At 37.4% G+C, this 72089-nt stretch overlaps 2 protein-coding genes across 4 annotated transcripts; both read left to right on the top strand.

Moving 5' to 3' along the window:
• LOC109825886 lies at positions 12878-25744 on the top strand. 2 transcript variants are annotated; one of them, XM_020392794.1, is made up of 8 exons: positions 12878-13161; positions 22529-22602; positions 22759-22800; positions 22965-23006; positions 23780-23863; positions 24399-24486; positions 25206-25303; positions 25391-25744. In XM_020392794.1, exons 1-8 carry the CDS (start codon positions 12957-12959, stop codon positions 25409-25411), a joined length of 654 nt encoding a protein of 217 aa, XP_020248383.1. In that variant the 5' UTR covers positions 12878-12956; the 3' UTR covers positions 25412-25744. The 2 variants fall into 2 exon arrangements, with proteins under 2 accessions (XP_020248383.1, XP_020248384.1); XM_020392795.1 differs by having other exon boundaries at positions 13096-13161; positions 22505-22602.
• Positions 28004-31100, top strand: LOC109825598. 2 transcript variants are annotated; one of them, XM_020392458.1, is made up of 4 exons: positions 28004-28215; positions 28285-28384; positions 30470-30590; positions 30680-31100. In XM_020392458.1, exons 1-4 carry the CDS (start codon positions 28085-28087, stop codon positions 30871-30873), a joined length of 546 nt encoding a protein of 181 aa, XP_020248047.1. In that variant the 5' UTR covers positions 28004-28084; the 3' UTR covers positions 30874-31100. The 2 variants fall into 2 exon arrangements, with proteins under 2 accessions (XP_020248047.1, XP_020248048.1); XM_020392459.1 differs by having other exon boundaries at positions 28004-28224; positions 28294-28384.

Genomic DNA, 72089 nt, shown 5'->3' with positions numbered 1-72089 from the left:
CCAAAGCTTAAGAAAACCCCTTATGAACTTTATTATGGAAAAACTCCTTTCATTGGCTATTTTCGTGTCTTTGGTTGCAAATGTTTTATTTTAAATACAAAAGATCACCATGATAAATTTGATTCCAAAATTGATGTTGGTATTTTCTTGGGTTATGCACCTCGAAGTAAGGCTTATAGGGTCTTCAATAAACGAAGCCTCGTTGTTGAAGAGTCTATAAACGTTACTTTTGATGAGACTAATGTTGGCTCTCAAGTTGTTTTGCCTAGGAAGGATGATGATGATTGCTTTAAATGATGAATTTTGGGTTTTGGCTATGCATGAAGAACTAAATAATTTTCAAAGAAATGATGTTTGGAAATTAGTTCCTAGACCTAACAATGCTAGTGTTATTGGTACTAAATAGGTTTTTAGAAACGAACTTGATGAACATGGTATTGTTACTAGAAATAAAGCTCGTTTGGTTGTCCAAGGATATAATCAAGAGGAGGGCATAGACTATGATGAAACCTTTACACCGGTTGTAAGGTTGGAATCTATTAGGATGTTTTTGGCATTTGCTAGCTTTAAAAATTTCAAATTATTTCAAATGGATGTTAAAAGTGCCTTTTTAAATGGTTTTATAGAAGAGGAAGTATATGTTGAGCAACCCCCCGGTTTCATAGATCATGTTTTTCCTAATCATTTCCGGGTCAAAAAGCTTTATAGGTGAAACAAGCTCCTAGACTGGTAGCCTTCCTCTAATAGTTTTCTTGTGAAAATTTTCAAAAAGGAACAATTGATAACACCTTTTTGTAGAAAAGAAACAATGAATTTTATAGTTCAAATAATATGTGGATGAATCATTTTCGTGCTCACTAAGAATCTTTTTGCAAAGGATTCTAAAAGTTATCCGGATCACTTGAGATATAGAGAAGCTACATCTTTCTCGGCTCCAAGTCAACACCGCTGGGAAATCACAAAGCAACATGCGAAGGAATTGTGAAAAAATTCAAATTGGAAAAACTCTAAGCACCAACCCCATGATACTAGTGTTAAAACTTCGATGCGATAAGAGTGTGAAGATTGACCAAAAACATACCGAGAAGGATAGGATCTCTTATCTCACCGCAGTCCAACTATGCAAGGCTTATAAACACACAAGATGATATATCATCAAAGAGATAACAATATGATATGTAAATGCAAGGATATATAAACTAACACAAGGGGTAAACAATGTGAACTAGATAGTGGATCATATAAATAATGAGCTAATGACAATGGCGACAAGAAATATAAACACAAGTATAAATAAACACCAAAGCACACTCAAACACAAGATATGATCACGGAGTTCGGACCTTCCGTCCTACGTCTCCGCTCCCCACTCCTGGGGAGAAATCCACTATCACAACCGGATTTTCTATGTTTACCCGAATAACGTTTACAACCACACTATGTCGGTTTTCAACGATCACCGATCAACGTCCACTCCTCACACTCGATTTTTTAGTTCACCGAAAACTTCACAACAACACACTATTGTAATCCCACTCTACACCCACTAAGTGTTGAACTAGACGTGTCTCCCTCAAGTGCTCGGTTACAACCTCTTCCTAGGTTCGTCAACCGACGCCACTCCTCTTGGGACGATCCCCGACAATCGCCACACACTTCTCTCGGTGTACAAGTGTATTACAAAGTGAATCTCACAATAAGGCTTAATACAATAATTGATTGTTCTCAACTATGGATGCGAACACAATGAAAGCTCACACTCAATGTTACAACTCTCACCAACCCAAATATACTATGTATGAAAATACAATAAGCTCAAGTGGGTGTGTGTGTGTAAATAATGAGTGAAATCAAATCAAATCAAACTAAACTCAAATATAAATACTAGCTTAATAGAATGATAATTAAACAATACAAAATGTAAAGCTAGAAAGAGTTTAGAAATTCTTCTCTGAAAAACAAGATGGAGAGGAGGATTGAAATGAAGTTCAAACACTGTAAATGATCTTCTCCACTTGTAAAACAATCTTCACACACAAAACAGTCTTTGAACCCAACTAAAAACCCTTTTCAAAACTCTTTTAAACTTCTTTAAAACTCTTCAATGGGTTACTGAAATAGAAGGGGGTTTGGGGGTTTATATAGGAAGAGAAACAGCAGCTAAAACCCAAAACCAAATCTCACAAAAACCAAGAAATCAGATTTTCTGATTCTGAAGAAAATAGCCGTTAGGCAGAACTGACAGATCGGCGGTCGACCGAAAAAATTCGCGGTCGACCGCGAACCAGATCTAAAACTGAGAATACAAGCAGAACTTCGTCGGTCGACCGGTGCGGTCGACCGATGGAAATTTCGGGCTCTCGGTCGACCGCGACGGTCGACCGACAAACTCTCTACTGCCTACTGACGAAAGAACACAGGTGCGGTCGACCGGTACGGTCGACCGAGGACTGATACATGAAGTTGTGAAAATAGTTTTTCTGATTTTAAAGCAAATGAAGTCCAAAAATAATAAAACTTTGGGAAATGTATATAAACATATAAATGAGCATGTTACAAAAAGAATTTTCCAAATTGCATTTCCCATTTGTGAAAAATCATCATTTAGCAAAATAGTTCAAAACACGAAAATGTAAACATGTGAATTTTGACATTTATACTAAACCATGTTTTGAAATTTTGCACAATGATTATATAGACTTAATAAAATATGTATATAATTATTGTTAAGTCCAAAAGCTAAGAAAACAGAATTTTCACAAAATTGCATATTATATGTAATGTTTTCAAAAACACAATAGTAAATATGAAATATGTGATTTCATATTTATAAACATGAAAACCCAAAACCATGCATGTATATAAATATATATAACTATATGTATGCATAGAAACCAAAACTTATGTGTGTATATATATATATATATCTTGGTACACTTGCGGATGAAGCTGAACTTGGATCTTGAACTAGAATTGCATAAGCTTCACCGACATTCCGCCAACCTCTTTTAGATATGATCGTTGAAGCTCTATTCCATCCAACCTTCAACACGTTGTTTGTCTATAATAAATAGAAATATACCAACACTAGACAAACAACATTAGTGGTAAATTGTTTGTTAAACATCATCAAAACAAAGAGGCCAACAAAAATCTCAATTAGAGGATATATTTACTAAGCCTCTTGGAGAGGATGATTTTTGTCACATAAGAAATGGCTTGGGCTTATGCAATATGTGAACGTTCTAACTTGCTTGCTTCTTTTGGTTGCATTATTTTTTTTTTGCATGTTTCTTTACCCCATTTTTTATGGTGACAAAGGGGGAGAGAAATCTCCTCATTTGTTGCATATATTTAGGGGGAGCTCATAGATAGGGGGAGCACCCATCTATAAGCTATAATTTCCTTTTTTACTCTTATATAATGGTTGGTTGTCATCATCAAAAAGGGGGAGATTGTTAGCCCTTATGTTTTGATGATGTTTTACAACCACCATTATCGGTACTAATGGCTTATTGAGTGTAAATATAGTAAATTCATTTATCAAGCGTGTTAGTGCCACAAATGGAGGATTGGATGGAATATGCGCTACAACGATGATATCCAAAGGAGGAGGAGGCATAGTGATGAAGCAATGTTATTTAAAGAACAACAAATTCATATAGAAACTTCATCCAACTCAAGCTATATTAAGACTCAAGAATTGTATTCTATGTGAGGATATTAGCTAGTTTTTATTTTCTCCCTATTGCTAGAATGTAGGCAAAGAGTTATCGATTTCACTTGAAGCTATTGGGATATCACACACACATTTTCATACTTATGTTTTTTAAGCGTTTTTCATAAAATACTATTTCTCACAAGTATGAGGACTTATTTGCAAAATTCATTTTCTAAACAATTTGTTTTTAGTATTAAAAACATTTTACAAAGTTTTATAATTTTTAGAAGTCAAATGAATATTTTACAAATTGTTTAAGTGTGTCAAAATCAGTATTTTGGAATGTATCAGAATGCGGTCGACCGGACCGGTCGACCGCACCTGTGTTCATTCGTCAGTGGGCAGCAGAGAGTTTGTCGGTCGACCGGTGCGGTCGACCGAGAGCTCGATATTTCCATCGGTCGACCGGTGCGGTCGACCGATGAAGTCTCTGTTTATTTTCTCGTTTTCAGACTTGGCTCGCGGTCGACCGAAAATTCTGTCGGTCGACCGAAAATTCTGTCGGTCGACCGAAAATTCTTTCGGTCAACCGAGGGTCTTTTTTCAACGGTCGCTTGCCTGGGTTCCTGTGCCAACTGTACACGATCTTTGGCACAGTCTGTTGGAAGATTGTTTCTTCTTTGGGGAGATTAGGTTATGATTTTGAAATAGGTGGTTTCTCCTATTTAAACCCATACCCTTCTTCTTCCTCAGTGCCCCAGCCTTTGCAAAAAATCAGAGACGCTGTTTTTCTTGAGCTATATTTTCAAAACCTGTTTCTCTGAGTTTTTGTGTGTGTTCAGTTCCCAGCTTCAGTGTACTCTTTCTCTTTGCCATAGGGACGTTGTAAAGAGAGAGTCTTACACCATTTCTACTATCTTGTGAGTGTGATCTTGTGTAGATCAACTGTGAGGGAGTGTGATCTAGTGAGATCAACTGTGTAGTGTGAGATCGTGAGGGGATCGCTGTGTAGACGAAGTTCCGGCTTCCAAACCGGGTTGTGTAGTGGATTTCTCCTCGAGAGTGGGGAGCGGGGACGTAGGTCAGCAGACCGAACCTCGTTAACACATCGCGCGTCAAAGGATAATGATTCCTAACCCTATCTCCTCTACTTTGATTGCATTAGAATATTGTGGTTTGCTTGTCTTAATTTTTATTGCATAATTATAGCCTCTTGACCCTAATCACCCCCCCCTCTAGGGTCCAACACCAAAGTGACACTACCAGACCAAACATCCAATGGAGTTTTACCTCCAATCATAGCAGTTGACAACTCTTTATAAGATGATCCAAATATGTCGAAGCCTCGGTCCAGAAACTCTTCTGCAGACTATTGCTTGACAACAAACACTGATCCTTCTCTAGCAAGGCAGGGTTCTCCAAATTTACCATTATATCTAGTTGCCCCAAGATTTCCTTTTCAACAAAGTGTCTCGAAATGCCGTGAGCTCGGCTCCAATACATAAACAGGTCCATCTTGTACCTCCCATTAAAATCAAAATGAAGTACCTTCACATTTCTGTCCATCTTACACTTCTTCAAACTGTTAGAGACTACTAGGACTTTATCCATAGGGGATTTTGTTGTAACCCAAACATGCCTAGAACAGCCATCAACAAAGGAAACCAAACGTCTACTACCTCCCAATGATGCCCCCTTGGAAGGCCCCCAAACATCCACGTGAACTCCTCCAAAACGACCCTTAACACGGTGAATAGAGGTGCCAAACTTCACCTCGGCCTTCTTGCTCACATCAACATGTTCACTGGACTTCAAGCTCTGATACCAATTATTGTGCGCAGCGCGGAAGCGGTCGAATCACACAATCCAAACAAGAGAGATCACAACCAAATAAACAAGCATAATCACCAAATAACACAAGAGATTTACGTGGTTCGACAAGTTGCCTACGTCCACGGGGCAAGAAGGGGATGGGGTTTTCACTAATAAAGAAAGAGTACAAACTGAGATTATAAATCACTTGAAGGAACAAACTAATCTCACCAACAAGCTCTTAATCTCTCCAAACAAAACCATAAATAAATAGCTCAGGAAGGAACAAACTAATCTCACCAACAAGCTCTTAATCTCTCCAAACAAAACCATAAATAAATAGCTCAGAAAATACCTCTTTTCTGTGCTCCAAATATCCCAAATTTTCTTCTCCAAAGCCGCACACCTCTGCCTTTGCACAGCTCTGCACGCCGCCGTTTTGATTTCCCCTCACCTCGCACAAAAACCCTAGGGAAAACCGTGTCTCTTTATAAACCTAGTTCACACTTTCATGTGGTCCCCACGTGCGTTCACATTTGCGCGTTCACATTTGCCTCTGGCCCCCATGCGTGTTCACACGTCTTTCCTCCGCTCAACTCATGTGGGCGTGGCCCCACTAATCCCACGAGTTCACAATCATAGCATGAGCAGTAAATCAAATTGCTCCTCTACACTTTGAAGTTACTATTCATACTACAGTAATTTACAATGGTATAACGGTAAATCAAATATGCTCCTCCACACTTGAAGTTACTATTCATGTTATAGTTACTATATCATAAATAGTAAGCAAATTAAATGTATTAAAACTTGGATCATCATTTAAGTATAGAGGAATATATAAGATTTCTAAATCAAATCATACTCCCTTTAAAAGAGTGAGTTGTGAAAAAACTTTCTATGGACTATATTATCCCTATTCTTTTTTGATATTACATTCTAATCCTAACTAAAATAAATTAATTATTATTGTTAATTAATTATATTATATACCACTCCAAGTTTGTCTAACTTGGTCCCTAAAACTTCCAATGTTATTGTAAAACTCTACATCATATAAATTATTACTAATGTACAATAATATATTAATAGGAAATTGCATGTTAATAATCATATCATAATCCCTTTAAAAGAGCGAGTTGTGGAAGAACTTTCTATGGACTATATTACCCTTATTATTTTTTAATATTACATTATAATCCTAACTGAACTAAATTAATTATATTATATATCACTTCAATTTATTCTAACTTGGTCCCTAAAACTTCCAATGTTATTGTAAAACTCTATATCATATAAATTATTACTAATGTATAATAATATATTAATAGGAAGTTGCATATTAATAAATTATTTATGGAAAGAGTAAAAAACATAGAATTGTCCTAAAATTGTACCATGACAGAAGGTACAAAGTGTATTCTTGCGTTTAGGTAACAGGATAGAAGGTACAAACATGCAATTTTAGAAAATGTTAGGATATTTAAGTGCAGCAAGATACAAATGGAGGTGTATAACTTTCGTACTATAAATTAATTATAAGTTTGTCTAACTTGCTCACTAAACCTTTCAGTGTTATTGTAAAACTTTGCATCATATTAATTATTACTAATGTATAATAATATATTAGTAGACAATTGCATGTTAATTAATTATTTATGGAAAGAGTAGAAACATAGAATTATCCTAGAATTATACCATGACACTCATATAGGAAAATTACAAAGAGTATTATTGCATTTAGGTAACAAGACAATAGGTACAAACATGCAATTTTAGAAAAAATTAGGATATTTAAGTGTAGCAAGATACAAGTGGATATATATAACTTTCATAAGCTATAAGGTATTTAAGTTCAATCAAGTCTATAAATATTTGAAATATTTGTTATCCACAAATAATAGTATGTGATCCTATTGATAGATAATATTCATCATATAATATGAGGCCATAAGCTTAGCTTGTATATATATATATAGTACAGGAGGTGTGGAAAAATTAAAGCATCATATTTTAAATAAGTCTCAAGATTTTGAATTATTTCCTGAAATTATATACTTTGCTTAGAAAACTTTAGAAGAGGCTTGCGCAGGACTACTACAAAGTGTTGGACATTAGATAAATACTTAACAACTAAAATCTATGATATCAGATTGCAGAAATTAGGGATATGTAAAAAATATCGAGTGTCAGATGAGATAATATTCATACATAATATAACATTGTAAATTATAATCTAATATATTAATGAATTTTGAACGTAAGAATTTGCATGAAAATATATGCTTAAATTTTTAGGAGAGCTGAGACTGAGAGTGGAGAGATATGGGATTATGACTTTTGTGGCTTTCGTGAGTTTTGGTTTTAGGTTCCAAACATGACCCAAACCCTAGCCCATAATCAAATTAAAAATGACTCAATTTTGTCGATGTCTTCAAAGGGATGTGTTGGCCAATATTTTTTATAACGATCGATATATTAGAAAAAAATCCCCAAATAAAAGAAAATAACACAAAACCATAAATATTATCGAGTAAGTTCTTTAACCTGATATATCAGTCAATATAGCAATATATACTGGTCAATATTTAATACATTGCTTATAAGAGCAACATTTAAAAATAATTTAGATATAAGTTCCTTGATTCTAGAGCTCAAATAATTCTATATTATTCCCTCAAAATTTTGAAATTGCTTACAATTTAATGGACTAATATTGAATTATTAAAAATGTGAGGGACATAAATATAAACAAGCCAAATTTTAAAAAAAGTGTTTTGTTTGAAAACTCTCTCTCTCCCATGGGGATTGTCTAAAAAACTCAATTGATTTAATTTGAAAAATCATTCTAACTATGAGGGTTTTGTAGAAACCCCTTTTAACTTTGGTGCGATTTTAGAAAACACCCCTCGACTATAGCGTGTCTCATAAAACCCCCTCATCCTTTAAATTTCTCTCAACAAAACCCCTTAATGTATTACTTGAATATGTAATTTTGAGAAAATACCCTCTTGAAGAAAGCCGTTTTAGTTAAAAGAACTTTCAACCGATAATAAAAGGACCACAACCAATTTATAATTCTTTTTCCCTCTAAATCTCCTCTTTTTCTTTAATCTAGAACAAACCAATCTAGTTTTTTAGGGTTGAGGGATATTTTAGTCTTTCCAAGTTAAATACTTATCATATAATAGATTGGACTCAATGATATTAGTTTTGAGCGATTAGGTGTAAAAAGTTTATAGGGTTAAATCAAAATTCTGAAGTTGAGATAGATTATCTACAAGACCCCAAATTTGACAAAGATTTACTCAGTTTTAAGTTAGAAATTTTCGTGGCCAAAGGTTCGGGTTCGAGGTTTGCCACCCATGACCCTTAAGTGTCCTACTAACCTGGTGATTAGATAGGATAGGGGGGCCAGTTCACCCAGGGTTTATTGGTAAGAGTGGGGGGCTCGAACTCGGGCCTTGGCTTAGGGATCCTTTTGCCTTACCAGGTTTTCCTCATATCCAAAAAAATAGCTAAGAGGGGTTTTTTGTTATTACCCCCCATAGCTGAGAGGGAGGTTTTTAAAGTTAAACAAAGTGCAACTTAAGGCACATGCGACATAGATCTTATAAAAATTGGTTTTATAGCAAGTATATCACTCTATGAACTCATTTGGGTTATGTGTCCGAAGATTTATCCTATACATCAACTCTAAAAAAATTTTGCTACAAAAATCTCTATAAGAAATTTAATCTTTATTTGCAAAGGGTATATGGTCCTTCTGATTCCCTTTGTCCTTCATGATTTTTAATAAACTATTTGACAAAATAAATTAAATTGTTCATTTTATAGTTCTCACTTTCTTATAAGTTTATGAATGACAAAATAAATTAAATTGTTCATTTTATAGTTCTCACTTTCTTATAAGTTTATGAAGCACATAGCTTGGGTATGAGTATTTTAAATTGTTCATTTTATAGTTCTCACTTTCTTATAAGTTTATGAAGCACATAGCTTGGGTATGAGTATTGTTGTGGATATTGAATTATTCTAACTCCTTAACCTAAAGTTTTGGATGTTTTTTTGACATTGGATAGATCTGAATTATTTGTTAAAATACAATTCATAGGGCATAATCTATACTACTTATAAAAGAGAATACCCATGTCAAAACTTTTAATTTCCTATTTTACCCTTTTAAATTTTGATAATTCACAATTATACCATTGGTTATAATTAATCTTTAAATAATTATCCATAACTCTTTATTAAATGCACCTCCTACTCTCCCTAAGAATATTTGGTCAAAAATAAAATCATTATCAATAGTTTATAATCTAATACTACATACAAATGGTTATGTCTATATTTAGAATTTTAGAATGTCAATGTTCACTTTTTGGTCTATCTTAGTTGCATGTCGGGGGCTTGCAACTCTTCTCTCTAAGAAGTTGAAACAACTCTATTGGAGGGACATCAAAGTTTAAACCATGGGAGGACCAGAGTTTTGTAGAAACTACATAATGTAAAATTAGAGAATGATGCACTTTATTCTATATTGCTTTGCGTCTTTTGAGCACCGACTGATAATTAGTCAAAAATTTCAACTCAAGACTATGAATTTCTTCCCAACCAGTCACAAAATAGTATAAGACAAAGTTAATCAAATAATTATAATAACAAGATGTAGAGTCTAGACTTTTAAAATTCAATTTGAATCAATGCATAAACTATGAACCAATTAACTACAAACAACCCTTTTTATTTTTATTTAACTTCTCTTTCATCTCTTGAGTGTAAATTAGCTCATACATTTTCTTCCACTCACCATAATACCTACTAAGTCAAACCATACAATTACAAAAGAAAAGGTCAACTAGAACTCCACTTGGATTAGAATAGAAAATTTAACAAAGCACATGATGTCGACTTCTTTCGAGGATCAAATTTGCTCAAGCATGTGTTAACATGGTATGATCCTCTATAATTCAATTAGAATTTTAAAAATATGTTTTGAAACTTGATTATTGTAGAAATGAGACAATTTGGTACAATTTAAATTGGTACAATCAATTTGGTGATTATTTTTCTTTTTGGAGACATCGGGATCACTCAAATTTCAAAATGTATTATAAAAAGACTAAAATGAACAAATGTATCTTAAAATCTCAGTTAGAATTAAATATTTTTAAAATTCAACCCCCTAAACGTATGTTTTGAAACTTGAGTATTTGTAGAAATGAGACAATTTGGTACAATTTAAATTGGTACAATCAATTTGGGATCACTCAAATTTTAAAATGTATTATAAAAAGACTAAAATGAACAAATGTGTTTTAAAATCTCATTAGATTAAATATTTTTAAAATCAACCCCCTAAACGTATTTCACGTATAATTTGAAAACACATTGTATAAAAAAAAATCTAATGATGTTAATATCATGAAGTAGGGGCACGATTAGGAATGCATTAGGCTAATTGTATTATCCTTTTGATGTTACTGTGAAAAGTACAAAATAGACTTTTTAACTATGATTTCAAGAAAAAAAACATTAAATAAATACTACAACCAGCATATTTACATGCATCCAAAATAAATGTTATATTTTTATTATAAATAAGCCCTAATTACTAAAGTGATATCTTCTAAAGCTTTGGCTTTTTTACCTTCTAGTTAATTATTCATTCTGTATGTTACAATTTTTTTCATTTATTTCTCTCTTCCTCTCCTTCCAACCATTTGACTTCTATTTCTAAGAAACGAAGTGCTTGGGATGGCACTAAAGATGGAAGAGATTTCTATGGAAATGCTATCGCAATGATTTAATGCTAACTTGTGAACTAGAGATTGATAAAATGCATATGAATGACATAATCAGTCTCTCTTGCAATTATCACGAAACTTTAACAAGTGACAAGTCCTTTCGCATGATATATCTCCATCATTCAAACATGTCAATTTTAGTTTTAAGTTTAAGAAATTTATTTGCGAAAGCTCTTATTAATTAGCATTTCCTTAAATAGCTTGAACCTTAGCGTAAATTGAGCAAAGATGCGTCTCACATCTCTAATATTAGATCATCTTTTAATATTGCTATTGTGTTAACATAATAAGTTTGTTCATACATAGGGTTATAATTTTTTCACTCTATTAATCCACGTTGGGTATCTGCTATTTAGTAAATTTGTCCCTCTATGTCTGTATGTTTTGTTTCAGCTTTAAATGCTGATAATTAATATAGACTTTGATAAGGTAATTAAATTTGAAACATGATATGAATTGGTTCTTTTTTTGTCTCCTTACCCTATAAGTTAAGGTCTTCCATCTATTAGCTAATCTAATTATCTAAGAATCCTAGCACATAAATCTCTTATTACGTTCTTTATGTGGGTTTCATGAATATTGGTAAAATCTAAACCAATTTAATTACATGAATATATCTAAATCATCGATTCACTTCATCATTTTATGGTTCACATTTACAAATTTTAATACTGAACAAGTATACCCACGTGCAACGCACGTGCACTTTACTAGTATGTATAAATCATTCTCATATTATATTTTATAATTTTTTGAAACTAGAGAGTAATCGCTTTGCCAAGTCAATTAATTAGTTGGGAAGATGTAGAAAGACTACAATATCAGATTTTGGAATTGATCACATAATTTATGTTTTCTTTCTTGAATGAATTTGCACATTCAAACAAAGAAAATTCTAGAAAAAAGTTTTTAAATATCTATAAAACTTGGTCGTCGGATAAACCACAGGTGGAAATAAACAACAAGTGAAAGTGATTTCTTTATAGTTAAACAAAATCATATATGACCAGATAAAACCTACTATTTTACTTTGATGAATTCAAGAATTTTAACTTTATCATTAATAATGATAGTTTTTTTATATTGGTCCCTTACATCATTAATATTTTAAAATTAGATCTTCAAGTCATTAAATTGCTCTTAAGTCATTAATATTTTAAGACTTTTGTTGCAAAAGGCAAAATGTTGAAACCAACAAGATATTATACATGGAAATATCCAAAAAATTTTAATATATTATCATAATCATAAACTTTTTTGCAACCATGTTATAGTAAGTAAATATGCTTAAAACAAATAATTAAGATATTTGACCACGTGCAGTGCATGTGCATTCCACCTAGTATATTAAAACTTGGATCCTTCTTTAAGCATACACAAGTAGATATGATTTCTAATTTTAAGCATACTATAATCAAATTAAACGTATTAAAACTTAGAGGGAAACAAGTTTCAAATACAGTGCCTTAAAAAACAGAGGGCCATGCTTTGCACGGGGTGCACATTAGTCTTGTGGAATTTACAAAGTTCAGCAGCGATTTTTTATAAACTCACTAAAAGTCAAGGGGTTTTTGTGAAGTTGACCCTAAAGAGCCAGATAGGGCTGGCTATGAACGGGGCCGTCTAGTTTAGGCCATTGAAAACCTAGTATCTTTGCACATAGCAGAATTCTAATGGCTGCAACTGCTCTCCTCCCTCGCTCTTGCTTTTGTTCTCTCTTCTCTTCAAAATTTCGCCCAAATCGCCATGAACCCAAAAAATTTATCCTCTTGGTTTCTCCTTCTGTTTCTTCTAACCTTAGCTTGTGGGATTCTATTAATTATTTGAGAAGAGGAAGGAAACAGAGATTCCAGCATCTAATGAGAACATCATCGGAAGGTATTTTAATTTTTATGATAAACCCATTTTAACTATGTTCTTCTTCTGGAGTAATTTTTTTTTTTTTTTTTTGAAATGGGTTTTGTTTCCTATTTATCATTTCGTTTTGCATTTAGTGGTCAGAAACTTTACACTGAACCCTGTTGCCCTTGATATCAAAAAGGATTAATTGCAAACAGGCCCCCCTTAGTATCAGCCAATTGCGACAGCCCCCTGTAGTTCTAGGTGTTGTGAATAGACACCTGAGTGAACTTTTTTTTTTTACTCTTAAAATTGTTAAAAAGGTTCAAGGAGGCAGATAGACCCCCTTTATTTCAATTGGTGAGGATAAACCTCCAATTGCTAATTTTTCTTGACTTTTAAAAGCGGTCAGAAAGTTTCACCAATAAGAGGGTGAGTTCGTGTGAAGCACGTGGCCACTACCACGTGATTGAAGCTCACGCGGAAGTTTACGCGGAGCGGAGAGCGTGAACATCAAAGCCCACCCGAAATCCCGAAATTAAATCACAATATATATTAACTTGTTTGATTTTAGGGTTTTTTGTGCGAAGGAAGGCAGAGGGAATAGTCTTGCGGCTACAGGTGCGTGAGAGCAAGGTTGCATGTGCGCGAATTCGTTTGGCGGCTGCAGGAGAAAATCACGTGCAAAGGCAGAGAAGAAAATTGTTGTGCAAGGAGAAAAGTCAGCCGCCTTTTGTGAAGATTTTGTGCAGTTGTTTTCAGAGAGATATTTGTGTGAGGGATTTGAGAGATTGTGTGAGGGTTTAGATTGAGTGATTGTAAACCCTATTTGTATTCTCTCCCTCTAGTAGTAGATCTCCCCCTCCTTGCCCCATGGATGCAGGCAATTTGCCGAACCACGTAAAAATTGGTTGTACTGCTTTTGTGTGATTTGTAATAGCTTTTTAGATTCCCTCGACGCGCAGTCCTAGAGCTGACGAGAGGAAGAGCAAATATCCCACTTTGATGGGATATTAGGCTTCAGATTCTTGTTTCCTTTGAGACACAAGAATTCTTATTGCGACCTAACTCTTGTTGTGCTGTCAAAGTGCTGCCGAAATTTTTGCTGCGCGCAACAAGTGGTATCAGAGCCCAGATTTCAGATCTAGGGTGTTTTGGATTTGGTGGAGGAAGATTTTGTGTGAAGCTTGGTTCTTGGAGTTCTAGGCTTCGGCGGAGATAGCATTAGGAGTTGCCATTGGAGATTTCGCTTTCCTCGTGTGGATAGGAGATCTATTTGGAATCCGATCTAGGATTCGGTTGGGTGGTTCCTAATTCTATCAAATTTGTTCTTTCTCTACAATTTGGAGTTAGTTCGCAATGGGAGAAGAAGGTGAAAGCAGCAAATCAATGGCGAGTACAATACAAGTTGGTTTTCAAAACACCAAAATTAGTGTGGTGAAATATGACGGAAAAATCAACTTTGGTTTGTGGATGAGCGACGTACAGGATGCGCTCAATGCTCAGAATTTGGAAGAGACCATCATGGTCCACGAGAGACCACCTAAATATGAAGAGGCGGTATGGGAGAAAATGAATAGGAACGCTTGTGGGGTGATCAGGTCCTGTTTGGAACAGGAACTGAAATATGATGTGATTGGGGTGACGTCTACAATGAAGATGATTCCGATGATTCGTGTTTTTCTCTACTGATTACTCCGGAGGTGAATCATGTGGATGCATCAGATTGGATGCTTGATTCCGGCGCTACTTTTCATGTGACCCCTAGGCAAGACTGGTTTGCATCTTTTGAGAAAGTCGACGGGGGCGTTGTTGTCATGAAAAATGATCAATCCTGTGACGTTTGTGGGATAGGTACCGTACGGATTAGGATGCACGATGGAGTAGTTCGTGAGTTGAAGGAGGTGAGATTTGTTCCTCAACTGAAGAAAAATCTTATCTCAGTTGGAGCTTTGGAGGCGAAGGGATTCAAGGTGACTTTCGAAAACGCTGTAGCGAAGGTTACTAAGGGATCATTGGTGGTGATGAGGGGAGTCCGCAATCGGAATTTGTATTATCTGAAGGGAAGCACCGAGATTGGCCAGGTTGCTTCGGCTATTTCAGAAGCGGACATGAGCAGACTTTGGCACTATAGATTGGGGCACACAGGTGAAAAGTCACTGCAGGCATTGTGCAAGCAGGGGCTATTGAAGGGAGCCAAGAGTGGGAAGATTGAGTTCTGTGAGCACTGTGTTCTTGGCAAGAAGACGAAGGTGAAGTTCGGGACTGCCATTCATCAGACGAAGGGCATCCTGGATTACGTGCACACAGACGTTTGGGGTCCCACCAAGACTGCATCACTTGGTGGTCGACATTGGTTCGTCACTTTTGTAGATGACTATTCTAGGTGTTGTTGGGTGTACACCATGACGAAGAAGAGCGAAGTCCTAGATTTGTTTGTGGAGTAGAAGAAGAGATTAGAACTGCAGATTGGGAGAAAGATCAAGACGTTGCGATCCGACAACGGTGGTGAGTATACTTCTGACCCCTTTCAGCAGCTATGTCGAGACGAGGGCATAGAGAGACACTTCACAGTCAGTCATACACCGCAGCAAAATGGGGTGGCAGAGAGGTTGAATCGGTCTTTACTGGAGAAGATCCGATGCTTATTGTCGCAGAGTGGTTTGGAGAAGATCTTTTGGGCTGAGGCACTTACATATGCGAGCCACCTCATTAATAGGCTGCCTTCATCTGCGATTGAGGGGAAAACCCCTATGGAGATGTGGTCGGGAAAGCCAGCACATGACTATGACCAGCTCAAGGTATTCGGGTGCCCTGCATATTATCATGTTAGAACTGATAAATTGGAACCTCGAGCTAGGAAGGCCATATTTGTAGGATTCAAGCGTGGTGTCAAGGGATACAAGCTTTGGGATCCAGTTGATAAGAAGATTGTGCTGAGTAGGGACGTCACGTTTGATGAAGCTTCTATCTTGAAGCTTCCCAGCTCTCATCAGGTGGAGAGCGACCCGACGGAGGAGATATCGCAGGTGGTGGAGATCGATGCAGCTCCACATTGTCCAGATGGTACAGTATCCATGCAGGTGCCGACTGAGGTGACGCCAGGCGAACACGACGATGACACGGAGGATACGAGTACAAATGTGCAGGATCAAGAACCGACGGCTCAGGTTCAGGATTCGATTGCGGCTCGGAGACAGAGGAGAAACATACAGATGCCAGCACGGTATGCCGACACAGTTGCGTATGCACTTCCGGTGGAGAGTATCGATGAGTTAGTGCCTACTACATTCAGAGAGGCCGAGCAGAGTTCGGAGGCTGATTCGTGGCAGGTGGCTATGCAGGAGGAGATGGAATCTCTTCATAAGAACGATACATGGGAGCTTGTTGAGCTTCCAAAGGGACAGAAGGTAATTGGTTGCAAGTGGGTATACACGAAGAAGGAGGGCATTGAGGGCACTCCATTGAAGCTCAAAGCTAGGTTGGTTGCGAAGGGTTATGCACAGGAGGAAGGTATTGACTATAATGAGGTTTTCCCTCCGGTGGTGAAGCACTCTTCGATTCGGATTCTGCTAGCTTTGGTGGCACAGTATGGTTTGGAGTTAGATCAGTTGGGTGTGAAGACGGCCAGGGCCGGATCTGAGATTTTAGGGGCCCTGTGCGAAAAGTAAACACAGGGCTTTCTCTATATACAAAATATCAATAAATTCCAATTCGAATCCCTAAAATGCTAAGGAACAAAATGTTACTGATCAGACATTAAAATATTACCTGATTTTTTGCATCTGTATAGTCTTTAACATACTTTTCAAGTGCTATTGTCCATTCTTCATCTCTTTGGTCACCTGAATATTACTGATAAGATAAATACATGTAATCCCACATTAATAAAGCTTTCCAATAGAGCAAATAGTCCACAATAAGAAATACTTGCATATTATGTTTCTCTTGTATCTGTGCTTACCTTAATAAGAGATATCGAAGCCTTTAGCATATAAAGTATCATCGAAAAATTGTCCTCCTTGCATTTTTAGCTGCAAAATCACTAATTAAGCCCTTAACATCAATTTTATCAATAAAATCATTTTCAATAGATATCAAAGCTAGTCCATTTAGTCTTTCTTGTGACATGGTCGATCTCAAATAAGATTTTAATAATTTTAATTTTGAAAAACTTCTTTCTGCAGATGCGACTGTAACAGGTATAGTCAATAATATTCTATAAGCAATACATGCATTTGGAAAACAATTTCGTATTTTTAAGAAATTCAGTATATCAATAGCCATCTTTGTTTCTTTTGGTAAAATATATCGTAAGATTTTTAGTTCTCCATATAAATCTTTCCCATCAAGATCAGAAAATGTTTTATATTTTAGAACAATTTCAAGATTATCACAACATGCTTTCAAATTATTATCATCTAATGAGTTTAACTTTTCTGAACCAAACAAAAATCCAAAAATATCTTCATATGCTTTATATTGCTCAAACCTTTTCTTTAGTGAACCAATAGCTTGATCTACAATACACAAAAAATAATTGATTCTAAAAGATTCTTCAGCTGATTGTGTTGTCTCCTCATTAACATTCTCATCAAATTGTCTTTTTCTACGGATTTGACGTTTTACTTGAAATACAGAATCAATTTCCATTTCAGTAGCAATTTCTTTAGCAATTGTCATAGCTTGTGTGAACCCAACTTCTCTATACTCCTCAAAAAACCTAATCAATCCTTTTACTTGATCTATAGCAATATCAATAAGCATGTCTTTAGATTGTAAATATTTGCTAATTAAGTTAACAGCAAACAATATATCATACCAAATAATCATACTTAATAAAAATTCAAAATTTCCAATTCCATGTGTTGCTAAAGAATCTGCTTCACTTCTTATTTTGGAGTCATTATCAGTTTCTGCTAACTGAAGTAGTGCTTCTCTTATTTCAAGCGTTTGGAATCTAATTGCTTTAACGCTTTCAATATGACTTTCCCAACGTGTAGCTGACAATGGCTTCACAGTTAAACCTTTTACATTATTTATCAAAATTTGCCATCGCTTTGTTGAGTGAGAAAATAATGTATAAATGCGTTGTATCACTCCAAAAAAGTCTTTTGCTTTACCACAACAATTTGCCATGTCACAAAGTGTTAAATTAAGACTATGACAACCACAAGGCGTGTATAATGCTCTAGGATTTATTTCAAGTACTTTTTTTTGTACACCTTGGTGTCTCCCTTTCATATTAGACCCATTATCATACCCTTGACCTCGTACATTATCAATATCAAGATTAAGAGTTTTTAGCACATTTTGCAATTCTCATTTCAATTAGGCCTAAAAAATTTCCATTATTATTTTGATAAATTCTCTCATTTGTGCCTCAAAATGCCAAGTTATGTTTAGCAAGATATTTAACAACAGAAATTATTCTTTGTAATACTTTCTTCCAATGTTCCTTCTCTTTATTAATTTGCTCTTGAATATTTTTATCAATTGTTTTATTATTCTTTAATCTTATGCGTAAATCAAGCCAAATACTCATGTTAATGATGTGCTCATTAGTTGTTTCATGTTCTTTAAGCCTAGCACTAAGATGCATCCAATCATTAAATCCTTCATTTATTAAAAAACTTTTCTTAAAACCATTTTTAAACAGTTTACAACAAAAACAAAATACTTTATCGATATCCTTTGAATAAACTAACCATTCCCTATCACATTTCTCTCCATTTGATAAATGTCTAGTGTAAAATGCTGAAGAAAAACATCTTCCTAATTTATCTTTAGGACCTTTTTCGACTAATAGATCTCTTATAGGGCCATTTTCCACTAATATATCTCTAGATTTTGTGTCCAAATTATCCCAAGTTCTTGGATCATAAATATTCAAATTCATGAGCATGGACTGATTAGGTTGTTCATTGCCTAAAATATTTTCATTCTCATTTTCATTTTCATTGTCAATATCAATTTCATTCTGATTCAAATTCTCATTTTTACCTTCATTTTCATTTTCATTTTGATTCTCATTTTCATTATGATTCTCATTTTCATTCTGATTCTCATTTTCATTATCATTTTCATTATGATTCTCATTTTCATTCTGTTTCTCATTTCCATTATCATTTTCATTATGATTCTCACTTTCATTCCGATTCTCATTTTCATTATCATTTTCATTATGATTCAAATTTTCATTCGCATACTCATTCAGGCCCAAATCATTAATATTATCATTTTCAATTGAATTTTCAACTAAATCTTGTGTTTCTCTAATAATAAATTTATCAAGCGCTCCACTTTGAGTTTGGACAAATTGTTCAATTTTTCTTTTTTCTTGCGTTTATCATATCCAGATAGATACTTTCTTGGAGGCATTTCTATAATAAAACAAAAAATATCACAATCAAATTGAAAGAAGTTAAAAGATTCGGAACAATACAACCTGTTGAACAGCTCCGGCTGAAGAATACAAAGCGGCAGCACGACACTACGGCAACAGCAGCACCGAAAATATAAGACCCACTTGGCCGCTTCGATCTCCTGCAATACAAGAAAAGAAATCTCAAATCAGTAACAAAACCCTAAAAATCATAAGTTCACAACAGAAAAATTATAAAAATAAAAAAAATGAGGAGGATGGGGACCGAACTGGATTTGGAGGACGGGGACCGAGGATGGGGACTGCGATTTCGGGGTTGGCGGCGTCGCGGCGATTTCGGGTCTGAGGGCCGAGGCTGAGCTGAGCTGAGCTGCTGAGGGTGGAGAGAGGATGCCGATGGCGATGCAGGTTGACGACGATTTGGGGCTGGCCTCGCCGCCTCGGCCTCGGGCGGTGCCGCGGTGGAGTCGAAGAGCCGGAGAGGAGGGGACTCAGTCACTCAGGCCCTCAGGGGCTGGCGGCGGCGGCGAGTCGCTGAGCCGTGCGAAGGGCTATGCACAGGAGGAAGGTATTGATTACAATGAGGTTTTCTCTCCGGTGGTGAAGCATTCGTCGATTCGGATTTTGCTAGCTTTGGTGGCACAGTATGGATTGGAGTTAGATCAGTTGGATGTGAAGACAGCATTTCTTCATGGTGATCTTGATGAAGAAATATATATGACTCAGCCATTGGGATTCCGAGCTGCAGGGAAAGATAAGTTGGTTTGCAAACTGAAGAAATCGCTATACGGTTTGAAGCAGTCTCCTCGACAGTGGTATAGGCGATTTGATGGTTTTATGCTTGGTCATTCGTACACTCGGAGCCAGTTTGATCCTTGCGTATATTTTCGCAAGTTGAAAGGAGGTGCGTACATTTATTTGTTGCTCTATGTCGATGACATGTTGGTTGCCTCTATTTCCAGGTCGGCTATAGATGAATTGAAAGTTCAGCTATCAAATGAGTTTGAGATGAAAGACTTGGGTGAGGCGAAGCACATTCTAGGGATGGAGATCGGCAGAGACAAGAAGAAGGGCAGAATTTATTTGACACAGTTGGCTTATTTGAAGAAAGTTCTACAGCGATTCCATGTTAGCATGGATACGAAGCCAATTGGTGTACCTTTGGGAGCCCATTTGAAGCTTTCAGCTGGTCTTTCACCGAAGTCAGTTGAAGATCGTGAGTTAATGTCGAAGACTCCATATGCGAGTGCGGTTGGGAGCTTGATGTACGCAATGATATGTACGAGACCGGATTTATCACAGGCGGTAAGCAGGTATCGAGATACATGCACGATCCAGGAGTGGGTCATTGGGACGCCGTGAAATGGATTTTGAGGTACATTCGAGGTACGGTCAATGTTGGTTTGGTTTATGAGCGGGATACTAAAGGTGGGCAGTTATGCATTGGTTATGTTGATTCGGATTATGCCGGGGATTTGGATAAGCGCCGGTCTACTACGGGGTATGTGTTTACTTTGACCCGTGCGCCGGTGTGTTGGAGATGCATCTTACAGTCGACGGTGGCTTTGTCTACGACGGAGGCAGAGTATATGGCAGTTACGGAGGCTGTGAAGGAGGCTATTTGGCTTCGAGGACTTTTGAAGGAACTTGGTATATCGCAGAGGTCCGTCACTATTCATTGTGATGGCATGAGTGCTATCTATTTGGCGAAGAATCATGTTTTTCATGCGCGGACGAAGCACATTGACGTTTGTTATCACTTCGTTCGGGATGTTCTTGAAGATGGTGATGTGGAGATTGTGAAAGTCCACACGAAGGATAATCCGACAGATATGCTCACTAAGGTGGTTCCGAGCAACAAGTTTGATCATTGTCGAAACTTGTTGCATATTCGTGATTGTTGAGGCCGTTGGCGGCTATTTGGGTGAACTACGTTCGGCTTGATTCCTTGGGCAAGAGGATACGTAGGCAGTCTTTGAGATGCAGCCGGTTTGGATTAGTTGATTTTGATGGGGGTGAGATTGTTTGGACTCTCGTTCGGGTTCTTGATTTGTTGTGGGTTGCGTTCGTACTGGACACAACAAGTGGGACATTTGGTTGCTTTGGTGTCGGCTCAGTTTTGGGAAAAACTTCACCGATGTGGAGAATTGTGAAGCACGTGGCCACTACCACGTGATTGAAGCTCACGCGGAAGTTTACGCGGAGCGGAGAGCGTGAACATCAAAGCCCACCCGAAATCCTGAAATCAAATCACAATATATATTAACCTGTTTGATTTTAGGGTTTTTTGTGCGAAGGAAGGCAGAGGGAATAGTCTTGCGGCTACAGGTGCGTGAGAGCAAGGCTGCATGTGCGCGAATTCGTTTGGCGGCTGCAGGAGAAAATCGCGTGCAAAGGCAGAGAAGAAAATTGCTGTGCAAGGAGAAAAGTCAGCCGCCTTTTGTGAAGATTTTGTGCAGTTGTTTTCAGAGAGATATTTGTGTGAGGGATTTGAGAGATTGTGTGAGGGTTTAGATTGAGTGATTGTAAACCCTATTTGTATTCTCTCCCTCTAGTAGTAGATCTCCCCCTCCTTGCCCCGTGGATGTAAGCAATTTGCCGAACCACGTAAAAATTGGTTGTACTGTTTTTGTGTGATTTGTAATAGCTTTTTAGATTCCCTCGACGCGCAGTCCTAGAGCTGACGAGAGGAAGAGCAAATATCCCACTTTGATGGGATATTAGGCTTCAGATTCTTGTTTCCTTTGAGACACAAGAATTCTTATTGCGACCTAACTCTTGTTGTGCTGCCGAAGTGCTGCCGAAATTTCCGCTGCGCGCAACAGTTCGCCCTTGGATCGATGCTAGGGAGGTTTATTTGCAACAAATAGAACTATAGGGGGTCTACTTGCAAGTGGTGGGCCTTTCGCAATTAACCCTATCAAAAATTAGTGCTACACTGTGGATGATATAACGGATATTTAAGAAGTTTGCTTTCGATTTTTGATATGGTGATAGATGGTAGGAAATGAATCATGGCAGGTGTTCCAAGTGAGTTAGCTGAAGATCCAAAATTTGTTCCTTTAAATGCTGATGATCCTGTATTTGGACCCCCTGTAAGTTTCACAAACTTCCCGAGATTATTAAATGCTAAACTTTTAGAATGCAATGCTCATGATTGTTGCCGACTTATTTTAATATTATGATGATCTTGAGTTGTAGAAAGTGATTTTGGTAACCTTGATTTTTTTTTTAACCTTCCCTTCTAATAGGCTTTATTGCTAATGGGGTTTGAAGCAGATGAAAGTGATAAGGTACTTTCTGTTTCTATATTCTTTATCCAACATTTGGAAAATATTATGTCCCATACCTCATCTAGTAAAATTTTCTTATTTTTGTATTACATTTGGACGTACTATTAGATTAGCGATCGCTATCACATATAATTCAAGCTAAATGTGCGTAAATTCCAATGCAGATTCAGAAGTTTCTAAAAGAGTTAGATGGTGAGTTTTTGAAGGTAACTTTGAATCCATTCTTATGTGCTTTCATGAAAATTTTCTTCATTCTTGAAAATACTTGTATTACTTCTGTCTTTCAAGTACTGGCACACAAAATCTAAGGACAAGACATGCATGAGTAGGTTAACTAGCTATCCTATACATATTGATGGGAAAACATTGAGTAACTGCAAATAACATATATTTGATTTAAGGAAAATGTAGTTTGTAAGATTCTCAGACACTTCAAATTGGGATTTTAGTATGAAATTGTTGGTGAACTTCCCCGTTCCTGCTTTCTTATATATTAGAAAATTCTTGAGATAATCATTTCTCCGGTAGTTAGTCACTTTTAAGGGTATTGCTTAATGCTTAAATAAGATGTAAGCATTCAACTTATGACTAAATAATAGCGATATTTCGTGAGCTATAATTTGTGAAGTTTTTGCCTATTCTCACTAATAAACTCAACATAAGCATCTCTAATTCTTTTATATATGCAAATCCAAGTAACAATAAGGATAGAACTCTAATCCTGTCCTCCATCTTAGAAATCGCATAAAAAAAATTGTAATAGCATGAAATATTTAAACTTTTTCTCGATTTTAATTCTACATGATCAATGATCTATGGCTGCAGTCAAGCTTTCTGTGTAAGGGTTTTACCAGCACTTGGTTTTGTAGATAACAATTTAATGGTACCCAAATTGTACTGTAAAATGATGAATTTAAACTATGTTTGTATGTAATATTTTGTTTGTGCTTTTTGCTACTATACGCATGTCTTTTTGCAGGTTATTCATTGCACTGAAGATACGCTTAATAAATCCATTTGGGATGCAATGAACACAGAACAGCCCAATTTAGAAGCTGTGAAGGTGATGATCATACTTTGTTAATATTTGCGTTACTTATGAAATATGTTCTTTGGACTTTGCTCGAAATACCCAACTGAAGAGTTTCATGTGTGAGTTTTGCATAATTGTTAAGAAATAGGAGATGTGGTCAGAGACTTAGAAATCATTGACATGTACTATATCACAAGCACATGCAAAAGAAGTAATTTAACCAAATATTATTACATAAATGATATCAAAGAAGGCAGTGGTTCTTTGTTAGAAGCGAAGAAGATAACATTTGTCCAACAAATTATTACAGTTTTAGACTTTCAGTATTATCTTACACTCAAATCTTATTCTCAATGTAGCTGAATTTTGTGTTTCATTACTCTTAATATACTAACATTTCTTTTTTCCAACTCTTGTATCATCCAAGAGGGCCTGCACTTATATGACCATTGACTAGAAGTCTATTTTTGCTTTGATCCAGCATTGTTGCTCAGTTAGTTAACCCACTAAACTCCTGATTTTGAGCTTTTCTCAATTTACGTGTGCGTTACTTCCCAAATTGCAGATTGCTGAATCTTTGCCGAGAATATGCTTCCTCTCTGGATTAAGTGGGGAGGAAATGATGATGTTTATTGACGCATTTCCAGAGACTGGTATCACATTTCAATCTTTCTAACTCTTAATATCTGATAATGCTTCATAGGTCTCTCTTCTTTTGTGGAAATATAAAAAAGGGTCAATTACACAGATACCCGGTGATGTAGCAATGTGCCACTTATTACCCCTTAAGTTTGATGCTGAACGCCACTAGAGATATGTGGCAGATAATGTCACTCTTCCCCTCTCTTCCCCCACCAACAAAATAAAAATAAAAAATAAAAAAGAAGAAGAAAATCTCCGCCTCAACCCTTGCTAGAAACGGCACTGTTCAGAAGACAGGAGGAGTGCAGGATGAGTGATGGCGTTAAGTTTAGTTCCAAGGCGTCGATTTGCCAATATTAAACTTAAAGTGTAACAAGTGGCATAGTAAGATAGTACAGGAAATTTGTGCACAGGAAATTTGTGCACATCTAACCCTACAAAAGAGATCACATTCAAGACATATCCTTTTGCCACCAACTCTCAAGCAATTAACCATCGACTGTACTATGAAATAAATATTGTTGGTTTGGTACTGAAACCCGTTTGAAAATATTTTATGTTAAAAAAAGTAGAATGAGTAACTGTGAAAAATATGTTTGATTATAATCTTCTTTCTGCCTGAATATTTTCATTTTGACCTTATGAAAACATGAAAACATTTTAAGCCTAGAAAAGGTTACAAAAAAAATTTATATTGCATTATAGTGTTTCGCTGTGTTTTAATGTGCAGGGTTAAAGCCTGCAGTGTTTGCAGCACTTGTTCCTAACAGCGCAAATAAACCTCTGCTTGAGGTGGCTGAAGAGATTATGGGAGACCATGAAATGATGGTAATCCTTAATGTTGTTCTATTAAATTTATCAGCTCTGATCAAATGTGAGATTGTTTCTCATACTTTTTGTTTCACTTGAATGCAGTCATCAAAACAGTCGAATTGATTTCTATCGTTCTGAAAGAACTCAAAATTTGATAGAAGATATATTACGGTCGCAGCTCCCTCTCACTCACGCAAAGTTTTCGAGTTTGATTTCTGGATTTATTTTTGCAGGTTTATTCGAAATATTAGCTTATGGGGGTGAAAAGAGTATTTATAATGTATATTATTAATTTTAAAAGATACATGCAGAACTCCATTAATGGATATGTACAGACTAATATTTAGGATTTATATTGCAATTGCATTATTATGTACTCCTTGTGCTTGGCACCCAACTTGTGTGCTTAATCGTATTCCAATGTTTGAATCCAAGTTCAGATTATGTACTCAATCATATTTGGATGTTGTTTTGATATTTCTCTTAATTGCAAAAGTCATTTTTATATTATCAAGGTTCATGTTCTTTAAAGAAAAATATCGAAGTGTTTTATTTTTTCCACACACTCTCTCTCCTACTCCAACCACTAAAAAAACTCAAGAATGAAAATATTATCTTATTTAATAAAGTAGAATACTCTCCTACTCCAACCACTAAAAAAACTCAAGAATGAAAATATTATCTTATTTAATAAAGTAGAATATTATCTAATCATTTCGGTTATTCTAAATGGATTAACTTATTTAACTTTTCTTCTTAAGGGTGTGTTTGGCAATCTTTCAAAATTGGCTAGGTTCAAAATTGACCCAATTTTGAAAGATTTTTGATTTGGCAAACATGAGGGTCAGATTTGGCCTGTTTCGTGGGCCAAAACATGGTTTTTAAACCAGTTTTCTTTCGGACCAGGTGATTGGTCCAAAAGAAAACTAGTTTAGCATAAGACTAGGCCAGGACTTGTACCGGTCTAGTTTTACATAGTTTGTCAAACACACTTAAGAGATAGGACGACATTATAATATATTTCATACTATATATTTAAGAAAAGTCTCTATTTCACTTTGTGCATCATATCTTCAGAAATATCTTTTGAAAAATTAATGCATGTTTTAAGTGATGGACCTCAGAATCCACCGCGATGCTATTTGAATCCATAAAGAACAACCTTTAAATTCACGAAGAAAAATTAATAAGAAAAAAGTTATTGATAAAAGTGACCTACTTATGAAAGTTACAATCATTCTTCTTAAATAGAAAAAAAATAAAGTCTACACCTAACAGCGCCCCATCCCACCCAAACTACCCACACCCCCAACCCTACCCAAAAAAGACATTCTTTAAAACTACGTAAGAGACCCCCTAAAATAGAGGAACAAATCAGTACAAATTGAATCAAAAATGAATTTGTTTCCTAATCTAAAATTGACTCTAATTTTATTACTAAAAATAAACTCAAACTAGATTATTTTTGAAATTCTACTTAAATTGTGTACCGCGATGAGATTTCGAGAATGTCAATTTGGTTGGCCCTGTCTTATCAAGATAGACAATTACACATATAATGTTGATGTTAAGTGATCACACGGTCAATAATATCTACGGTGGGATAGGGGTGAGGTTGACGAGGGGCCACTTCCTTCCCTGAATACCTGGTTCTTAGGTGGGTCGTTGAAAAGCCTACACAAGTAGAAACACGTAAGAGGACGGGGACTAGTTCCCCCGTGGTTCCTCCAACGATCTAGTCAGCTAGTGAGCTTTGAGTGGAGAAAATAAAGAATCGTGAGAGTTCTTTTGCGTGTGGTATGGTTTGTAGAAGACACTGATTTTGCAGAAAAAGCCAGAATCCTCCAATGAGTGAATAGTACCTTGTATTTATAGTAGTGTCGAAGGAGCATAATCGTCATTGTGGCCGAGGACAGGATGACGGTGAAGAAACGTGGGTTGGCGGCTGCGTCAGCACTCGCTTTATAGGTGTTGGCTGGCGACTGGAGGAGAGATCACGTCGCCATTAAATGGGAAGTGATCGGAGGCATGGTGATGCTGACATGGTTCGATGAGTCATAAATACTATCGGTGCTAGAGATATGATGGCGCTTGCCAAACATTAAATACGACGCTGACACGTTGTCAGTGGGAGAGGCTCGAGGTTGAAGTTGTCTTCTAGCTTCGCTGAGAAGTAATGTCTTTCGAGTCGACCTCGTGAGGCGTCGAGTAGTTGGTCGAGTGGGCTCGTTGCGAGTCGTCTTCGACAAAAGGGGGGCGACAAGTATCGCTTTTCGAGTCGACGTGAGGGAATGATGACTCGACAAGTTAGCTGAGTTGTCGTCCCTGCTGATCTCCGGCCACCAACTTGATTGGAGCATTGCATGCAGAGGTACTTCTATCCGTTGCTAGCAAAGGGTCGCACTTAGATGATTGGGAACACCATAACATATAATATGTCAAAATTCACCTTTCGGACTGGGAGATATAGTCATTTCTTTGCGGACAACTTAATAATATATCTGTATCCGCGTTTGCTGGTGAAGACTCCACTTTTCAATGATTTTGCTCTTTATGCATCCTACATAAAAAATAAAAAGAAAAACACACTCTCACACTTGCAAAACACTACGACAGCGCCCTCACTGACTCTCATAAAAGTCAACATCAAGGACATTTAAGGGCTCAGATCAAATATACCACCCTTCCTTCACACGCCCGTGTACTGCACGGGCACGGGCGTTTACTTCGGCACCAAAATAACAACCAGAACCCTCTCTTCACTTGACCTCCGTCTCTTGATCCTCCAAATCCGAAATGGAGCCCAGCGGACCCGGGTTCGGACCCAAATCCGGATCCACTAACAAGGAAGACAAGTGGTCGCTCCCATTCTGCACCATCGTGGCGGTGGACACGAGCGAAAGCATCAGCTACAGAGCCTGCTCCATCTGCGAGAGGACCCTCACCATCGTGGCGGTGGACACGAGCGAAAGCATCAGCTACAGAGCCTGCTCCATCTGCGAGAGGACCCTGCCTGAAGACCCGTCCTCTTTCTGCTCCTTCTGCTCCAACAACTCCTCCGCAAATCCCGGGTGCAAACGCGTCTATCGGATCCTTGTAAATCCAATACCCACCTAAAAATCCTATTTCCATGTTCTTTTTTCTGATGACAGTAAGGAGAAATATAGGGAAAATTTGCAAAATAGTCCGTTTTTGCTAATTATTTAGCAAAATAGACCGTTTTGCTAAATAATTAGCAAAATAGACATCTTTTTGGCCAACAGGCCAAAAAGAGGTCTATTTTGCAAAACAGCTCAGAAAACATACGGGACTAGTAGTCCCGTTGTTTTAATCACGGATTAGTGAACTCAGAAAAGTTTACAAAACATTGAGATGAACTCAGAAAACATATGGGACTACTAGTCCCATATGTGAAAGGACCCAACCAATACACTGGAACTTTAAAGTTATAGCGAGGATTGTGGGTTACAGTTTATATTCTAGCACGGATAGATCCTCGAGAATTGAAATGGAGTCCAACCCCACAGTCACCATCCATGTCTCCTCTTTCTTGGAAGGTGTGTTGTTTTCGACCAGGTTTACGGTGGAGATGGAAAATAACAGTTAGGACAGAGGTGCGCAGTGCGGAATTATATCAAGTCTAACGCCACAAATCTCTAATGATAATCACAATTTATAGGAGTCTATCCATTATCATAACTTTGGAGTTTTTTGCAGCGGTAAGGGCTTTAAGTTAGTGCTAGAACAGCTGTGTATGTCTAGATTTCGACCTATAAAAAGGGTGCTCAAACATGCAAAGGCATATTAGAGTAAAAAAATATAGCCCTTAACCCTCACTATAATTTTTTTCTGCTTAGACTTATGCCAAACTTGAGAGGTTTCTACCATATCATACTTAAGAGGTAATACCTGACATAATGTCATGGTATGGAGGGTTTATTTGCAATTAGCCATTTATATGTGACTCTTCATTTTCTACTCCTTAACTATTAAAGGTATTTGAAGTTTAGGTTTTTGACAATACCTTTAATATTGTTAGAGTAAGTTTCCTATAGTGTATGTTTTATGTCCGCGTGAAGTGCAGCAAGGCCCACCCGATTGATCACCTATTGATCACCTATATATACCTATTAATCCCTTAGGGTTATTGGGTGCGGAAGGAGGACGTGCAAAGGAGTTTTCTCGGCTTGGTGTCTTTTGCGGCTACAGTGCAAGGAGAGATTTTTCGGCTTAGTGGATTTTTCGGCAGAAGAAAAAAGCAAAGCAAGAAAAATAGAAGAGGACTGTGCGGCTGTGCAAAAGAAAAGGCAGAGGCCTATTTTTGGGTTTTGTGCATCCTTTCGAGAGAGTTTTTGTGAGAGATTAGAGAGTTAGTTTGAGGGTTTATTTTGTGAGATTGTAAACCTATTGTATTTTCTCTCTAATAGTAGATCCCCCTCCTTGCCCCGTGGACGTAGGCAGTTTGCCGAACCACGTAAAATTGATTGTTTGAGTTTGTGGCCATTGTAATAGTTTTAGGATCCCTCGACGCGCAGTCCTAGAGCTGACGAGAGGAAGAGCTAATATCCTACTTTGATGGGATATTAGGCTTTCAGATTCTTGTTTCCTTTGAGATACAAGAATTCTTATCGATCTTTCTCTCTTATTGTGCACCAGAAACTCTGCCGAAATTTCCGCTGCGCACAACATTATGCATATTTAAAAATTGTACATAATGGGTATGAAATGACAGCACATTTTGCTAAATAGGCTAATCATGAGATAGTCACGTGATGAGGCTCATCTTGCCAATCATATCAAAATGTGTGGATGGTCTCACTACTCTTATCTATTGGTAGCTCATTTTACTAAGTAAGCCGCCACCTCATATCCATCATTCTCGTAAAAATATTAAACATCCAAAAGTTCAGGATAATCAAAATTTACTTTACGAAATTAGGTGTAAGGTTGCAATTTGTTTAGCAAAATGAGCTACCTAAAAGACAAAGAATGTATTTCACAAATACATGATGATTTAAAAGATAGGTATATTTGAATCAGTGCAAAACATGAAGATTGGGGACTAATGTATTGAGCTAAGAGACTATTCTCTACTACCACACTCGTCTGGTTACGCTACTTTTTTTATTTACGACTTATTTTGCTAAACCACAATCAATTGTGATTTGTGCTGCTCGGTAGGTATCCATTGCTACTACCGACGAGGTAATCGTGGTGATCTTCTTCGATCGCGTCACCCGTGTCCTCTTCGGCTGCTCAGCCGACGAATTCTTCCACTTCTGCAGGCTCCATCCCTTCGCGGGTGCGCGCTCTCTCTCTCTCTCTCTAAAATCCAAAATGTTCTCTCTTTCGTTTATCGTCACTTATTTTGGTGTGTTTTGTGAGTTTCAGCCGAAAAGGCAGCAGAGGTATTAGAAGGGGAAATGTGCAGGCTTACACTGTCGAAGCCAAAGAGCAGTAATGCTCAGCATCTCCGTGCTGCTTCCGTTGTTCCCTTGCGCACTGGATTTCGCCCTGTGATCGATACTTTGAAGCAAATGTATGGGATCGAGACTTCTTCCAGCGGCATGAAAAAAGAAAAATGATATGTGATTGTTGTGTGCAATCTGATGTTTGACAAACTTCTGCCTTACTTAATCGATCGTTTTGTTTAGATTACAGGATTTGTCAATTGCTTGCAATCAGTTGTCGGTTTCTTGTGGCTTCAAATGAGAAATGCCTCAGAAATGATCTCTTCAACAAGCCGCAACGCTTGGTTGGTATAAGGTAGCATCGAGTAATTACTGATGGAGAAGAGCAATTAATTTATCAACTAATTATTTTTTTGTATTTTTATTGATTCACATCACATTGTCCAGAGACAGAGGCTAAGTTATAGCTTCTTGTTGGAGTTGTAGTGTTCTAAAATTATATCTTATGTAGAAGGGTAAATCTCTAACCTACATGTAGCATGTAGTCGTAGTCTCCATCTATATATATTGGCACGTTCTCTTGTAATTGTTACTTTATCAGGAAGAAAAGAAGAAATCTTAGTGTAACCAAGGACGTAAGCAAATTGCCGAATCACGTAAAAATATTTATCTTCCGTGATTGCTTTGTTTTTTTATGGTCCTTGACTTCTCTCTCGCTTGTAGGAATTTTGAGTCCTAACACTTGTATCAAACTATTTCCTTTGATGCAACAAAGGAGAATAAGGAAAATCGCCCACATCCAAGTTCAAGTTTGATTTCAAATTAGCACCATGCGTAGCTACAAGAATAATACCTAAACATTAAATGAAAAGGCCAAGCACTCATGTAATACATGCTAGATTCCTCAACATCACCATTCAGTAATATCCGAAGGATTCAGCAACAAACAATTATATAAAGGATTCGGCAACGTCCTTCATAAGGCCCGGGTTATCCTTGCAGAAGGCAACAAACTCGTTATAATCGATATATCCATTGTTGTCGGTGTCGAGTTCGTCCATCATGCTCTGCACCACAACCACATCGGCTGATGTTGAGCCGAGGGCACGTAGAGTTTCTCCGAGCTCTGTCGAGGATATTTTGCCATCGCCATTGATGTCAGAACGCTTGAAAATCCTCTGCATCTCTTCTTCTGAGATTCCATTCTCCATGCTTTTGGTAATGGAAGCAATGAGAAAAGAAAAAGGAAATAACAGGACAGAGGAGGGGTATTGTACAAGGAGAGAGCGCTGGAGAGTTTGTAAGCTTTGTGGGGTTGAGCGTTGGACGCGGGTGTTCTCTTTTGAAACCACCACTAGAAAATAAATTGATTAAAAATAGTACTTCTCCAAATGGGTATTTCATTTATTGGTCTGTTACATACTTCATAATTTGAATTTAGTCCAAAATCATTAAAATTGCTATCTAGCCTCCAATCTCTAGTATATATTTCAAATTAGTCAATGCAGTTATATGCTATGTGATTTAGAAGAATGTATCCAGCAGGGATGGCTCATGGCATTAAATGTGCACCTAAAGGATATCAATCATTGGATCATTGGACTTCATGATTCGTGCATCGATTCAAGGATTGATACCCTTTGGACGCACATTAATATCATGGTCGTCTTTACTAGATACTTTCTTGTAATTTGGGAAGTTGCTAGTGGATAAAAAAAATTACTAGCGGTAACACGTCCTATCCCAAATTTGGTCAAAAAGAGCATGTTTGTGCACGAAAATAGCTATGAAGTAGCTAGAGTAAAGATAGTAGATGTTACTTCTACCGTTCTACTTCCAAGTAAAAAATATATTTCCGGCTAGAGGTTGAAGAAGATCTCTCATCTAGTTAACAGGTTCTTTGGAGGCTCATTCTTTATCATCCTCCGCATTGGAGGATGACTCGATAACTGTGCTAAACACATGCATGTTTATGATCACAATTTATTTCCATATCTAAAACAGGAGACTAACTACATAAATAGTGTCAAGAAAGCAGTCGGAGATGGATATTTTTCATTTTCAGGTTTATGGTTAATCAACTATTTTGTTTGAATTAAGAAATTGGAATTGTTGTAGTTCTTGATATATATCAGTGATGTAGGACAACACAAACCCTAAAAAACCTTTTCTGATAATATAAAAGCAAAGATAAAAGCCTACATTAATTCATCTCGTTATGTACGGTATAAAACAGTGCAAAAGTATCAAACTCTCTTCTCAGCCTATTTATTTGAAAGCAAAAACTTGTTATTTTAGTTTTGGCATACAAATTTTTGCTCACCTTTTCTTTGGAGAGGTCTACCTAATTCTTTGATTCATGATTGCGTTTATCAACATTTTTTATGTACATCTATGATAATGGAAGTTGGAAATATACCACTAACAGTCTGTAATTGATTTGCTATAATATAATTCTACTTCTCAGGAAAATTTGTTCCTGGTATATTAATCACATAGCTAAAATATAATGTGACAATGCGAAGGCTTATATCTTGTTTCATATGCAATAATAATTTTTTGATATGCCACGGCATAAATGTACATTCACACCATTAAGAAATGAAGAAAAAAATTTAGTTTATATATGTGTCAAAATGTTATAGTGAACAAGGGCTTTCCATCCCTCGCCTAAACATGCGCTTCGGCAGAATGATATAATCATATAAACAGCATATATGCAAATATACAACTGTCGAAGCTTGAATCTTCTATGATAATCATACATTAGTTACAATATCAGAATACAACAAAACCTCGAGGCAAGGTTCGAATCGCCACCAATTAACAATATCATCAGAGAACAGACTACGACCTTACTTTAGCTAGCCGTGCTCTGATCTCATCTAGTTCTCCCTCATCATCAACTCCCTCTGCAATGGCTTCTGACTGCAACATATAACCCATATTTTCTTTTAGCTCTTTGCGGTACAGGATAATTGCAGATACACACCTTGTACTATGAGCGTGTAGCCACTTGTGCCTCTAAGATATTTTATTATTACTTACACCCTGAACTCAAAACTCTGGACGATGTTATTTTCCAAGTTAGCTTATAAGATGATAAATTATCCTATACTCTCGGTTTTAGGTTAAAAAGAACAAAAAACGAACACAAAATTGACCTCAAATTTGAGACTAAAGAAGTAATGGCGTCTAAGATTAGGGGGTTGTAAGTGCAATTTTTAAAAAAATAACAATTAGGGATAGTAATTAGAACATGTATAGCACAAGGGGTGTACCAGCAACCTCGCACGAATGTTATGAAAGAAAAAAAGAAAAGAGAGAGCTTAGCAATTATATCAAAATACCTCTGCTGCAGTTGTTTGGCTTGTTGAAGGTTGCTTTATTCTCTCCTTTCGTGCAGCATCCGGAAGCTGTGACGCAGTCTCGCCTGCTATTGCTGCAAGAACTTTTTCGACCTCTTCTTCTGTTTCTTCCTCCATGTCCTCAGAGTCCAAAGCTGAATCAACGGCATCATTCACCATCTCTTCGATCACCCCTGCCTGTAAATAGGACCAAGAAGTTGAGAATACAAGTGCATTGTGTCACACTTTGACCACATGTTGACAAAAAAATTTAAGAAAATGGGTATAAGGTAGCAGCTCATTTTGTCAAATAAGCTGCCAAGAAATGCATTGGTGCCTTGGTGGTGAGGCGCACCCTGCTAATCAAATTGAAGCATGTGAGTCTCGCCAATTCCATCTCTTGACGGATCATAACCCACACCCTCTTTACAATGGACCTCTTAGCTATGCAGTGTCCTAATTCTACATTTCATATTTGTCGAGAAATATCTTAATAAGTTTTTTGTAGCAATTGATTAATGTGTTTGATCCTCTATAGATTTGGTGGACTAATATAACCAAAATGCCTGTTCATCTTTCACGCCCTTTGCCAATAACCCGGCCTCAAGCTAAAAATAAATGCACCACTCAAATTAGACCTTTTTGCCATTAGCTCTTATCCGCATCAGCAGCCATTAACAGAATGTACATTTTCATGTAAGGGGCCTGTGATCTTTAACTGTCTCTTCTGGATATCTCAATTATTCTTTCAAATCCCAATCTTCCAGATCTCTCTTTTTGAATGGGCTGTTTGGTGTTTGGATTTGTATTTTAAATTTATGACAACATAAAAAAAATCCAAGAAATCATCAAGAATCAAAAATTTTAAGTTTGTGTTCGGTTTGTAAGGAAGTTGGTTTTGAAAAGAGACCAAGAATTCTTGTTTGTTCAATCATTTATTGGTGCTCTTGCAGGCTCAGATGCTTCTCTGATCTTAGATCTTTGTTCAATCATCTAAGAATACTTGTTTGTTCGGAAAGAGAATCTAAGAATCCAAGAAATCATCTAAGAATTCTTTGTTCAATCATTTATAGATCAAAACTGATTGAACTCTTGATTAGAGGTGGAATATGCATTTTCTTTTGAAGCTTTTGGGCATTCACTGAGATCATCAGTTAAATTCCCAACTTGATATATCTACACATATGACAAATGAGTTGATACCGCTTATGATCAAAGTAGAAATTTCTTCTTGCGTAACTTGCGAGCTCTAAGCAAGTATGCAACATACATCAAGGTGAAAGTCAACTGATAACCTGGAAGCTCAAAGAAAACTTGTTTCTACTCCAAAAAAACTAAGAGGAGCAGGAAAAGGTTCTTGGAACAAATGGAGTAATACCGAGTGCTGCGACTAACTTGGGATGACCTCATAGGTACACTAATGGAACTGTTAGGATACACCCTAATAAGAACGCCTCTAACGGAGACGCAATACACAAAATAAAGGCACAAGATCAACCAGAGTACTCACAGATATACGTGGTTCACTCATTCGGAGCTACCCCACGGTGCAACGACGACGCCAAATTCTTTTATATCCCAAAAGAATAGATCAAAGAGAACACCCTCTCTTGATCAGATACACTCCAAGAACTCTCACAATCTCTCTGTGTGTTATTTCTCTTACTCTTCTATGAGAGGAGTTGTTTCTGAGATTTCCTTAAGAGTTTAGGACCCTATTTATAGTGTTTGGGAAATACTATGCACAAATAAAATATTATTGGTGGGACCCGCTACTAATAATATTTTAGTTAGTGGGACCCGCCACCACTTTAATTTGTCAAACTTTGCAGGCTCCTTTCGGCCACCGATTGCATTTCTCAAAAAATGTAAGGCGGGGGCGGCTGGCTAAGTTAAACAAGGCTGCAGGCAACAATTTCCCACTTGAAGATTTGATTGAGTATCAATCATATCTTCACACCCTTCTTGGTTGCATCATTCGGATGTCTTGTATCTTTGGCGTCTTGCACGACCTTCAACATTCTCAACGGAGGCCATATGAGGCTGCACACAGCCTCACCTTCTCGAGCGGAACTGGCTTGGTCAGCATATCGGCTGGATTGTACCTCGTATTAATCTTCACAAGCTTGAACTCGTTCCTGCTTTGCCATCTCCGTATGGCATGGTGCTTCACGTCAACATGCTTGGTTCGAGCATAGAATGCGTCGTTCTCTGACAAGTGAATGACATTCTGACTGTCGCAGTGGATGAAGTATTTCTCAAAGCTTACTCCAAGCTCGAGAAGAAAAGCCTTCAACCATAGCAACTCCTTTGCTGCCTCTGCTGCAGACACGTACTCAGCTTCGGTTGTCGACAAAGCCACAGTATCCTGTAACTTAGATCTCTAACTTATCGCTCCACCACACAAGATGAAGATGTAGCCGCTCGTGCTCCTTCTTGAGTCTATGTTCCCTGCGTAGTCTGCATCACAAAAGCCCTCTAGTTGCAAATCTGTCCCGTCATATTCAAGACAACGGTCGGATGAGCATCTCAAGTAGCGTAGAAGCCACTTGACCGCACCCCAGTGTTGCTTCCCGGGATTGCTCATGAAGCGGCTCACAATTCCCACTCTTTGTGTAATATCTGGCCTCGTACACACCATCACATACATCAAACTTCCGACGGCAAATGCGTATGGTATGTTGGCCATGAACTCATGCTCTTCAGCAGTCTCTGGTGCTTGGGTCTTTAATAGCTTGAAATGACTCGCAAATGGCGAGCCCACTTGTTTAGCTTTCTCCATGCCAAACTTTTTAAGAATCTTCTCAATGTAGGCCTTCTGAGACAACCTCAGCCTCCGTGTTGATCTGTCTCTGATGATCCTCATTCCCAGATCCTTCATCTTGAAGCACTCGGAGAGACGTCCCTTGAGTTCCTCAATGCGGGCCAAGTCGAGCCCTGCAATTAACATGTCATCAACATAAATCAAGAGTATCACATAGGATTCGTCGTATCTCTTGATGAAACAGCAATGGTCTGTGTCGCATTTGAGAAAACTATTCTCCTCCATAAAGTTCTCGAACTTCATGTACCACTGTCGCGGAGCTTACTTCAGGCCATACAAGCTCTTGAGCAGGCGACACACGAGACCCTCCTTGCCTCGTTCCTCGAAGCCCACTGGTTGATGCATATAGATCTCTTCCTCCAAATCTCTATGAAGGAATGCTGTCTTCACATCCATCTGCTCTAGATGGAGATACCAATCAGCATAGAAGACAGAGACTAAGAGAACGTGCGGGATGCACAGCAGCAGGATCCAACAGAGTTACCGATCGCAATTCGCAAAGCTCTAAGAAATCTAAGGGTGCCAGAGAGGTACCTTTCCACTATGAATTATCTTCTCCTGACTGACAGTGGTGAGCCAGAAAGCTATGAGGAGGTACAACAGACCGGCAAAGCTCTAAGAAATCCAAGGGTGCCAGAGAGGTACCTTTCCAGCCAGAAAGCTATGCTGGCTTCTGCTTCATCTCCGGTCTTATCCTCCTCACTAGACGTTTCAAATTCGTCACTCTCCTCTGAATCAGCTATCTGATTTCCTTTATGGGAAGAGGTAGTGGGCCCTTTTCCTCTCCTAGAAGGTATAACTCTTCGGACTACAACTTCCGCTTCTAATTCAGAAATCTTCTTCTTCACAACGGGCATGTTAGCGGCTAATATCCATCTGCAGTAAAGAAAAGTTGTATGAAGTTTAGGCTCAGCAACGGGTAAGCTAAATTGAGCTTCAGTACAACCAACAACATTCCAAAACCAGGCTCGCACTCCATCGATAAGACCATCGTAGGTTGTTAACCATTTGTTGGGATTCCCGTCATATAGTTGATCGTAGCCAAATTGTCGCGCAAATTGGCAAGGAAAGTAAGGCTCGATTCTGCAAATATTTCTTGACCGGAAAACATTATAACCTGGTCGAATGTTCATGAGCCAATGAAAGCTGCCCATGTTGAGAGAAGTCCTATTAGTCCCAGGCATTTCCTTATCAATGAGCATGTCATTATGTGCACCAGGAAATCGGGGAAAACATGTATAAAACTCCCAACATTTAGCGTTCTTGAACTGCCTCACTATGTCAGACCATTGTCGGGAAGGACTTAACCATTTACACCCCTCTAAAAGCTATAGCAGAGGAATTTCTGGATCAAAACGGTCCGGAGCTGACATCATGTCGGGTCGGTGAAGAACCAGCCACATCATTAAATATGTGTATGGTAGTTCAACCCGTGACGTAGGAATCTTGATCGAAGGTTGGGCATCCACCTTTGTGAAGGTTCTGGCTAAGTTGCGTAGGCCACTATGAATGTCAGCGACCATGGCTGAAAGCAAAGATAATCTGCCTCCGACGACTAGTTGGATGGCAGGAAAAAGAACCTCGAGAGGAAGGGCATCTGAAGATTGATGTGGTACCACACACCTCTTTAACCAAATGGCCAAATAGCCGGCGAGAAGGGTCTCAGACTTCATCCTTTTCGTGGCCTGCCACAAGAAAGTTCTGAATTTCGTACCACTTGGAAAACCACATTCGGATGATCCAGTGGTGTAGGATTGAGCATCGATCTTCACAATCAGATTATTAATATCAGAAGGAGTCAGGGTAGGTGATTTGCAAACTGCTTCACCAGTCGAGCTTTCGAGATTCTGGAATAAATAATCAGCAAACTGCTTCAGACTGACTTGAACTGCCTTCTTGCTTTTTACCTCAATCCTGGCTATTGCTGTCTGATAATGACAAGTTAATTCCCAGAGAATATCGTAAGCAACTGAGCCAGCCCTTTTCATCCTCATAAGCTGACGATTAGTGGGAAAATATTCTTGGTAGGGAGTGTTCCCTACCGATAATCCTGACACTTTCATCATCTCATGGAGCGGAAGCCCTAACTCCCCGTATTTGGTGAAGAATGTATTGGTAACCGAATTATAAGATTCGAACAGAACGAGAAAGTGATCTACGCTTATGGGGAGGCCATACATGCTAGCTCGGATTGGGATGTCTAATCCTAAGTTAGCTAACTCTTGACCCCAACGACTAAGCATATAGTTGGTCATCCTAGACCACCATTTGTCTATAAGAGAATGAACACAACCGAAACATCTGAACTTCTTAAGGGGAAATTCTCTGCCAATTCGAGCAAGTTGATTCTTTACTGTGTTGGCCATTATCATCAATTCGTTGTGAGGTCCACTATCTAGTCCAAGTACCCCTGGGTGAAGACCACGGATGGTATGTCGACCACTAGTGGTCCAGGAGCACTGACATCCTTACCAACGAACTCACAATGGATGCGTTCATGGTCATCTGTCAAATGCCATATCATCTTTCTTGAAACGGTTAAATTCCATAGTTGTAAGATTGAGTAATGCCGGGGAAACGGAGGAAGAAACAGAAGGTCCCCACCGTACTCATTCATCCAAGCTTCAGGACCACAGCAAAGGGTGTCAGGATCTTCAATCGAGTCCCCGAACAAATAATCAGGCTTCCTTAGCGATTCGGTAGAATCTCGAATAGGTGTTAGAGGTGAATCGGTCAGCAACTGACGCAATGTGCGACGATTTCCCTCATAAATCAGTTTTGGAATGCTGTCAGCACAATCCGCTTTAAACTGACGGGCCTCTCTGACAAGAAAATCACCATTGAAAGAAGCGTGGAGGTTGCCACTCTGACCAGGATCTTCTCTATCAGAAAAGGCTACAGAAGAAAAATGGACTGCAAGCAAAATTGGACACAGTTGGACGAAGGAGAGGCTAAAAGATCAAAAACTCATTGCTCTAAGTAGCCGCGGCAGTGTTCACTGCCGCGCATTACCACGGTAGTGTTCACTGCCGCGCTTAGCCGCTGTAGCACGTGCTGCCATGCTTAGCCACGGCAGCACGTGCTGCCGCGGTAACTGAGCAACGACCGATAGCTTCGAAAAGCTATGAGTTTGAGGAAAATTCGTATTTTGGCCGTAGTACAGATCTTGATTGAATAAGATATGTGTTTTATAGTGTCAATCCCCTCGAAGGAGGATGTAAACTCTTCCCGGATGACTCTCAAAGGAGACAAACGAGGATATGAACACAAATTACAACTGTTAGATAGAGGAAAGTCTGAAAAAGTTACCTCCAAACGATGTAGCAGCGGCCTCGACCTCTCCCGACGCTTGGGCCACTGATTTGCCCTTGGGAACACGAGCTCTTTTGGGGGACATGGTGGAAACGGCCTGAAAACAAAGAAATAAGGGTTTTTGGGTGAGATATCAAACACAAAAAGGTTAAACGAACGCAATATATGAGACATGGGTATGGTTTTACCAGAAATCAAAGAAAACTAAGTTCGGAAGATGAAAAAACCGAAGAAAAACTCGAATCTGAGAAAACCACTTGAAACCCTAGATTTTATTTTAACAAAATCGCCCAAATATGAAAAGATAGGGAGGGGAAGAGCCAAAGGTTGCTTTTATAGGGTATTTGAGAAGGTTTCGAACTCAGAACAGTGGGGAAGAATGGCCCAAAAAGAAGCCCGACGCTCGTTTTAAAGCCCAGTCGACCGCTTCTGTGCACGTCAGTCGATACTGACGCGCTATTGCTCGTCAGTGTATACTGACGCGCTAAAGGCGTTGCGTGCACACAGAGACTCCACAAGTATTTGTATACATGCATTTCCCATTGTATTTAGAGTCATTACTGAGAACTCCGATGAGTATATGAGCATAAACTGCATCTCCTTGAACCTCCCAATGGGTATACGAGGTTAAACTATTTCCCGAACACTCCAATGAAGTATATAAGTATAAACTATTTCTTCGCTAGCTTTAGTTCAAGATTTCAATAACGGTCAAGCGATAAACGCAGCACCGAAAGAATCGTAGCTATTCTACTCTACAAAGCATTGAGTAGACTAAAAGATGAAAAAGTCAAGAATTGAAGCCGTTCATAGGTCCTTCTACACGATCTCCTCAACTAAGCACTGAAGGGATTGTAAGTAAAACCTATCTTATCCAAAGTGTGTTGGCCTTCTTGTTTTGATGATGTTTAACAAACAATTTACCACTAATGTTGTTTGTCTAGTATTTGTGTTTTCTTATTTATTATAGACAAACAACATAGTTGGAGGATGGATGGAATAGAGCTTCAACGATCATATCCAATGGAGGTTGGTGAATAGGTGGGTTGAAGCCTATACAATTCAAGTTAAAGATCAAGTTCAAGGCTTCATCCGCAAGTGTACCAAGTCAAGCTTAATTGAAGATCAAGATTGCTTGGGTAATGCTAGTTTTAGATTTTATATATGTGTGTATATACTCTAAGCTCATATAATATACACACACATTTTATTGGTTTCTTTGTTATATATATATAGTTATATATATATACATATGTTTTGGTTTCTATGCATATATATAGTTTTATATATATACATACATATGTTTTGGGTTTTCATGTTTATAAATATGAAATCACATATTTCATATTTACTATTGTGTTTTCGAAAACATTGCACAGAATATGCAATTTTATGAAAATATTATATTTTTAGTTTTTTGGACTTAACAATAATCATATACATACTTTATTAAGTCATATATAATATTGTGCAAAGTCTCAAAACATGTTTTAGCCAAAATGTCAAAATTCACATGTTTCCATTTTCGTGTTTTGGACTATTTTGTAAAATGATGATTTTTCACAAATGGAAATGAAATTTGGAAAATTCCTTTTGTAACATGTTCACTTAGCATGTTTATATACTTTTCCCAAAGTTTCAAAATTTTTGGACTTCATTTGTTATTTTTAACACATTTTTAAAAGTCTTAAAAATAGCTTTAAAAACATGTTTTGAGTGTATCAGATTTCGGTCGACCGCACCGGTCGACCGAACCCTGAGTTCATATGCTCACTGGGCGACAGAGGAGTCTGTCGGTCGACCGGTCCGATCGACCGATAAAATTTCCGGTCGACCGATGAAATTTCCGGTCAGAACCGATCGAGAGTCTTTTATCAGGCTTACACGGCTAGTTTTCTTACCGTTGCTTGGGGCTGTTTTTGTCTTTTGCTTGTGTTTTTGGCTGAGTTCTTGGGAGGTTATATATACCCCCATTGCATTCAATTCTAAACTTGAACAAGAGAATGGTTTAAAAGATTTTAACAATGGTTTAAACTTGTTTAGTGTTTGTTTAAGTTTGTTTAAAAAGCTTTTAAGCATTTACAAGAGTTTAGTCTGTGGAGCAAATTTCACAAGAGCAAGTGGAGATCATCCTTGGTGTTTGAGCATTCATTCTTCTCCCTCTCTCTTGTCATCTATAGAGAAGTTTCCTTAAACTCAATTCTAGCATTTTATAAGTTTGTTCTTAATTTCATAAGCTAGATTTCATATTGAGTTTATATTGTTTTATCTCTTTGTTCACACACAACCTATTGAGCTTATTGTATTTACATTCATAGTATAATTTGGGGTTGTGGGTTTGTGACTAAGAGTTGTGCTTAATTGAGTTCTCACCTTGTTAGAGAGAACAATCATTTGTCATATTGTGCCTAATTGTGAGGATTCACTTGTAATACACTTGTACACCGAGAGAAGTGTGTGGTGAGAGACGGGGTCGAATCCAAGAGGAGTGGCGTCGGTTGACGTGCCTAGGGAGAGGTTGTAACCGAGTACTTGAGGAGGAGGATACGGGCTAGGACCAACACTTAGTGTGTGAGGTGTGATTGCATAGTGATTGTATTATGTGGTGTAAACGTTATTCGGGTGAACGTAAAAAACCCGATTGTGATAGTGGAGATCTCCTCGAGGTGAGGAACGGAGACGTAGGTCGTGGGGACCGAACTCCGTAATCATATTGTTTATCTGTGATTGCATTGGCGCACTTATTTTTTATGTTCATATCTTATATCGCCTTTGTATATTGCTTGTTGATTATATTGCCCACTATCTAGTTTAGTTTGTTTATCCTTGTGTTAACTATATATCCTTACATATATCTCATAGTATATCTCATTACTAGGATATATCCCTTAGTTCATATTGCTTATCCTAGCTCATTTATCTTGTTGTATTTCATACTTGCTAGGATAACTTGTTAATTAGTTTTAATTGGCATATAATCAGATTAGATTAGCATAAGACCCTAATCACCCCCCTCTAGGGTCTAACAAAGAGGTGTTAGGCCCATGGTTCAGTTAAAGATCCAAGTTATCTTATTTGTGCTAATCTAGTTATGATTACTTTTGTCTTGCTTGCATATTTTCATATATATATCATGAATATAAATGTATTTCGTTTAGGCTATGAATCAAATGTTGCTCCTAAATTCATTAATTTTCCTATGCTCAATAGGCTTCTAGATTTAAACTATTTATTGAATCTAGAAATATCGACTTATGGAAAATTATTGATTGTGCTTATATTGTGCCCACATTAGAGAAATCCAAGTGGAGCAATCATGATAAGAAACTGTTTTCAATGAACAAGCTTTTGTTAGAATTTTTGCTTAATGCTTTTGACTCATCCTTTTCTAACAAATTTGTTCATATTGATAGTGCCTACAAACTTTGGAAATTTATTGAAGCACATCAAGGGGACTTGGAGGCAATCCAACAAGCTTTGGAGGATTCTTCTTCAAGTTCATGTGGAGCATCATGCACACAGCCACAAGAAGATAACTCTTGTGTAGTAAGCAATTCCAATTCCGAAAATGATTTATCTATTTATGAACTCGCTTGTGCATATGAAAGATTATCTCATGCCTATACAAAATTACAAAATAATTTTATTGATCTTAAAAGCAAGCATGTAGAATTAAAATCCGATCATGAGTTGCTAGTGTCCAAATTTGATATCATTGTAAAAGAAAATATTGTGCTTAAAGAAAACAATGATATGTTAAATTTGAAAAATAAAAAATTAACCTCATCCATCACTAGCTTATCTCATGTTAAAAATAATGCCATGTTAGAAATAGAGAACATACAAAATGATACTGCTTCTTTTATAAATAACAATATATGTTCTACTTCTAATGACAATACTTGTATGTATAATGATGAGTTGAATCATGTTAAGGATCACATATCATCTTTAGATTCAACCCTTAAAACATGTATTGTTAATCATGATAAGCTTATGAACATGTGTGCTAAGTCTCATGCTAAAACATCTAAACATCCTATTCATCATGCACACATGTATAGCAAAGTCTACAAATGCACAAATTGCGGTCGTAAAGGCCATCTTGCTAGATTTTGCTATGATGCACATAACCCCACTAAGATTCACTTTAATCCTTCTTGTGCATCTCATCAAGCTTCATCATCACATTTTGCACACACACATGTACCCATTGCTCATCATAAACATACACGTGTGTATAAATGTGATCTATGTGGTCGGTTAGGCCATTTGGCAAAGTTTTGCTTTGACATAAAAAAGAATTCTAGTTTGCCAAATGTTTTTTATAGACCACATGTGTTTAAGTGTGATATTTGTGGTAGAGTTGGCCATTTGGCAAAGTTTTGTTATGATTTGAAAAAATATTCGAACTTGCAAATTTCTCAAGTAGACCACCTTTGTTTAATGATGTTTCTCATTTGCAAAATAATTTTAAAAGACAATCCTTTGTTTAATGATGTTTCTCATTTGCAAAATAATTTTAAAAGACAATCTTTATTTGCAAATGATTCCCATGCACGAGCTAAAGGTCCACAAAAATAAATGGATCTCTTTCATTGCACAAATTGCAATCGGAAGGGTCATTTGAGTAAATATTGCTTTGACCGTGTTAGTGCACCATATATGCCCAAGAGGGTTCATAACCCTAGGGCTTTGACCTTGAATGATAGGGGTCATGTCCCTAACCAATCCGACACTAAGAATTCTTGGGTGCCAAAATGATTTTTAAACCAAGAATTTCAGTACTTTTACTTTTTCCTTTTCTTGGTTTTGAAAATTGTGTTTTAAAATCTTTTGGTTATGAAAACAATTTTTCTTTAATCAAATCTTTTGTTTTCATGATTATTAGTTTTGATTTTAAATGAGAGGTTTGTGTTTATATAACCCTCCGGGTTTATTGGGTGTTTATTCCCAAATCATGTTTACCGGATGCTAGAATGATTATATGTGTTGGAACAAGCTTAAGAGCTTGATATATTGTTACCTCTCTTGAAATTCTTTTATCAAAGATTTTGTTTTGATTTATTGCTTTGAATTCATTATATTTCACTTATATGATGATATTTATATGTTTGTGCTTATGGATCATCTATTCGTGCCTTATAATGTATTCTATGAGTGGTTTGATCAAGTTATGTAAAGAAAATTTTCCTTTTGATCAAACTTTGTTTTTGGACTCAAATCTTGATTTATGATTTCATTTGAGTGATTTGTTTTCATTTGAAAACTTTTTGCATGACTCTCATGTTCCTCTTTTTTGATTTCATAAATCTATTCTTTTATATGGTTTCTATATTTTTTGTGCTAATGAGACACTTCTTTCACATTGATATATTCATATGTGTTCTCATTGTCTTTATGTATGTGAGTTGTGTTTAGCATATTTTCCATCTATGCTTGCTCACATATGTTTGCCATGATCTTCATTGCATATATTCTATATGGCTTTTTGATAGGGGGAGCAATCCCTATATATATATATATTTTATACTCACCTATGCTTATTAATAGGGGGAGCTTTCGCTCTCTTAATTCTTTTGTCCCCTTTTTGATGTTGTCAAAGGGGGAGAAATATTATGAGTATAGTCTTTCTTGTTTATACGCATGATATATTATACTTTGTATATTTATTTCCTTTCATGCATATATCTTTTTTTGTAAATTGTTTGTCATCATCAAAAAGGGGGAGATTGTTGGCCTTCTTGTTTTGATGATGTTTAACAAACAATTTACCACTAATGTTGTTTGTCTAGTGTTTGTGCATTCCTATATTTTGTAGACAAACAACGTAGTTGGAGGATGGATGGAATAGAGCTTCAACGATCATATCCAAAGGAGGTTGGCGGAATGTCGGTGAAGCCTTGCTATTCAAAGTTCAAGATCCAAGTTTAGCTTCATCCGCAACGTGTACCAAGTTGAGCTACAATGAAGATCAAGATCAAGCTTGGGTAATCTAGTTTAGATTTTATATTATGTGTGTGAAGTACCTTAAGCTCAATTATCTATACACCACACATTTTTATGGTTCTTTGTGTATATATATATATAATATATATATATATATATATATATATATATATATATATATATATATATATTATATATATATATATTATATATATATATATATATATATATATATATATATATATATATATATATATATTATAATATATATATATATATATATTATATATATATATAAGTTTTGGTTCTTATGCATATATATAGTTTTATATATATACATACATATGTTTTGGGTTTCATGTTTATAAATATGAAATCACATATTTCATATTTACTATTGTGTTTTCGAAAACATTGCACAGAAATATGCAATTTTATGAAAAAATTATATTCTTAGTTTTTTGGACTTAACAATAATCATATACATATTTATTAAGTCTATATAATCATTGTGCCAAAGTCTCAAAACATGGTTTAGCCAAAATATCAAAATTCACATGTTTCCATTTTCGTGTTTTGGACTATTTTGCAAAATGATGATTTTTCACAAATGGGAAATGCAATTGGAAAATTCCTTTTGTAACATGTTCACTTACATGTTTATATACTTTTCCAAAGTTTCAAATATTTTGGACTTCATTTGTTATTTTTTAACACATTTTTAAAAGTCTTAAAAATAGCTTTAAAAACATGTTTTTGAGTGTATCAGATTTCGGTCGACCGCCACCGGTCGACCGATCATTTGATCTTTCTTCACTGGGCGACAGAGAGTCTGTCGGTCGACCGGTCCGGTCGACCGATAAAATTTCCGGTCGACCGATGAAATTTCTGGTCGACCGACGAGAGCTTTTTCAGCTTCCAACGGCTAGTTTTCTTACCGTTGCTTGGGGCTGTTTTTGTTTTTTGCTTGGGTTTTTGGCTGAGTTCTTGGGAGGCTATATATACCCCCATTGCATTCAATTCTAAACTTGAACAAGAGAATGGTTTAAAAGATTTTAACAAGGGTTTAAACTTGTTTAGTGTTTGTTTAAGTTTGTTTAAAAAGCTTTTAAGCATTTACAAGAGTTTAGTCTGTGGAGCAAATTTCACAAGAGAAAGTGGAGATCATCCTTGGTGTTTGAGCATTCATTCTTCTCCCTCTCTCTTGTCATCTATAGAGAAGTTTCCTTAAACTCAATTCTAGCATTTTATAAGTTTGTTCTTAATTTCATAAGCTAGATTTCATATTGAGTTTATATTGTTTTATCTCTTTGTTCACACACAACCTATTGAGCTTATTGTATTTACATTCATAGTATAATTTAGGATTGTGGGTTTGTGACATTGAGAGTGAGCTTAATTGAGTTCTCACCTTGTTAGAGAGAACAATCATTTGTCATATTGTGCCTAATTGTGAGGATTCACTTGTAATACACTTGTACACCGAGAGAAGTGTGTGGTGAGAGACGGGGTCGAATCCAAGAGGAGTGGCGTCGGTTGACGTGCCTAGGGAGAGGTTGTAACCGAGTACTTGAGGAGGAGGACACGGGCTAGGACCAACACTTAGTGTGTGAGGTGTAATTGCATAGTGATTGTATTGTGTGGTTTAAACGTTATTCGGGTGAACGTAGAAAACCCGGTTGTGATAGTGGAGATCTCCTCGAGGTGAGGAGCGGAGACGTAGGTCGTGGGGACCGAACTCCGTAATTATATTATTTGTCTGTGATTGCATTGGCGCACTTATTTTTTATGTTCATATCTTATATCGCCTTTGTATATTGCTTGTTAATTATATTGCCCACTATCTAGTTTAGTTTGTTTACCCTTGTGTTAACTATATATCCTTACATATATCTCATAGTATATCTCATTACTAGGATATATCCCTTAGTTCATATTGCTTATCCTAGCTCATATATCTTGTTGTATTTCATACTTGCTAGGATAACTTGTTAATTACTTTTAATTGGCATATAATCGGATTAGATTAGCATAAGACCCTAATCACCCCCCCTCTAGGGTCTACAAAGTGTCCCAGACTCCTCTATAAAAGAATGAGTCTGAGATACTTTAGAGGGGGTATCTGTAGGTGTCAAAAAATGCTTATGGACATCCGAATACAGCTCAAGACTAAGAAGAGAACAATATGCATGCATGTGATAAAATACACTGACGTGTGTTAACATAACAACGCATGGCAACACGCACGGGCGCGGCAACCTATGGTGACGCGGTAAAGCGCGACAGCTTATGGTGATGCGGTAAAGCGCGACGGGGAAGTGTGACGCGCATATGCGCGGTAGTGTTTCGTGACGCGCATATGCGCGGCAGTAGAACGTGGCGCGCGTCTTCATGAGATGGCCTTTTTTGTAATTTGTTAACGGTTTTGAGCATCTTCTGAGAGTCCACGTGACATCATAACAACAGGAGAACGTGTGCTAACGTGGAGGGTGGTTATAGACCGAGAAAAGTGGTGTTTCGTGGGCCTAAAGACATGGATGAATAGTTACGAATGTGATAGAACGTGGCTGTAACCACCTCTGCAGTCGCGACAGTAGAGGCTGACGCGCCAATGGCCACGACAGCAAAGACTGACGCGCCCAAAGAACACGTGATGGGTGGTTATTTGGCTCCCGTTTCAACAGTTAGAGGCCCCTATCCCTATAAATACCTTCTTAGACACAAAGTAAAGTAGAGAGAGCAGATTGGAGCAAAGAAGCTTAAGCTTTTTGTTAAACTGGAAAAAGTCTTCCTTCCTCATAACTGGTTCTAGTGATTCCTAGAGATCTAAGCTCTGACTTGATCTTTGGAAGAGTGAACATCTTACATCGATAAGATATTCGCTTTAAATTCTTACTTCGATAAACGAAGAAAGAATCCCTAAACCCCTTCACAATCTGCGATTTGGTGGTCCACGAGCCAAAGCACTCCCGGCACAGGCAAAGTCCCACAAAACAGGAGTTGATAAACGATTTCTGTGTTATTTTTCAGAGAGTTGTAATTTTCCTTTTGTTGTGTAAGAGATGTCTTATAAAAAAGTTATTTCTTTTGGATTTGTTGTAATCGGCTAAAGATATAATGAATTCCACAATAAAACCAACTTTCGACGAAAATAATGACATTCTTGAAGAAGGAAAGAAATAGACCCTTGGAAACTATCAACTATGCAATCTCTCCTCTTATAAAGTACCCATGGGCACTCTATAGAAAAAACCTTAAAGGGTTTTTCTATAGAGTGCCCATGAGCACTCTATAAAAGAGGAGAGAGATAGAGAGAGATGATTGAGGAGGGGGCCCACCTGATTTGCATTGGGATCCCCTCCCCAATCATCTCTCTCTATCACTCTCCTCCCTTATAGAGTGCCCATGGGCGGCACTCTATAGAAAAACTCATGAAGATATAGTAAATCTATTAATGTCCACGCGTTTTGTGAACCTAATTGGTATATAAGAATAACATGCATCTCGATTCTCGAGTTTTCTTAGTATGAAATTTTTAAGGGTTTTTCTATAGAGTGCACATGGGCACCCTATAAGAGAAAAGAGAGATAGAAAGAGATGATTAGGGAGGGGATCCAAATGTAAATCAGGTGGGCCCCTCCTCAATCATCTCTCTCTATCTCTCTTATTTATATCAAGTATTTATGATCACAAATTTTTACTATCAAATTATGTCAATGCAGGAAGAATATCACATTCTTGAAGAAGGAAAAAAACGGACCCTTAGAAACTGTCAATTATGCAATCTCTCTCTTCTCTTATAGAGTGCCCATGGGCACTCTATAAGAGAGGAGAGAGATAGAGAGAGATGATTGAGGAGGGGATCCCTCCCCAATCATCTCTCTCTATCTCTCTGCTCGCTTATAGAGTGCTCATTGGCACTCTATAGAAAAACCCATGAAGATATAGCAAATCTATTAATGTCCACACGTTTCGTGAACCTAATTGGTATATAAGAATAACATGCATCTCGATTCTTGAGTTATCTTAGTATAAAATTTTTAAGGGTTTTTCTATAGAGTGCCCATAGGTACTCTATAAGAGAAGAGAGAGATAGAAAGAGATGATTAGGGAGGGGATCTCAACACAAATCAGGTGGGCCCCTCCTCAATCATCTCTCTCTATCTCTCTTATATATATCAAGTATTTATGATCACAAATTTTTACTGTCAAATTATTTCAATGCAGGAAGAATATGACATTCTTGAAGAAGGAAAAATAATGGACCCTTGGAAACTGTCAACTATGCAGTCTCTCTCTCCTCTTACAGAGTGCCCATGGGCACTCTATAAAAGAGGAGAGAGATAGAGACAGATGATTAAGGAGGGGGGCCACCTGATTTGCAATGGGATACCCTCCCTAATCATCTCTCTCTATCTCTCTCCTCTCTTATAGAGTGCCCATGGGCACTCTATAGAAAAACTCATGAAGATATAGTAAATCTATTAATGTCCACGCGTTTTGTGAACCTAATTAGTATATAAGAATAACATGCATCTCGATTCTCAAGTTTTCTTAGTATGAAATTTTTAAGGGTTTTTCTATAGAGTGCACATGGGCACTCTATAAGAGAAGAGAGAGATAGAAAGAAATGATTAGGGAGAGGATCCCAATGTAAATCAGGTGGGCCCCTCCTCAATCATCTCTCTCTATCTCTCTTATTTATATCAAGTATTTATGATCACAAATTTTTACTTTCAAATTATGTCAATGCAAGAAGAATATCACATTCTTGAAGAAGGAAAAAAAATGGACCATTGGAAACTGTCAATTATGCAATCTCTCTCTTCTCTAATAGAGTACCCATGGGCACTCTATAAGAGAGGAGAGAGATAGATAGAGATGATTGAGAAGGGGATCCCTTCCCAATCATCTCTCTCGATCTCTCTCCTCGCTTATAGAGTGTCCATGAGCACTCTATAGAAAAACCCATGAATATATAGTAAATCTATTAATGTCCACGCGTTTCGTGAACCAAATTGGTATATAAGAATAACATGCATCTCGATTCTCGAGTTTTCTTAGTATCAAATTTTAAGGGTTTTTCAGTAGAGTGCCCATGGGCACTCTATAAGAGAAGAGAGAGATAGAAAGAGAAGATTAGGGAGGGGATCCCAATGCAAATCAGGTGGGCCCCTTCCTCAATCATCTCTCTCTATCTCTCTTATTTATATCAAGTATATATGATCATAAATTTTTACTGTCAAATAATGTCAATGCAGGAAGAATATGACATTCTTGAAGAAGGAAAAAAATAGACCATTGAAAACTGTCAACTATGCAATCTCTCCCTTCTCTTATAGAGTGCCCATGGGCACTCTATAAAAGAGGAGAGAGAGATGGAGACAGATGATTGAGGAGGGGGCCCACCTGATTTGTATTGGGATCCCCTCCCCAATCATCTCTCTCTATCTCTCTCCTCTCTTATAAAGTGCCCATGGGCACTCTACAGAAAAACCCATGAAGATATAGTAAATCTATTAAAGTCCACGCGTTTCGTGAACCTAATTGGTATATAAGAATAACATGCATCTCGATTCTCGAGTTTTCATAGTATGAAATTTTTAAGGGTTTTTCTATAGAGTGCCCATGGGCACTCTATAGGAGAAAAAAAGAGATAGAAAGAGATGATTAGGGAGGGGATCCCAATGCAAATCAGGTGGGCCACCTCCTCAATCATCTCTCTCTATCTCTCTTATTTATATCAAGTATTTATGATCACAAATTTTTACTATCAAATTATGTCTACGCAGGAAGAATATGACATTCTTGAAGAAGGAAAAAAATGGACCCTTGGAAACTGTCAACTATACAATCTCTCTCTTCTCTTATAGAGTGCCCTTGGGCACTCTATAAAAGAGGAGAGAGATAGAGAGAGATGATTGAGGCGGGGGCCCACCTGATTTGCATTAGGCTGCCCTCCCCAATCATCTTTCTCTATCTCTCTCCTCTCTTATAGAGTGCACATGGACACTCTATAGTAAAACCCATGAAGATATAGCAAATCAATTAATGTCCATGCATTTCGTGAACCTAATTGGTATATAAGAATAACATGCATCTCGATTCTCAAGTTTTCTTAGTATGAAATTTTTAAGGGTTTTTCTATAGAGTGCCCATGGGCACTCTATAAGAGAAGAGATAGATAGAAAGAGATGATTAGGGAGGGGATCCCAATGCAAATCAGGTAGGCTTCCTCCTCAATCATCTCTCTCTATCTCTCTTATTTATATCAAGTATTTATGAACATAAATTTTTACTGTCAAATAATGTTAATGCAGGAACAATATCACATTCTTGAAGAAGGAAAAAAATGGACCCTTAGAAACTGTCAACTATGCAATCTCTCTCTTCTCTTATAGAGTGCCCGTGGGCACTCTATAAAAGAGGAGAGAGATAGAGATAGATGATTGAGAAGGGGACCCACCAGATTTGCATTGGGATCCCCTCCCAAATCTCTCTCTATCTCTCTACTCTCTTATAGTGTGCCCATGGGCATTCCATTGAAAAACCCATGAAAATATATTAAATCTATAAATGTCCACGCGTTTTGTGAACCTAATTGGTATATAAGAATAACATGCATCTCGATTCTCGAGTTTTCTTAGTATGAATTTTTTTAAGGGTTTTTCTATAGAGTGCCCGTGGGCACTCTATCCGAGAAGAGAGAGATAGAAATAGATGATTAGGGAGGGGATCCCAATGCAAATCAGGGGGGCCCCCTCCTCAATCATCTCTCTCTATCTCTCTTATTTATATCAAGTATTTATGATCACAAATTTTTACTGTCAAATTATGTCAATGCAGGAAGAATTGACATTCATGAAGAAGGAAAAAATAATGGACCCTTGGAAACTATCAACTATGCAATCAATGTCTTCTCTTATAGAGTGCCCATGTGCACTTTATAGAAAAACCCTTAAAGGGTTTTTCTATAGAGTGCCCATGAGTACTCTATAAAAAAGGAGAGAGATAGAGAGAGATGATTTAGGAGGGGGCCCACCTGATTCGTATTGGGATCCCCTCCCTAATCATCTCTCTCTATCTCTCTCCTCTCTTGTGGAGTGCCCATGGGCACTCTATAGAAAAACCTATGAAGATATAGTAAATCTATTAATGCCCACGCGTTTCGTGTACCTAATTGGTATATAAGAATAACATACATCTCGATTCTCGAGTTTTCTTAGTATGAAAATTTTAAGGGTTTTTCTATAGAGTGCACATGGGCACTCTATAAGAGAAGAGAGAGATAGAAAGAGATGATTAGGGAGGGAATCTCAATGCAAATCAGGTGGGTCCCTCCTCAATCATCTCTCTTTATCTCTCTTATTTATATCAAGTATTTATGATCATAAATTTTTACTGTCAAATTATGCCAATGTAGGAAGAATATCACATTCTTGAAGAAGGAAAAAAATGGACCCTTGGAAACTATCAATTATGCAATCTCTCTCTTTTCTTATAGGGTGCCCATGGGCACTCTATAAAAGAGGAGAGAGATAGAGAGAGATGATTGTGGAGGGGGCCCACCTGATTTGCATTGGGATCTCATCCCCAATCATCTCTCTCTATCTCTCTCCACTCTTATAGAGGGCCCAAGGGCACTCTATTGAAAAACCCATGAAGATATAGTAAATCTATTAATGTCCACGTGTTTCGTGAACCTAATTGGTATATAAGAATAACATGCATCTCGATTCTCGAGTTTTCTTAGTATGAAATTTTTAAGAGTTTTTCTATAGAGCGCTCATGGGCGCTCTACAAAAGATGGGAGAGATAGAAAGAGATGATTAGGGAGGAGATCCCAATGCAAATCAGTTGGGCCCCCCCGTCGATCATCTCTCTCTATCTCTCTTATTTATATCAAGTATTTATGATCACAAATTTTTACTGTCAAATTATGTCAATGCAGGAAGAATATGACACTCTTGAAGAAGGAAAAAAGTGGACCCTTGGAAACTGTCAACTATGCAATCTCTCTCTTCTCTTATAAAGTGCCCATGGGCACTCTTTAGAAAAACCCTTAAAGGGTTTTTCTATAGAGTGCCCATGAACACTCTATAAAAGAGGAGAGAGATAGAGAGAGATGATTGAGGAGGGGGCCTACCTGATTTGCATTGGGATCCTCTCCCCAATCATCTCTCTATATCTCTCTCCTCTCTTATAGAGTGCCCATGGGCACTCTATTGAAAAACTCATGAAGATATAGTAAATCTATTAATGTCCACGCGTTTCGTGAGACTAATTGGTATATAAGAATAACTTGCATCTCGATTCTCGAGTTTTCATAATATGAAATTTTTAAGGGTTTTTCTATAGAGTGCACATGGGCACTCTATAAGAGAAGAGAGAGATAAATAGAGATGATTAGGGAGGGGATCCCAATGTAAATCAGGTGGGCCCCTCCTTAATCATCTCTCTCTATCCCTCTTATTTATATCAAGTATTTATGATGATAAATTTTTACTGTCAAATTATATCAATGCAGAATGAATATCACATTCTTGAAGAAGGAAAAAAAATGGAGTGCCCATGGGCACTCTATCTCGATTCTCAAGTTTTCTTAGTATAACATGCATCTCGATTCTCAAGTTTTCTTAGTATGAAAATTTTAATGGTTTTTCTATAGAGTGCCCATGGGCACTCTATCAGAGAAGAGAGAGATAGAAAGAGATGATTAGGGAGGGGATCCCAATACAAATCAGGTGGGCCCCCTCCTCAATCATCTCTCTATCTCTCTTATTTATATCAAGTATTTATGTTCACAAATTTTTACTATTAAATTATGTCAATGTAGGAAGAATCTGACATTCTTGAAGAAGGAAAAAATAATGGACCCTTGGAAACTGTCAACAAAGCAATCAATCTCTTATCTTATGTAGTGCCCATGGACACTCTATAAAAGAGGAGAGAGATAGAGAGAGATGATTGAGGAGTGGGCTCACCTGATTTGCATTGGGATCCCTCCCCAATTATCTCTCTCTATCTCTCTCCTCTCTTCTAGAGTGCCCATGGACACTCTATAGAAAAACCCATGAAGATATAGTAAATCTATTAATGTCCACGCGTTTTGTGAACCTAATTGGTATATAAGAATAACATACATCTCGATTCTCGAGTTTTCTTAGTATGAAAATTTTAAGGGTTTTTCTATAGAGTGCCCATGGGCACTCTATAAAACATGGGTGAGATAGAAAGAGATGATTAGGGAGGAGATCCCAATGCAAATCAGGTGGGCCCCCTCCTCAATAATCTCTCTCTAGAAAGAGATGATTAGGGAGGAGATCCCAATGCAAATCAGGTGGGCCCCCTCCTCAATAATCTCTCTCTATCTTTCTTATTTATATCAAGTATTTATGACTTTTTACTGTCAAATTATGTCAATGCAGGAAGAATATGGCATTCTTGAAGAAGGAGAAAAAATAGACCATTGGAAACAGTCAACTATGCAATCTCTCTCTTCTCTTTTAAAGTACCATTGGACATTCTATAAGAGAGGAGAGAGATAGAGATAGATGATTGAGGAGGGGATCCCTCCCAAATCATCTCTCTCTCTATCTCTCCTCTCTTATAGAGTGCCTATGGGCACTCTATAGAAAAACCAATGGAGATATCATAAATCTATTAATGTTCACGCGTTTCGTGAACCTAATTGGTATATAAGAAAAAACATGCATCTCGATTCTCGAGTTTTCTTAGTATGAAATTTTTAAGGGTTTTTCTATAGAGTGCCCATGGGATTCTCGAGTTTTCTTAGTATGAAATTTTTAAGGGTTTTTCTATAGAGTGCCCATGGGCACTTTATAAGAGGAGAGAGAGATAGAAAGAGATGATTAGGGAGGGGATCCCAATGCAAATCAGGTGAGCCCCCTCCTCAATCATCTCTCTCTATCTCTCTTATTTATATCAAGTATTTATGATCACAAATTTTTACTGTCAAATTATGTCAATGCAGAAAGAATATGATATTCTTGAAGAAGGAAAAAAAATATACCCTTGTAAAATGTCAACTATGCAATCTCTCTCTTCACTTATAGAGTTCCCATGGGCACTATATAAAAGAGGAGAGAGATAGAGACAGATGATTGAGGAAGGGGCCCACCTGATTTGCATTGGGATCCCCTCCCCAATCATCTCTCTCTCTCTATCTCCTCTCTTATAGAGTTCCCATGGGCACTCTATAGAAAAACGCATGAAGATATAGTAAATCTATTAATATCCACGCGTTTCATGAACCTAATTAGTATATAAGAATAACATGCATTTCGATTATCGAGTTTTTTTAATATGAAATTTTTAAGGGTTTTTCTTGAGTGCCCATGGGCACTCTATAAGAGAAGAGAGAGATAGAAAGAGATTATTTGGGATGGAATCCCAATGCAAATCAGGTGGGCCCCCTCCTCAATCATCTCTCTCTATCTCTCTTATTTATATCAAGTATTTATGATCACAAATTTTTTCTGTCAACTTATGTCAATGTAGGAAGAATATCACATTCTTGAAGAAGGAAAAAAAATGGACCCTTGAAAACTATCAACTATGCATTCTCTCTCTTCTCTTATAGAGTGCCCAAAGACACTCTATAAAAGAGGAGAGAGATAGAGAGAGATGATTGGGGAGTGGGCCCATCTAATTTGCATTGGGATCCCTCCCCAATCATCTCTCTCTATCTCTCTCCCCTCTTATAGAGTGCCCATGGACACTCAATAGAAAAATCCATGAAGATATAGTAAATCTATCCCTTTTATTTATATCTAGTATTTATCATCACAAGTTTTACGGACAAATTACGTCAATGCAGGAAGAATATCACATTCTCGAAGAAGAAAAAAAAATGGACCATTGGAAACTGTCAACTATGCAATCTCTCTCTTCTCTTATAGAGTGCCCATGGGCACTCTATAGAAAAACCCATGAAGATATAGTAAATCTATTAATGTCCATGCGTTTCGTGAACTTAATTGGTATATAAGAATAACATGCATCTCGATTCTCGAGTTTTCTTAGTATGAAATTTTTAAGGGTTTTTCTATAGAGTGCCCATGGGCACAATATAAGAGAAGAGAGAGATAGAAAGAGATGATTAGGGAGGGGATCCCAATGCAATTCAGGTGGGCCCCCACCTCAATCATCTCTCTCTCTATATACAGTGTCCATGGGCACTCTATAGAAAAACCCTTAAAGGGTTATTCTGTAGAGTGCCCATGAGCACTCTATAAAAGAGGAGAGAGATAGAGAGAGATGATTGAGGATGAGGCCCACCTGATTTGCATTGGGATCCCCTCCCCAATCATCTCTCTCTCTCTCTCTCCCCTCTTATAGAGTGCCCATGGGCACTCTACAGAAAAACCCAAGAAGATATAGTAAATCTATTAATGTCCACGCGTTTCGTGAACCTAATTGGTATATAAGAATAACATACATCTCGATTCTTGAGTTTTCTTTGTATGAAATTTTTAAGGGTTTTTCCATAGAGTGCCCATGGGCACTCTATAAAAGAAGGGAGAGATCAAAAGAGATGATTAGGGAGGAGATCCCCATGCAAATCAGGTGGGCCCCCTCCTCAATCATCTCTTTGTATCTTTCTTATTTATATCAAATATTTATGATCACAAATTTTAACTGTCAATTTTTGTTAATGTAGGAAGAAAATCACATTCTTGAAGAAGGAAAAAAATGAACCCTTGGAAACTGTCAGCTATGCAATCTCTCTCTTCTCTTATAGAGTGCCCATGGGCACTCTATAAAAGAGGAGGGAGATAGAGAGATGATTGAGGAGGGGGCCCACCTGATTTGCATTGGGATCCCCTCCCCAATAATCTCTCTCTATCTCTCTCCTCTCTTATAGAGTGCTCATGGGCACTCTATAGAATAACCCATGAAGATATAGTAAATCTATTAATGTCCACGCATTTCGTGAACCTAATTGGTATATAAGAAAAACATGCATCTCGATTCTCGAGTTTTCTTTGTATGAAAATTTTAAGGGTTTTTCTATAGAGTGCCCATGGGCACTTTATAAGTAAAGAGAGAGATAGAAAGAGATGATTAGAGAGGGGATCCCAATCTAAATCAGGTGGGCCCCCACCTCAATCATCTCTCTCTATCTCTCTTAATTATATCAAGCATTTATGATCATAAATTTTTACTCTCAAATTATGTCAATGCAGTAAGAATATGACATTCTTGAAGAAGGAAAAATAATGGACCCTTAAAAACTGTCAACTATGCAATCTCTCTCTCCTCTTATAGAGTGCCCATGGGCACTCTATAAAAGAGGAGAGAGATAGAGACAGATGATTGAGGAGAGGGTCCACCTGATTTGTATTGGGATCCCCTCCCCAATCATCTCTCTCCATCTCTGTCCTCTCTTATAGAGTGCCCATGAGCACTTTATAGAATAACCGATGAAGATATAGTAAATCTATTAATGTCCACGCGTTTCGTTAACCTAATTGGTATATAAGAAAAACATGCATCTCGATTCTCGGGTTTTCTTAGTATGAAATTTTTAAGGGTTTTTCTATAGAGTGCTCATAGGCACTCTATAAGAGAAGAGAGAGATAGAAAGAGATGATTAGGGAGGGAATCTCAATGCAAATCAGGTGGGCCCCCTCCTCAATCATCTCTCTCTATCTCTCTTATTTATATCAATTATTTATGATCGTAAATTTTTACTGTCAAATTATGTCAATGTAGGAAGAATATCATATTTTTGAAGAAGGAAAAAATAGACCATTGGAAATTGTCAACTATGCAATCTCTCTCTTCTCTTATAGAGTGCCCATGGGCACTCCATTAAAGAGGAAAGAGATAGAGAGAGATGATTGAGGAGGGGGCCCACCTGATTTGCATTGGGATCCCCTCCCCAATCTCTCTATCTATCTCTCTCCTCTCTTATAGAGTGCCCATGGGCACTCTATTGAAAAACCCATGAAGATATTGTAAATCTATTAATGTCCACGCGTTTCGTGAACCTAATTGGTATATAAGAATAACATGCATCTCGATTCTCGAGTTTTCTTAGTATGAAATTTTTAGGGTTTTTCTATAGAGTGCCCATGGGCACTCTATCAGAGAAGAGAGAGATAGAAAGAGAAGATTAGGGAGGGGATCCCAATGCAAATCAGGTGGGCCCCCTCCTCAATCATCTCTCTCTATCTCTCTTATTTATATCAAGTATTTATGATCACATATTTTTACTGTCAAATTATGTCAATGTAGGAATAATATCACATTCTTGAAGAAGGAAAAAAAATCGGACCCTTGAAAACTGTCAACTATGCAATCTCTCTCTTCTCTTATAGAATGCCCATGGGCACTCTATAAAAGAGGAGAGAGAGAGAGAGAGAGAGAGAGAGAGAGAGAGAGAGAGAGAGGCAGAGAGAGAGTGATGATTGAGGAGGGGGCCCACCTGATTTGCATTGGGATCCCATCCCCAATCATATCTCTCAATCCCTCTCCTCTCTTATAGAGTGCTTATGGGCACTCTATAGAAGAACCCATGAAGATATAGTAAATTTATCAATATCCACGCATTTCGTGAACCTAATTTGTATATAAGAATAACATGCATCTCGATTCTCGAGTTTTCTTAGTACGAAATTTTTAAGGGTTTTTCTATAGAGTGCCCATGGGCACTCTATAAGAGAAGAGATAGATAGAAAGAGATGATTGGGAAGGGGATCCCAATACAAATCAGGTGGGATTCCTCCTCAATCATCTCTCTCTATCTCTCTTATTTATATCAAGTATTTATGATCAAAAATTTTTACTATCAATGTAGGAACAATATCACATTCTTGAAGAAGGAAAAAAAATAGACCCTTTGAGACTGTCAACTATGCAATCTCTCTCATCCCTTATAGAGTGCCTATGGGCACTCTATAAAAGAGGAGAGAGATAGAGAGAGATGATTTAGGAGGGGGCCCACCTGATTTGTATTGGGATCCCTTCCCCAATCTCTCTCTCTCTCTCTATCTCTCTCCTCTTTTATAGTAAATCTATTAATGTCTACGCATTTTGTGAACCTAATTGGTATATAAGAATAATATGCATCTCGATTCTCGAGTTTTCTTAGTAAGAAAATTTTAAGGGTTTTTCTATAGAGTGCCCATGGGCACTCTATCAGAGAAGAGAGAGATAGAAAGAGATGATTAGGGAGGGGATCCTAATGCAAATCAGGTGGGCCCCCTCTCTTATTGAGAAACCCATGAAGATATAGTAAATCTATTAATGTCCACACATTTCGTGAACCTAATTGGTATATAAGAATAACATGCATCTTGATTCTCGAGTTTTCTTAGTAAGAAATTTTTTAGGGTTTTTTATACAGTGCCCATAGGCACTCTATCAGAGGAGAGAGAGATAGAAAGAGATGATTAGGGAGGGGATCCCAATGCAAATAAGGTAGGCCCCCTCCTCAATCATCTTTCTCTATCTCTCTTATTTATATTAAGTATTTATGATCACAAATTTTTACTAGCAAATTATGTCAATGCAGGAAGAATATGATATTCTTGAAGAAGGAAAAAATAATAGACCCTTGGAAACTGTCAACTATGCAATCTCTCTCTTCTTTTATAGAGTGCCCATGGGCACCCTATAAAAGAGGAGAGAGATTGAGAGAGATGATTGAGGAGGGGGCCCACCTGATTTGCATTGGGATCCCCTTCCCAATCATCTCTCTCTATATCTCTCCTCTCTTATAGAGTGCCCATGGGCACTCTATAGAAAAACCCATGAAGATATAGTAAATCTATTAATGTCCACGCGTTTCGTGAACCTAATTGGTATATAAGAATAACATACATCACTCTATAAAAGAAGATCGAAAGGGATGATTAGGGAGGAGATCCCAATGTAAATAAGGTGGGCCCCCTCCTCAATCATCTCTCTCTATCTCTTTTATTTATATCAAGTATTTATGATCACAAATTTTTACTATCAATTTATGTCAATGCAGGAAGAATATCGCATTCTTGAAGAAGGAAAAAAATAGACCCGTGGAAACTGCCAACTATACAATCTCTCTCTTCTCTTATAGAGTGCCCATGGGCACTCTATAAAAGAGGAGAGAGATAGAGAGATGATTAAGGAGGGGGCCCACCTGATTTGTATTGGGATCCCCTCCCCAATCGTCTCTCTCTATCTCTCTCCTCGCTTATAGAGTGCTCATGGGCACTCTACAGAAAAACCCGTGAAGATATCGTAAATCTATTAATGTCCACGAATTTCGTGAACCTAATTGGTATATAAGAATAACATGCAACTCGATTCTCGAGTTTTCTTATTATGAAATTTTTAAGGGTTTTTCTATAGAGTGCCCATGGGCACTTTATAAGTGAAGAGAGAGATAGAAAGAGATGATTAGAGAGGGGATCCTAATGCAAATCAGGTGGGCCCCCTCCTCAATCATCCCTCTCTATCTCTCTTATTTATATCAAGTATTTATGATCATAAATTTTTACTGTCAAATTGTTTCAATGCAGGAAGAATATGACATTCTTGAAGAAGGAAAAATAATGGACCCTTAGAAACTGTCAACTATGCAATCTCTCTCTCCTCTTATAGAGTGCCCATGGGCACTCTATAAAAGAGCAGAGAGATAGAGACAGATGATTGAGGAGAGGGCCCACCTGATATGCATTGGGATCCCCTTCCCAATCATCTCTATCTCTCTCCTCCCTTATAGAGTGCTCATGGGCACTCTATAGAAAAACTGATGAAGATATAGTAAATCTATTAATGTCCACGCGTTTCGTTAACCTAATTGGTATATAAGAATAACATGCATCTCGATTCTCGAGTTTTCTTAGTATGAAATTTTTAAGGGTTTTTCTATAGAGTGCTCATAGGTACTCTATAAGAGAAGAGAGAGATAGAAAGAGATGATTAGGGAGGGAATCCCAATGCAAATCAGGTGGGCCCCCTCCTCAATCATCTCTCTCTATCTCTCTTATTTATATCAAGTATTTATGATCACAAATTTTTACTGTCAAATTATGTCAATGTAGGAAGAATATCACATTCTTGAAGAAGGAAAAAAAATCGACCCTTGAAACCTGTCAACTATGCAATCTCTCTCTTCTCTTATAGAGTGCCCATGGGCACTCTATAAAAGAGGAGAGAGATAGAGAGAGAGATGATTGAGGAGGGGGTCCACCTGATTTGTATTGGGATCCCCTCCCCAATCATCTCTCTTTATCTTTCTCCTCTCTTATAGAGTGATCATGGGCACTCTATAGAAAAACCCATGAAGATATAGTAAATCTATCAATGTCCACGCATTTCGTGAACCTAATTGGTATATAGGAATAATACGCATCTCGATTCTCGAGTTTTCCTAGTACAAAAATTTTAAGGGTTTTTTTATTGAGTGCCCATGGGCACTCTATAAGAGAAGAGAGAGATAGAAAGAGATGGTTAGGGAAGGGATCCCAATGCAAATCAGGTGGACCCCTCCTCAATCATCTCTCTCTATCTCTCTTATTTATATCAAGTATTTATGATCATAAATTTTTACTATCAAATTATGTCAATGCAGGAAGAATATGACATTCTTGAAGAAGAAAAAAAAATGGACCCTTGGAAACTGTCAACTATGCAATTTCTCTCTTCTCTTATAGAGTGCCTATGGGCACTCTATAAAAGAGGAGAGAGATAGAGAGTGATGATTGAGGAGGGGGCCCACCTGATTTGCATGGGGATCTTCTCCCCAATCATCTCTCTCTATCTTTCTCCTCTCTTATAGAGTGCCCATGGGCACTCTATAGAAAAACCCATGAAGATATAGTAAATCAATTAATGTCCACGCATTTCTTGAATCTAATTGGTATATAAGAATAACATGTATCTCGATTCTTGAGTTTTCTTAGTATGAAATTTTTAATGGTTTTTCTATAGAGTGCCCATGGGCACTCTATAAGAGAAGAGATAGACAGAAAGAGATGATTAGGGAGGGGATCCCAATGCAAATCAGGTGTGCTTCCTCCTTAATCATCTCTCTCTATCTCTCTTATTTATATCAAGTATTTATGACCATAAATTTTAACTATCAAATTATGTCAATGCAGGAACAATATCACATTCTTGAAGAAGGAAAAAAATAAACCATTGAAAACTGTCAACTATGCAATCTCTCTCTTCTCTTATAGAGTGCCTATGTGCACTCTATAAAAGAGGAGAGAGATAGAGAGAGATGATTGAGGTGGGGGCCCACCTGATTTGCATTGGGATCCCCTCCCCAACCTCTCTCTCTATCTCTCTCCTCTCTTATAGAGTGCCCATGGGCACTCTATTGAAAAACCCATTAAGATATAGTAAATCTATTAATGTCCACGTATTTCGTAAACCTAATTGATATATAAGAATAACATGCATCTCGATTCTCGAGTTTTCTTAGTATGAAATTTTTAATTGTTTTTCTATAGAGTGCCCATGGGCACTCTATCAGAGAAGAGAGAGATAAAAAGAGATGATTAGGGTGGGGATCCCAATGCAAATCAGGTGGGCCCCCTCCTCAATCATCTCTCTCTATCTCTCTTATTTATATCAAGTATTTATGATCATAAATTTTTACTAGCAGATTACGTCAATGCAGGAAGAATATGACATTCTTGAAGAAGGAAAAAATAATGGACCCTTGGAAAACTGTCAACTATGCAATCTCTCTCTTCTCTTATAGAGTGCCCATGGGCACTCTATAAAAGAGGAGAGAGATTGAGAGAGATGATCGAGGAGGGGGCCCACCTGATTTGCATTGGGATCCCCTCCCCAATCATCTCTCTCTATCTCTCTCCTCTCTTTTAGAGTGCCCATTGGCACTCTATAGAAAAACCCATGAAGATATAGTAAATCTATTAATTTCCATGCGTTTCGTGAACCTAATTGGTATATAAGAATAACATATATTTCGATTCTCGAGTTTTCTTAGTATGAAATTTTTAAGGTAGTTTCTATAGAGTGTCCATGGGCACTCTATAAAAGAAGGGAGAGATAGAAAGAGATAATTAGGGAGGGGATCCCAATGCAAATCTGGTGGGGCCCCTCCTCAATCATCTCTCTCTATCTCTCTAATTTATATCAAGTATTTATAATCACAAATTTTTACTGTCAAATTATGTCAATGTAGGAAGAATATCACATTCTTGAAGAAGGAAAAAAAAATAAACCCTTGGAAACTGTCAACTATGCAATCTCTCTCTTCTCTTATAGAGTGCCCATGGGCACTCTATAAAAGTGGAGAGAAATAGAGAGATGATTGAGGAGGGGGCGCACTTGATTTCCATTGGGATCCCCTCCCCAATCATCTCTCTCTATCTCTCTCCTCTCTTATAGAGTGCTCATGGGCACTCTACAGAAAAACCCATGAAGATATAGTAAATCTATTAATGTCCATGCATTTCGTGAACCTAATTGGTATATAAGAATAACATGCATCTCGACTCTCGAGTTTTCTTAGTACGAAATTTTTAAGGGTTTTTCTATAGAGTGCCCATGGGCACTCTATGAGAGAAGAGAGAGATAGAAAGAGATGATTAGGGAGGGGATCCCAATGCAAATCAGTTGGGCCCCCTCCTCAATCATCTCTCTCTATCTCTCTTATTTATATCAAGTATTTATGATCACAAATTTTTACTATCAAATTATGTCAACGCATGAAGAAAATGACATTGTTGAAGAAGGAAAAAAATGGACCATTGGAAACTGTCAACTATGCAATCTCTCTCTTCTATTATAGAGTGCCCATGGGCACTCTATAAAGGAAGGGAGAGATAGAGAGAGATGATTGAGGAGGGGGCCCACTTGATTTGCATTGGGATCCCCTCCCCAATCATCTCTCTCTATCTCTCTCCTCTCTTATAGAGTGCCCATGGGCACTCTATAGAAAAACCCATAAAGATATAGTAAATCAATTAATGTCCACGTGTTTCGTGAACCTAATTGGTATATAAGAATAACATGTATCTCGATTCTCGAGTTTTCTTAGTATGAAATTTTTAAGGGTTTTTCTATAGCGTGACCATGGGGACTCTATAAGAGAAGAGATAGATAGAAAGAGATTTTTAGGGAGGGGATCCCAAAGCAAATCAGGTGGGCTTCCACCTCAATCATCTCTCTCTGTCTCTCTTATTTATATCAAGTATTTATGATCACAAATTTTTAATGCAGGAACAATATCACATTCTTTAAAAAGGAAAAAAATGAACCCTTGGAAACTGTCAACTATGCAATCTCTCTCTTCTCTTATAGAGTGCACATGGGCACTCTATAAAAGAGAAGAGAGATAGAGAGAGATGATTGAGGAGGGGGCCCACCTGATTTGCATTGGGATCCCCTCCCCTAATATCTCTCTCTATCTCTCTCCTCCCTTATAGAGTGCCCATGGGCACCCTATTGAAAAACCGATGAAGATATAGTAAATCTGTTAATGTCCACGCGTTTCGTGAACCTAATTGGTATATAAGAATAACATGCATCTCGATTCTCGTGTTTTCTTAGTATGAAATTTTTAAGGGTTTTTCTATAGAGTGCCCATGGGCACTCTATCAGAGAAGAGAGAGATAGAAAGAGATGATTAGGGAGGGGATCCCAATGTAAATCAGGTGGGCCCCCTCCACAATCATCTCTCTCTATCTCTGTTATTTATATCAAGTATTTATGATGACAAATTTTTACTGTCAAATTATGTCAATGCAGGAAGAATATGACATTCTTGAAAAGGAAAAAATAATGGACCCTTGGAAACTGTCAACTATGCAATCAATATCTTCTCTTATAGACTGTCCATGGGCACTCTATAGAAAAACCCTTAAAGGGTTTTTCTATAGAGTGTCCATGAGCACTCTATAAAAGAGGAGAGAGATAGAGAGAGATAATTGAGGAGGGGGGCTACCTGATTTGCATTGGGATCCCCTCCTCAATCATCTCTCTCTATCTTTCTCCTATCTTATAGAGTGCCCATGGGCACTCTATAGAAAAACCCATGAAGATATAGTAAATCTATTAATGTCCATGCGTTTCGTGAACTTAATTGGTATATAAGAATAACATACATCTCGATTCTCGAGTTTTCTTAGTATGAAATTTTTAAGGGTTTTTCTATAGAGTGCCCATGGGCACTTTATAAACGAAGGGAGAGATCGAACGAGATGATTAGGGAGGAGATCCCAATGCAAATAAGGTGGGCCCCCTCCTCAATCATCTCTCCCTATCTCTCTTATTTATATCAAGTATTTATGATCACAAATTTTTGCTGTCAATTTATGTCAATGCAGGAAGAATATCACTTTCTTGAAGAAGAAAAAAAATGGACCCTTGGAAACTGTCAACTATGCAATCTCTCTCTTCTCTTATGGAGTGCCCATGAGCACTCTATAAAAGAGGAGAGAGATGGAGAGATGATTGAGGAGGGGGCCCACCTGATTTGCATTGGGATCCCCTCCCCAATCATCTCTCTCAATCTATCTCCTCACTTATAGAGTGCTCATGGGCACTCTATAGGAAAACCCATGAAGATATTGTAAATCTATTAATGTCCACGCATTTCGTGAACCTAATTGGTATGTAAGAATAACATGCATCTCGATTCTCGAGTTTTATTAGTGTGAAATTTTTAAGGTTTTTCAATAGAGTGCCCATGGGCACTTTATAAGTGAAGAGAGAGATGGAAAGAGATGATTAGAGACGGGATCCCAATGCAAATCAGGTGGGCCCCCTCCTCAATCATCTCTCTCTATCACTCTTATTTATATCAAGTATTTATGATCACAAATTTTTACTGTCAAATTATGTCAATGCAGGAAGAATATGACATTCTTGAAGAAGAAAAAATAATGGACCCTTGGAAACTGTCAACTATGCAATCTCTCTCTCCTATTATAGAGTGCCATGGGCACTCTATAAAAGAGGAGAGAGATAGAGACAGATGATTGAGGAGAGGGCCCACCTGATTTGCATTCGGATCTCCACCCCAATCATATCTCTCTATCTCTCTCCTCTCTTATAGAGTGCCCTCGGGCACTCTATAGAAAAACCGAAGAAGATATAGTAAATCTATTAATGTCCACACGTTTTGTTAACCTAATTGGTATATAAGAATAACATGCATCTTGATTCTCGAATTTTCTTAGTATGAAATTTTTAATGGTTTTTCTATAGAGTGCTCATAGGCACTCTATAGGAGAAGAGAGTGATAGAAAGAGATGATTAGGGAGCGAATTCCAATGCAAATCAGGTGGGCCCCCGCCTCAATCATCTCTCTCTATCTCTCTTATTTATATCAAGTATTTATGATCGTAAATTTTTACTGTCAAATTATGTCAATGTAGGAAGAACATCACATTTTTGAAGAAGGAAAAAAAATGGACCCTTGAAAACTGTCAACTATGCAATCTCTCTCTTCCCTTATAGAGTGCCCATGGGCACTCTATAAAAGAGGAGAGAGATAGAGAGAGATGATTGAGGAGGGGGTCCATCTGTTAAATATCATTGGGATCCCCTCCCCAATCATCTCTTTCTATCTCTCTCCTCTCTTATAGAGTTCTCATGGGCACTCTATAGAAAAACCCATGAAGATATAGTAAATCTATTATTGTCCACGCATTTCGTGAACCTAATTGGTATATAAGAATAACATGCATCTCGATTCTCGAGTTTTCTTAGTACGAAATTTTTAAGGGCTTTTCTATAGAGTGCCCATGGGCACTCTTTAAGAGAAGAGAGAGATAGAAAGAGATGGTTAGGGAGGGGATCCCAATGCAAATCAGGTGGACCCCTCCTCAATCATCTCTCTCTATCTCTTTTATTTATATCAAGTATTTATGATCATATATTTTTACTATCAAATTATGTCAATGCAGGAAGAATATGATATTCTTGAAGAAGGAAAAAAAAATGGACCCTTGGAAACTGTCAACTATGCAATCTCTCTTTTCTCTTATAGAGTGCTCGTTGGCACTCTATAAAAGAGGAGAGAGATAGAGAGATATGATTGAGGAGGGGACCCACCTGATTTGCATTGGGATTCCCTCCCTAATCATCTCTCTCTATCTCTCTCCTCTCTTATAGAGTGCGCATGGGCACTCTATAGAAAAACCCATTAGATATAGTAAATCAATTAATGTCCACGTGTTTCGTGAACCTAATTGGTATATAAGAATAACATGCATCTCGATTCTTGAGTTTTCTTAGTATGAAATTTTTAAGGGTTTTTCTATAGAGTGCCCATGGACACTCTATAAGAGAAGAGATGGATAGAAAGAGATGATTAGGGAGGGGATCCCAATGCAAATCAGGTGGGCTTCCTCCTCAATCTTCTCTCTCTTTCTCTCTTATTTATATCAAGTATTTATGATCACAAATTTTTACTGTCAAATTATTTCAATGCAGGAACAATATCACATTCTTGAAGAAGGAAAAAAATGGACCCTTGGAAACTGTCAACTATGCAATCTCTCTCTTCTCTTATAGAGTGCCTATGGGCACTCTATAAAAGTGGAGAGAGATAGAGAGATGATTGAAGAGGGGGCCCACTTGATTTGCATTGGGATCCCCTTTCCAATCATCTCTCTCTATCTCTCTCCTTTCTTATAGAGTGCTCACGGGCACTCTATAGAAAAACCCATAAAGATATAGTAAATCTATTAATGTCCATGCATTTCGTGAACCTAATTGGTGTATAAGAATAACATGCATCTCGATTCTCGAGTTTTCTTAGTATGAAAATTTTAAGGGTTTTTCTATAGAGTGCCCATGGGCACTCTATAAGTGAAGAGAGAGATAGAAAGAGATGATTAGAGAGGGGATCCCAATGCAAATCAGGTGGGCCCCCTCCTCAATCATCTCTTTTTATTTCTCTTATTTATATCAATTATTTATGATCACAAATTTTTACTGTCAAATTATGTCAATGCAGGAAGAATATGACATTCTTGAAGAAGGAAAAAAATGAACCCTTGGAAACTGTCAACTATGCAATCTCTCTCTTCTCTTATAAAGTGCCCATAGGAACTCTTTAAAAGAGGAGAGAGATATAAAGAGATGATTGGGGAGGAGATCCCCCTCCTCAATCATCTCTTTCTATCTCTCTCCTCTCTTATAGAGTGTCCATGGGCACTCTATAGAAAAACCCATGAAGATATAGTTAATCTATTAATGTCCACGCGTTTCGTGAACCTAATTGGTATATAAGAATAACATGTATCTCGATTCTCGAGTTTTCTTAGTATGAAAATTTTAAGGGTTTTTCTATAGAGTGCCCATGAGCACTCTATAAGAGAAGAGAGAGATAGAAAGAGATGATTAGGGAGGGAATCCCAATGCAAATCAGGTTGGCCTCCTCCTCAATCATCATCTCTTTCTATCTCTCTTATTTATATCAAGTATTTATGATCTTAAATTTTTACTGTCAAATTATGTCAATGCAGGAAGAATATCACATTCTTGAAGCAGGAAAAAAAATGGACTCTTGGAAACTGTCAACTATGCAATCTCTCTTTTCTCTTATAGAGTGCCCATTGGCACTCTATAAAAGAGGAGAGAGATAGCTCTTATAGAGTGCCCATTGGCACTCTATAAAAGAGGAGAGAGATAGAGAGAGATGATTGAGGAGGGGGGCCACCTGATTTGCATTGGGATCCCCTCTCCAATCATCTCTCTCTATCTCTCTCCTCTCTTATAGAGTGCCCATGGGCACTCTATTGAAAAACCCATGAAGATATAGTAAATCTATTAATGTCCACGCATTTCGTGAACCTAATTGGTATATAAGAATAACATGCATCTCGATTCTCGAGTTTTCGTAGTATGGAATTTTTAAGGGTTTTTCTATAGAGTGCCCATGGGCAATCTATAAGAGAAGAGAGAGATAGAAAGAGATGATTAGGGAGGGAATCCCAATACAAATCAGGTGGGCCCCCTCCTCAATCATCTCTCTCTATCTCTCTTATTTATATCAAGTATTTATGATCACAAACTTTTACTGTCCAATTATGTCAATGCAGGAAGAATATGACATTCTTGAAGAAGGAAAAAAATGGACCCTTGGAAACTGTCAACTATGCACGGAGGTGATGGAGATCCTTCTTGAACAAGAAGTGCTTTGACGGGTTCAAACATGACAAACAAAGAATTAAGACATGGCCAGATGCGATACTAGAAATAGAATTTGAAGCCTTGCTCAAATTTTGGATCACCGAACAATCAAAGGTAAATGAGATGAGATTAGACTTTCAGATTATGTGCATTCTATTTATCTGATGCTATATTTTTGCCACAAATATGACTTGGAAGCAAGTTATTACTCTTGTTGGTCCTTTGTATGAGCCTGCAAAAAAAAAATCCTTTTGCAAATTGTTAATGCCATGTTAGTTCCTCTTTGCATGTCAGATTTCATTCTATATGGTTGCAGCTTGCTAGTTTTTTTTATAAGAAATTTATCTGAAATCAAACTTTTACACGAACCGTTTTTATGAATAATTGTTTATCACTGTATTAAATTTAGTATATTTTTTGAAGCAAGTTCTAATTTCATGAATCAAGCTCCAATAAAACTGGCAACTAAGCAAGTTTATCCTTGACTTAGGAAAGATTACAATTAATATCATGACAAGAGATGTGTAATTGAATTATGCTGCAAATCCTATTACTTACTAAGGGCATGATCTATATGTCTGAGCTAGAGAAACATAAAGCATCTAATTATCTCCTTGTCCAATTATAATTCTTAGCACAATGTGAGATAAGCAACAACCAGATTAACCGAGGATCAGTTTAAAAATGATCAAGATGGTTAGCAGTTTCTTTCTATTTATCTGTTGCTTTCATTTTGGTGCACTTTCAATACCTTTGTCTGGCTGCTTATTTATTTTATACGTTTTAGCTAAGGTTATGTTTCTTTGACTAGATTTCATGAATATTCAAAAGGGAGGCTGTTCCGACAAGTTTGAATTAGCATATCTAAAATAAATATGACACATATATTTACTATAAAAGTATCAGCCAATACTTGAAACTTTGTTCTATATTGATTGGTTCTTAGTTGTATAATTATTTGCATGCAAGTTTCTAATGGATAGGTTGTTTTTAAATCCACGTTCCTTCTGATTGTGTAGACAACAAGTGAGACCAACAAAGCAAATCGTGATGATCAAGAACATATACACGCTACAGGGTCAATAAGTTTTGCCAGGATCCACAAAAATTTGGTATTTGTAATTTTTTGTTTAATATTATTTATTAACTACGCCCTAGCTTTTTGTTCATTATTACTGTAGTTATTAATATTTTAACTATCATGTCTTTATTATAGGAAAAGGAGTTGGGAAGAGCTCCAAGTGAAGCTAAAATGTTTATTGAGACCTGTAAAAAGAAGACAGCACTAGAAGGAGAGAAAACAATCAATTTGATAGTAAGTATATGACATATCAACTAAATATAAATTTTCATATATTGCTTTTTAGATCCTACTTTTCATATAACATGCACATCAACTAAATATAAATTTTCCTAATGCAGGGTGCTTTAGATGAACTCAAATCTTAAGATGAAGTTGATGATGGATGGTATTTAGTCAAGAAAGCTAGACATCTTGGACATGTACGTCTTATGTAGAGGGGGTGTCACTGAAACCATACTCCAGAATAAAAATATAAAGATCGAGGATCCCTATGAGCAAGTTTCATAATATGTTGTTCAAACTATATCACAAAAAGTTGAGCAAGAGTTGACAAAAAAGTTTGAAGAGCAGAAGGCAGATTTGGTTCATGGTTTCGCTGAGCTCTTGACGGAAACACTTGGGTAAACAATTGATCCAGCGACTATTGTAAGACATGTCGCACGCACAAGATCACCTAAGGAAGCTAATAGTGCTCCAAATCATGATCGTCCTCGCTCGTATGGAAGCAGTCATCATCCAT

The sequence above is a fragment of the Asparagus officinalis genome, chromosome 10 (genome assembly GCF_001876935.1).
Source record: "Asparagus officinalis chromosome 10, Aspof.V1, whole genome shotgun sequence".
NCBI classification, from domain to species: domain Eukaryota; kingdom Viridiplantae; phylum Streptophyta; class Magnoliopsida; order Asparagales; family Asparagaceae; genus Asparagus; species Asparagus officinalis.
Note: the sequence above shows the minus strand (reverse complement) of the source record. Positions and strands in the feature narration are given on the sequence as shown.

What these genes read in the sequence shown, in the direction of transcription:
- LOC109825886 (XM_020392794.1), top strand. Translation starts at nt 12,957, where the DNA reads ATGGCTGCAACTGCTCTCCTCCCTCGCTCTTGCTTTTGTTCTCTCTTC. An exon ending in AAGCAGATGAAAGTGATAAG is followed by an intron (nt 22,801 to 22,964) that starts GTACTTTCTGTT and finishes ATTCCAATGCAG; the next exon opens with ATTCAGAAGTTTCTAAAAGA. An exon ending in TAGATGGTGAGTTTTTGAAG is followed by an intron (nt 23,007 to 23,779) that starts GTAACTTTGAAT and finishes GTCTTTTTGCAG; the next exon opens with GTTATTCATTGCACTGAAGA.
- LOC109825598 (XM_020392458.1), top strand. Translation starts at nt 28,085, where the DNA reads ATGGAGCCCAGCGGACCCGGGTTCGGACCCAAATCCGGATCCACTAAC. An exon ending in AACGCGTCTATCGGATCCTT is followed by an intron (nt 28,385 to 30,469) that starts GTAAATCCAATA and finishes GCTGCTCGGTAG; the next exon opens with GTATCCATTGCTACTACCGA. An exon ending in CAGGCTCCATCCCTTCGCGG is followed by an intron (nt 30,591 to 30,679) that starts GTGCGCGCTCTC and finishes TGTGAGTTTCAG; the next exon opens with CCGAAAAGGCAGCAGAGGTA.